Raw genomic sequence first — 71138 nt, 5'->3', positions numbered from 1 at the left:
GTTGTTCATTAGGTGTACTTTTTGAATTAATTATTTTTAAAATGTTTTAAATTAAGTTTTTAATTTGCTACAAAAAATTATCGAAATTATTTTCGAGAAGAAAAATTATCCGTGTCTAAGGAAGTTTTAAGCGAATTCCTTGAGCAAACCAGTAATCAGAGGTTTCTTTGCTTGTATTTAGTAATGTATTTATGTACTGCCTTATTTTTTTATTTCTATATTGTTTATGTTTATTTTACAGTGCAGTGAATTTTTTTAAATGATGCATGCTTGTGTTATTTGTTCCTTGTACGCTCCATTCATACACAAATGGATAATTATGAATAAAATAATTAAGATAATTATGAATGAATGAATGAATGAATGAATACATAAATAAATAAATAAGTAGCTCGTCCGACTTAGAATTTGGCTAAAAAGTCAGGAAAACAGTAGAATGGGGTATTAGAACGACTAGAAAGCACAACAAAAAAATTCTAGGATAACCGATTTCGGCGCGAATCGTGCATGTTTGTCTTTTTTTTCGAATGAAAACAACTGCTGTAAACCTGTTGTAGTTAACCATGGAGTCAGTTTCTGGTTTCTGGAAATCAATAATGGACCGGAAATACAAAAGTAAGACAGTTTCTTTGCTGCGAATGATCCGATTAGAGGAGAAGTCGAAAAAAAGGTTCAAAAGGTGCAGTGAACCGAGAGAGAGAAGTGGGATGAGAAAGAAAGAGGGGAAGAAAGAAAGAAAACAGAAAGAGAAAAACAAGAAAAAAGAAGAAAGGATAGGAGAAAAGAAAAACGGAAAGAAAGATGGAAGGAAAGAAGGAGAGGAATAAGGGTTATTATTAAAAGGATTATTTGACATTTTTTTTTAGTTGCACAGCGTAAGACGACAGTCTAATGCAATGTTTATTTCATTTTCAAATCCAGTTTAATTAATTCATTAATTATTTTAATTCTAATTTAAGAAGAAAAAACTAATTTAATCCACTTTTTTAAGTGGACTAAGTACTTTTTTTGCGAACGTATCTCCAACCGATTCACCGTTTCCACTTCTTTTCATAGTTGTTCTCCCAACGCATGGCGATGCGTTCGCGGAGAGCAACCACGAAAAAGTGGCAAAAACGCAACGGCGGAAGATGAACATTCATCTGTCACTCGGTTCGCCGCCTCCAGAAGCTTCCGGAAGTGCAAATTGAAGCTAAAAGCTGGATGAAAAGGGACTGAGGGAAAAGGACGGGAAGAGGACGAGAGAAAGAATTAGAAAAATTGAAAAAAGCTGAACAGCAGAATAAATAAAAGCTACCTTCACGGTTTTTATTTACTCAGTTCCACTTTATTTACTTGTCGATGATTCTCATTTGTGAACTGTTGTCACTAGATAAAGAAATAAATAAACAAAAGAATAAATAATCGATTTAGTGAAAAAAGAAAAAGAAATGCCGGAGTCCCCATAAAATGTCAGGAAAACGCAAAGAGGCGAAAATAATCATCTATGGAAGCTTGTCCACGAAAAGCCACAAATGAATCAATAAGAACCAAGCCGTACCAAGCGGCACGACTTCAATGGAAAAAAAAATGATAAAATGTTCAGCTAAACATGGATGAGGCGGGATTTTCAATGGAGATGTGATTTAGGATGAGATTCTGTGTTTTCGAATATATCGGTCATCTAGAAATGGAGAACCGGTCACGGTCCGACGATAGGTTGCTCTGTAGATAGTGGACAGTTAGATATACGCTATAGTAGGCACTTTTGTATGATTCTACAAGACACTGCTTCATTTAAACTCAATATATTTGTTTCCAATTTTATTTATTTTATTTTTGAATTTTTAAAGTTTATTCTTAAATTTCGATTTAAATGCAAAATGTCACAAAATTAATGTCACATTATAAATAAGTGTAAGGGCATAGTTCACGATAATGAGCATGATCACGCTTAGTTTCTTTTAGCAATCCGGAAGAAGGCGGGAGAACTAGCGATCTCGTGATGATCCCATCCATGGGAAGGGGGGGGGGGATAGGGAGGACCCAGACCCTCCTCAGGTCAGGGGGTCTAGTGCATGAGGTGCAGCGCAAGTAACGGTCCAAAAGTGAAGGAGGTCAGAGCACTGGCTCCGGCTATCGCATGTATGATCCATGAATGTAATTCCGTCTCCCCTACGATGCTATTTATAACGCAATAGAACAAGGGCAACATCGTCGTCGTCTGCAACGTTCACAATTCAATCAATACTACTCAAATAAATCCCGTCCATACAATCGTGGACGCATTGCGGTCTGCCCGTGTTCTATCGCGTAGCAAGTTGCATCGTTGGTCAAATGGGACAAGGTCAAGGACGTGTTTCGCACTCGCCTTTCCGGATTATTAGGATTAATCGAGCGTGATCACGTTCATATTCATGAGTCACATTGCTACTTCCACCTCTAATCAATAAAAAATAACAAATAATAACAATAAAAAGGTCTACGAGATACGGTAGCTGCACTTTATCCCATCGGGTTACAGTTACAATGTTGTCTCCGTTCGTTGTTTTTTCTCTCTCCCTTCATTTCCTCATTTATTTCATTTAACGCATTATTCATTTCAAAAAAAGGAGTTCATTTTATAGTTCTACACAGATGGTGGAGACGCAGAGTAAGCGAGGAATGAGTCACGTGAATCGCTCGTGATGACGTCCTACTAAACGGAAATTTATCCCAATTAACGCCGAAAAGGAACGAACGAACGAACGAAATAAAAACCGTAACATGTAAGAACGTTTGTTCTGCTTTTCTACACTTTCTTGTAATCGTAAGAAAAAGTAAAAACGCGACTGAGGTATTCGTTGCAGGACCATTCCACCTTATTGTGGATGTAAATAGGATTATCAATAAGACCGTGATTACGAATATTCCCACGGATTTTTTTTAGGATCACGAGTAGTTGTAGTAATTGTTAATCAATGGATTGCGGGATTAGAGGTATGATGTGAGAAACAATTGGCACATTAGCAGAAAAAAAAGGTTGATTGTTGACGGGATGATAACAAAGAATTCCCACATAATTCACATTTTCGGTGAAAAATAATGAAAAAGCGATAGTTAGAACGTAATACATACGTAAAGGAAATTGTTTATGAAATAATAGACGTCAGTTGAGGAAAAAACAAGGATAAAGAACGATTTGAAGAACCATCTCAAATAAGGTTACATTCATAAATGTTTGTTATATATGTTATATTCATAAATATTCATAATTCCCAAATATCTATTGCACATTCCTTAGGGCTGTGATTTGTCAACGATGAGTAAGTAGGCGCCAGGGTCGAATCGAAGCGAGCTGCTGATCAGTAGATCACCTGTGCAAATCAATAATAAAGACGGCGTATATTCTGGAAGGTTCTGCTCATTATGTAGGTTGCAGTAGTTGAATTATGTATTTCGTATTTCCGTACGACGAAGAAGTTGTCCGTATTCTATCGCGTAATAAGTTGCATCATTAGGGGAAAGGGATCATAGAAGGTTGTTTCACTCGCCTTATCTGGATTATTAAAAGTAGCACGAAATAGTATGGAAACTCCAGGGAACCCGTAGAGTTCGGGTTGTAGATTACGGAACCCAACGTGGTTCCCCTCTACCTCACCTGATCGGGCTAGAAAATGGCGTGGGAAACGAATTTTGTCCCTACGAGGAGCATGAAAACGCTCCACCCTTTGAAACTCATTGGTAGTCGACTGTCTCCGGCAAATCTCGTGTCTTCGAACAAACAGTCGACAATCAATGAGGTCCCCTCACCATCTTATTCAAGTAAAACCAATGAATACCAATATAGCAGAGATCAGAGTGTGTACAAGGGAGCGCGTGCTAACGTACTTCGTAGGAACACACGCTGTTCCCACGCCGTTTTTCAGGAGGATAGGGTGAAGTTGAGCGCAACCACGCTGGGTTCCGTGATCTACAATTCGAACTAAATAGGTTCTCTGGGTTCCCATACTGCATCAACTTCGTGGTGCGGTGTCTTTACACGGAATTCGGCGTCACCACTCTTATAATCGTGAGGCAGACCCTATCTCTACCTTATCTATTCATGTGGAGAAAACAACATCATCAATTTTGTGATACGCTGCCTTTAAAGGCATCACCCCACGAATCTGAGATGGTACGGATTTCAGGTGGAGTATTCGCATACGGGATCGTAGATTATGGAGAGAAAGGTGATTCCGTCTATTTCTTCCTAATTGCTGTAAAAAACGGCCCGCTAGTAGCGCGCTACTTTCTACGAGTTCGATTGGAACCAGTCCTGTGCGGCGCCGCATCTTCCGGGTTGTTTTTTATAGCAATTAATTAAGAAGAAATGGACGGAATCACCCCCCTCTCCATGATTTACTATCCCCTATACGAATACCCCACCTAAAATCCGTACCACCTCAGATTCGTGGGATGAAATCAGTAATCATGTAACCATTAAAAATTTAGAAGGTCAGAAAAATTAGTCACGTGAAAACGTTGTGAATTGCAGGGACAAATCATCTCACAAAACCAATTTCTCTCTATAAATCATAACGTTTTCAGGTGGAGTATTCGCATACGGGATCGTAGATTATGGAGAGAAATTGGTGGTTAATTTTTCTTTACGTCTAAATCTTTGCAAGTTACAAATAATACAATGGTTTTGACTATGAGCTATCGGAGAAAAAAAAACTGAGTTGCACAACTCCTTTATTTATTGTGTTACATAGTTCAATTTGCACAGAGTGACTGAAGAAAAAAGATGCGAGCGTTGTTTGACGTTTGATAGCAGCCACGACAAAGTACCGGAACGACGTCTCGTCTAAGATTATGGGCTCAGCACCGAAGCAAAGAAAAAAAAAACGGAGTAATAGAATTTTCCAGTAGAATAGGGCGCATGAACATGAAGTGCAAGGAACTTTGGCTCTTATTCGACGTCCTGGGTATTCGTTCGTTCCTGGGTATTTAACAAAGGATGTTGGCGTTCTTTCTGCTTTGACTTACGCTTCAGAAACTTAAGCGTTTCGTAAGCAGGAGGAGAATGCGATTGGAGTCAAAGAACTTTCAAATAAAAAGGATGATGTTGGGAGTATTCTGCTTTACGCAAGTGAAAGAAGAGATTTGAAGTTCAGTCGTAGGTTACCGATCTAAGATCAGAGACGCTGCCGCATATGCTGAGGAGAGTAAAATTAGGTGGACCCTGAGAAGTGATACGTTTCATCGACAATCGCTGGATCAGAGCCGTGAGCGACTGGATACCATCCTGTGTCAAACGCAGTACAACAAGATCGCCGATGGTTAGACTTCTTCACAAAGTCCTCCAAAGAAAAATTTGATGCTCTTCGAGTCGCCTACGAGAAGAGAAGCCTTTGGGGAATCCTTTCGCGCTGTCGAAACAAATGGAGCATGGTTACTAACGCCCGCTTGAACAAATAGACGGACAGCGAGAGCACAGGTTACATAGGTGAGTGGCTTCTCGAACCGAAGTCCGGATCATAGATACGACAGCCGAAGTCGGTGCTTCGACCCCCTACACTTTTGGACTGATGACGAAGGGATCCCCTTCACTTTCGGGCGATTTTGCAAAGGGACTCTCTTTACTTTTGGACGGTTGGCGAAGAGATTCTTATCAGTTGAGCTGCACCCCACGAGTTAGATCCTCTTCACCGGAGAAGGATCCGGCTCATCCCTATTGTACCTATGGTAGAGATCCTAGCCGATTCCACGAGTTGTCTTTGGCCCTACTTTGAAGAAAAGTTAAAGGCATCACTCCACGAGTCTGAGGTGGTGCAGATTTCAGGTAGAGTACTCGGATAGGGGATCGTAGATCATGGAGAGGGGGTGATTCCATCCATTTTTTCCTAATTGCCGTAAAAAAACGGCCCATAAGATGCGGTGAGTGCATAAGGCTGGCGCGCTCCAGTCGAACTTCTTGTAGAAAATAGTGCGCCAGAACGCCCGCAGCCTTATCTTCAGGCCTGTTTTTTACGGCAATTAGGAAGAAATGGACGGATTCACCCTCCCCTTCATAATCTACTATCCCGTATACGAATACTCCACCTAAAATCCAAATCACCTCAGATTCGTGGAGAAAGAATTATCTCCAGTTTGAATTGTAAACTTAGTTTTGACGCACCGTTAATTCTGCGATCTCTTATTTGGAGGCTTCGGTAAACGTCAATGATACCCACTTTTTGTATAATTTCTTCAAATGCTGCTTTTTATTTTCTCTTTCTTAAATGTTCTTTCCTCTTTCTTTCTTTCATTCATTCATTCATTCATTCATTCATTCATTCATTCATTCATTCATTCATTCATTCATTCATTCATTCATTCATTCATTCATTCATTCATTCATTCATTCATTCATTCATTCATTCATTCATTCATTCATTCATTCATTCATTCATTCATTCATTCATTCATTCATTCATTCATTCATTCATTCATTCATTCATTCATTCATTCATTCATTCATTCATTCATTCATTCATTCATTCATTCATTCATTCATTCATTCATTCATTCATTCATTCATTCATTCATTCATTCATTCATTCATTCATTCATTCATTCATTCATTCATTCATTCATTCATTCATTCATTCATTCATTCATTCATTCATTCATTCATTCATTCATTCATTCATTCATTCATTCATTCATTCATTCATTCATTCATTCATTCATTCATTCATTCATTCATTCATTCATTCATTCATTCATTCATTCATTCATTCATTCATTCATTCATTCATTCATTCATTCATTCATTCATTCATTCATTCATTCATTCATTCATTCATTCATTCATTCATTCATTCATTCATTCATTCATTCATTCATTCATTCATTCATTCATTCATTCATTCATTCATTCATTCATTCATTCATTCATTCATTCATTCATTCATTCATTCATTCATTCATTCATTCATTCATTCATTCATTCATTCATTCATTCATTCATTCATTCATTCATTCATTCATTCATTCATTCATTCATTCATTCATTCATTCATTCATTAATAATAATAATAATAATAATATATTAATATATTTAATAATTGGCCGAGAACAAATGCGTAAAAAAAAGTGTGTCATAAAATCTGTTATCGACACACGGTTCAACTCATTTGTTTAGTCGCTGTCACACTCAACGTTTTGCTCGAAAAAAAAATGACATTAATTGGGATGAGTCATGGGTCATTGTCACTTTCCCTTCCGGAAAAGAATTGCAACCACTGAAAAAAGGGAGGATTGCCATAAGATAGTCCATACCTGACTCATTATTTCTTTGGTAATTTACTTGTTTAAAAATATTCTTTTGTCCCACATGTTTCTTCCATACTTTTGTGATGTTTTTATTTTTTTTTTATTTATTTTTTATTTTTTGTTTTAAAAACATCCGGTTGTCAAACAAAGTTTCTTTCCTATTTTTTCTAATAATTATTTTTTTTTGCTCAACGATAAAGATATCCGAATCAGCATAAAAGTCAGCCAGTCAACAGCCCTCAACCATCCATATGATATTTGTTATTATTGATTATTATTATTGATTATTGATTCTTTTGGCCAAGGACTCAAGCTGCTTGTGGATCAAAGTGTTGACGAGCGTAGGAGGAAACTTCTAGGACAATCTAGTCCCTTTCCATTCACTCATATACCCATCCATGCATGTACCACTCACTTTTTCATTGCAGATCCTTTTAAAGGAATTCAGTCTACGAGATCGGCTATTTTTACTCCTCAAAAGCAACGATTTTATTCTTTGATTTAATCCCGAAGAAGAAAAATTTATTTTCAAATAATTATAAAAAATATTTATGTATTGTATCATATATTTGTTTACTCGTTTATCCGATCCATTCCATACTAATTTGTTCGTTTATTCATTTGTCTAAAAAAAAGGTCGTTGTAGCGAATGAATGACAAATAGATGTGGAAAATGGGAGGGACAGCCGGCTTTGTGGAACTGTGGACAATAAAGTGCAACTGAATTAATTAAATTTCAAGAGATTTGTTTTTTTTTCAAGAGATTTAATTTTTTTCAAGAGATTTCTTCCTCTCCTGCTTCCTTTTCATTTCCTCCCACTTCTTACACCTTTATGAGGAATTTTTATTGAATCCGTAGTAAGTGACACTTCTACAACTGGATTTAAATTTCCGTCCTTATTCGAGAATTTTGTAGAAGCTTTGTATTGGAGAGAAATATAAAAAATACCTAGCTCCACCTCCAACCATTTTTTTCTTCATACTCTTCTTCCTCTCCTTTTCCTCTCCTCCCTCTTCTTACATTTTTATGAAAAGTTTTTATTGAGTCCGTCAAAAGCTGATCATTTATCAGTGGATGATGTTATCCTTAGCTGGTGAAGTTTAAAGCAAATAGCAAAGTGAAAAAATATAAAAATAATATGTTATAAATATATTATAGCAATATATAATATATAATATAATATAACATAATAATAAAAGTGTGCACATATATCAATTTTGCAACAAAACAAAAATTAACACTGTTCCCAATTAGTTTATTTGTGTACTTAGGAGTATCGTTCATTGTTTATTTGATGACCTTCATATTTGTTTACTTATTTATTTATTCACATAGATAAGTTGTGAACCAAAAAAAAAGAAAACACATTTGTCTGCGCCTAACATTTAAAAAAAACGGCAAACTTAATAAATCTCCTCCCTACTCTTCCCTAACGTTCCTGTAATGTTCATTCCAAGAACAAAAAAAGAACCCTAACCTGTTCTGATTTGCAACGTTTGACTTCTTTCAATTCTCATGGATCTATTTATTTTTGTACGGTGAATAAAAGGAAAAACTAACTGGTAAAAGATTGATTACCTAACCGCGCCTGATTTCAACTTGTCTTATGCAAAATGGAAAATGATGATGATTTTGACTTTGTTGAAATTTTGTTGAAATGATTTTTGTTTTTTTTTCTCAAGATAGGTTTGACAGAACAATCCTAGTACTTACTCTCAGTACACTCTTAATCGAAAACAAAAAAAGAGCAGGAACTTCCACTCGATAAACCAAGGAATTAGAGAATTTCTATCGAATTTTTGGTGGACAAAGAAATTGGCGATGTGCCAATCCACTGCTAACTTGACCACATTAGCAATGACATAACAATCTCGTACGTTCACAAAACCGTAGAAAATAGGAAGAAATGAGACCGAGAGGACAAAGAGAGAAAGAGGAAATGAGAAGAAGAAATGCGGAAGAGAACATGTATGAGACAGAGGTGGAGAGAGAGAAAGAGCGGATAAAGTTAGTGAAGAGGAAAAAAAGTGAGCGAAAGTGAAAGTGCGACGAATGATTCACCTTCTAGAAGAGAAAAACGTGTGGCAAACGTGTGTGTGTGTGTGAGTTCTTAGTTGCAAAACAATTTCCGAGCAATGATTCCAGAGAAAATTAGAAAAATGCGGAAAATTGCTAATTATTTCCCTAAGTAAACAATAAGTAAACAAATCAGTCAAGGTGATCAAGGTGATTTCCCTAAGTAAACAAATACACTAGGTAGAATTATTGCTATTTTTAGTGCAAAATTAAAACATATATGTTATCCACTACCATTACTATGTCATTTCTATTTTTTTCATTCAAATGATTTCATTCAGATGAAATTTAACGGTACCCGAAAGTTTTTTTCCTAGCATTCGATGGAAGAGAGGTGACAAAAAAAAGAAAAGAAAAGAAAGCAAGAAGTATTTTGAGGAAATATATCAACTATTCAACGGACGAATAGTTTTATGCTGGAAAGGGATATCGCGACGAATATCTGTGCACTATTGGGTCATCTCAATCCTATACCTTGTTTATTCTCCAGAATTAAAGTATAAGAATTTTTTTTTGTATCTAAAATATACTCTTTTTCAATTTTTACAATCCTATTCCATTATTTTCACAGGGTTTCAATGCAATTCTTTTAAAATTCAGTTTTTTTTTGGAGAAAAATTCTTATAATTCTCCCCTCCGTCTCCCTCCCAAGTGTAATCGATAAAATCTCATGAGACCGTGAAGGATATAAGAACTGTAAATAGGATGATCTTTAAACCCCTGGAATCCTTGGAATAAGCTCAAGGATATGAGAAAAAGAAGGAAACTAAGGGGAAATTTCTCTTGCCACACAAACATTTTTTTCTGGACAAGAAGTAGATGTGATCATGTTCAAAAAAAAAATTAAAAAATTGTACACATGGATTTATTGGATGGATCGGCGCGGATTTCAAATATCTTCTTGTCACAAGTGCAAGTACAACAATGTGATTCACTAGAGATAGATGTAAGATAAGCAAAGTAAAATGTGTTGTAAAATAAACAAATGAACCACGTAGGTCATCAAATGAACAATGAATAAAATTACTACGTAAACAAATACACTAGGTGGAATTATTGCTGTTTTTGGTGCAAAATTAAAACATATATGTGCTACGCTTCCATTATTATGCACACTTCCTCCTTGTTGCTACACTTTTATGTCATTTCTATTTTTTTTTATTTTTATTTCTTACTTTTTAAACTTTACCTCTTCCTTTTCCTCCTTATTGCTACACTTTTATGTCATTTCTATTTTTTTTCCTTATTTTTATTTGTTACATTTTACTGTTACTTTACCTGCTGAAGATAACATTAGCCACTGATGATAACAGTTAAAATTTTTTAAGTTAAGATTTTGATAGATTTATTAACTGTTGTAAAAATTTAGGAAAAAGAATGATGAAAAAGAAAGCCGAAAAGAAAAAAAAGAAAAGAATAGGAGGAGGAGAGAGGAATAACGTAAGGGAAAAAAAACCTGTCAACAAAATGGGCAGTAAATACCACAGTGCACCAAAACAGCGAAATTTCGATGGCGTCATTCACGTACGATCAGCGATCAGCACTTAACAGTCGGAATTTATTATAAAAACAGCTGTTATAACTGGAACTAAGCATAAATAATAAACAATATGAATAGTTGATAAATAAATGGATAATAAATAACGCAACGTAACTAGAAATCTTATAATTACAATATATTCCTGTTCTATTGAACTATGCAGCATAATCTCTATTAAAAAAAAAACTAAAATAAATAAACTAAATAAAATATTGAATAGCCTAAGATAAAATTTGAAAATTAACGTGGAGTGAAAAAAAATCACTAACAAAGGCTATCCAGCCAGAGCCATATAAATACCGAACTAAAAAATAGAAAATCCATTCCAAAAAGAAATATCCGGATTAATTTTGCCAGAACACGTGAGAATACTTATCATTGAAGGAAAGTACAACAGAAAAAAAACTCCAAATTCTATACCATCATGAAAAGTAGTTGCTTTTTTTTTTGTTTGGCGGATCTGAGGATTAAAAATTTGTGACTGAAGCTGGTAGCCGAATAGGACATAATGGTTTATTTTTAATTTAAAATTTAAATAAAATTATATGAGGAATTAGTAAATAACAGGAAAGAAATGCAGGTAAATAAGTAAGTAAACAGATTTCTGATGGCATTTTAAAAACAACTTTTTGCTTCGAAAACAACTGCGATGAAGAACGCAGCGAAGATAATGCTCTAGCCTTGAGGCTTAAGAATTCGCTACAGTAGTCAATCAGGAATAATCACAGCCTATTTGTTGCTATTTATTTATTTTTATGACCTACTAGAAAATTAATTTCTACTAGATGGCTGAACTAAATTAATTATTAAAGGCAACGTTCGCAAAAATTCTGAACTTTGGGACCTCTCCAATATTATACATATTGGAGAGGTCCCAAAGTTATGTATAGGGCCAGAGGGACAGTCCAAAACTATCAAAACGAAGATATTCCAAAGTCTAGGAATAGATTCCCTTCAAATCCAGAAATCGATCAAAACCATCAAACTGATCAAATTACCCGACGAAGCAACTCTTGACACCTGTTCCCACCTATTAGACGAAAGCATAAGGTGCATTAATAAAAAAAAACCAAACAGCTTTTCTTATCCATACGAGAGATCAAATTAATTCTACTCACTTTTACTTCAACAACAATAAGTGTGAAGAGTAAAGAAAAAGGAGTGTAAAAGACCAAGTGTGAAAAGTAGTCTCGTCAGCTGAAATGATCACTCTGAAGCTTCCGATCCAACAAATTTCTAGATTTCTATGGGATTTTTCACACCCAGTGCGCGATACAATTCAACTACGTGTCGCAACCCCTATAAACATACTACGGAAACAGAACGTAATGAGGAAAATTTCCTCAAACGATGGCTTCAAGGGCATAATCCCATTCGCTGCAATAACGTCTGGATAAGCGGAAGTTAGCATTTCGGGTCACGAATAAAAACAAAAACGTTTCGTTCCCTGCGAGAGAAACTCTAATGGAATTGGTGTAATTGCGGAACTTCGCAAGTTGATTGGAATCATGTGAGTAAAACGATAAACCCAGGAAGGAAGTATATCAAAATCGAAAATTTCTCCCGAACAAAAACAAGGAAAAAAGCAAGTGATTTAGCACAGAGAAATATCAAATCCAGCCAATCAATATATGGGTCTCGTGGGTCTCACACAGAATAGCAGAGTCTGTGGAACGAGATAGGACGTTTAGAAGAATTTAATGACATGGAACACATGACACAACCATAAAAATTGAACAAAATGAATCCATTCGAGGAGGGAAATTAACAAGGGACGGGGAAAAATCCGTAAAGAAAACGGTCCCATCCACGCTTCCTGACACATTGCTGCCGTCCGTGCGTCGTCGTTCGACTGAGGTTGGCAGCAGTTTATCGGCGGCGGTGACGACGACGACGAGAGAGCGGCAGAGAAACGAGACTCGAGACCGGTGAAGCGCAGAGATCGGGGAATTGTGAGAGACATCAGAGATCCACGGACGTTCACCGAGTTACGAGGTGTGGGACGCAGAGAGGGATGTGCAACAATGTTCAAACGAACAGCACAGCTGTGTGTGTGTGGTGACTTCCCCGAGGTCAACAAATCCACTTCGAATCCGGAAGATGGTGAAAACTTCTGGATTCTGTGAAAATTTCAGCTCGACGGTAGTTTTGGTTGGCGCCGATGGAAATGGGTTTTCTCGAGGTTCATCATGCGCCTGAACAGCTGGGTTTTTTCTCGCTTCTCGGCCATTTCAGGATAGATGATGGATCTCGGATTAATATGGTGACTTTCTCTATTCTACGGTAAGATTTTTTTAATGTTGTCTTTCATCTTTTATCTTCTTATTTCCTGTTTCCCTTTTTCTTTTTAATGTCTGAGAGGGACGTTCTAACTTTCGTTGTTTATTGTTTTCTTAGGGTTAAAAACCTTGGAAAAGTATTTTTAGATCATTAAAATCCTGGCAAAAGCTGTTTCCAGCAGCATTCGATGCAAGAAAAATTCGTCGTGGATGTCGATCGTTGTGATCTCTGTTGTTTACTGTTTCCCTAAAGTTAAAAACTTTGAAAAAGTACTTCTCAAGCGTAGTAGTACTTCTCGTAGCAAACGCAAGCCAGGAGCAGCTTCCACCAGCATCCGAAGTACGAAGCACTTGTCGTGGATGTCGACACTTAGTGCTGACCCATTTTAGTTATTCGCAGAGCATAAATAACCGAGTGCACGACGTTTTTATTGGTCCCACAACGGAACTTTCGCCTGGCTGGCCTTTTTCTAACTGTCAAGAACTCCAAAAACTACTTCGCACTGAGTCCGTTTCATGGGGATTTTTCCACGAAACAATCGAAATGTTCGGATGTTCCCTCGAGAAATAACTTTGAAGCAGCGTATTTGATGTTGAACGACCTCCAGCAAAGAAAGGTACTTGAATTCACTCGAAGTAAGCAGAAAGAACTAATAAGTAAGAAGGAATGATAATGTTTTTGTGTAATCTATTTGTAATTTATTATTTATTTATTTATTTGCTTATCATATTACTATTATTTATTTATTTATTATTTGCTTATTATATTACTATATTATTAAATTATTTGCTTATTTACTTTGTTGTTTTCTTTCCGTATTCATAAGCAAAGTCCGCCTAAAACGACTTGAAGCATGGTGCGGTTTTCAAGCGGTTGCGCTCGAATCGCCGAGATACGACCTTCGTTCACCTTTACGGTCCGGTTGGAGTTGGTCCCGCGCAAAGCGCAACCGCCTACGCAATTGCACCAAACGTCATGTCACGTCGTTTTGATCTGTATATGATTAATGTGATTAAAATAATAATGAATAAAATAATGAATAATTGTGATTATTGATCCATCATGCATGCACTAATTGTGCAGGAAATTTCGGAAATTTCAACAAAAACACTAAAGGTACGTTAGATTTTGATGTCGATGTTTTGTTGTTGTCATTTCGCCACAAGCCACTTGTTTAGTTTGTTTTGATGTTGATTTCGGATAAAATTTGATGTTTCGTTTGCCGTTGCACTTGGTCACTTCACACTTGGTTTTATCGTCTTCGTTTACATTTTTGGTTTTGATTTTGGGACACAGGTAAGTAGCGGTGTCGTACAACCCTCAAAGAGTTTCGCAATGATCCGTCCTTTACAATTTCAACAAATTTTTCCCCGAAAAGATCTTTTAACCTACTAACGACAGCTCGATTTTTTGCGTGACTAACATTAATCGGCTTTTATAGAGCAGAATCTGGACAAGAAAATAATAACAGCTAGCGACAAACCAGTTAAGTACACGAACCTTCGAAAAAATCAGCAAATCATGAAAAATAACCGTTGAAAAGTGTGCCGCATACCAATGAGTTGCATTATTTCACGCCACCAAAAAAAAACAACGGTGATTCACCATTCCATGCACCTTGTAAATCAAAGTTTCTTATTATAATTACATAAATCTTCATGAAATTCGTCTCATTTCTAGAGGAACAGTTGTAAAGTTTTTGTCGTTTAGTTCAAAGTCATCACCCCACAAATCTGGCTAGGTATGGATTTTCGTTGAAGTATACTTATATCGACTGGAAGATTATGAATACAGAGTGGGTTCCTCTCATCTTTCCTTGCATCAATGCAAACAGACGGCTTTGGAATGCGGTTCCTTACGACGTCCTCTATTGCAACGCCCCACCCTTGTGCTCCGCCCCCGCCTGCGATTCGTCCGAATGAAATGAATTGCCCATCGGGCGCGTCCGAATGGATTTTCGACGAATCGCAGACGGGGGCGGGGCGGAAGGGTGTCGCGTTGCAATAGAGGACGTCGTAAGAAACCGCATCCTAAAGCCGTCTGTTTGCATTGATGCAGGAGGAGATGAGCGGAACCACCCATATATTCATTTTCCACGACCCGATATATTTATACTGCAACGAAATTCCATATCACGCCAGATTCGTGAGGTGCTGCCTCAAGGTTCTATTTAATTTCTTCTTCTCAACACCTATTTTCCGTCATTAACATTTTCGTTTCTCACTAAACTTTCATTGAAGACAAAAAAAAAAAATGAAACGGAAGCGAATGGGTTGTTTCTGTTTTGTTTTATATTTTTCATAGTTTACTATTATATTGAGGATTTCAAAGTTATAAGACACATCAGTTCTTTCCCGCTACCACTTCCTTTATCGCCCACAACGATTTTCTTTGAATACCAATGAGATCAGAATGAAAAATAAGTTTTTTTCTCTAGTGGACTTATCGAAGCGGTTTTTATTTATTTATTTATTTATTCGCACACACAAATAGTACACCAAAAAGAAAAAAAAACATTTGTCTATGTCAGGATAGTTAAGAACTCACTGTCAGTGGGGCCTGACGCAGTCCTTTTCGTGGCGGAAACGCATCAACATGTCGTTCTCCAGAAAGTGAAGAGTCCTCTCATGACATCTATTCCCACAATCCAAAACGCTCAACATCAGTTTATTTATATTTATCGGTTTTCTTAGTAGTTGCATCCTTTTTCCAAATTTCCTTATCATAAAACTGATTGTTTCCGTTTCCACAACAATGTTAATAATATTATTGAGTTTCCAAAATTACGATAATTTGTACGATAATTTTCTCCTGTCACTATCTTTTTTTTACATCTAAAATCCTTTTTGTCAGGATACTAAGCATATCTGTACAGGTACAGTTCTATTCACCTGTAGCACTCACTTGTTTCTGATTTTCAACGGCTTCGAAGTGTTTAGCAACAGAAATCCACGTTTAATTACTTACTATATTTATTTCTATTGTTTTTATTTTACTATTTATTCTTCCAAACATTCTCCCGGACAAGTCATTATATAGGTAGGCCAAGACGTGTTCCAAAACCTCAACGATTATGAATTGCAGTAAATCGCGTAGGCGTATTCTAAGCGCATTGATTCGCTAGGGACTTTATCCATTTATCTTACTATTCCTGTTGTTGTTTATTTATTTATTTCTTATTTGTTCCTTTTTTTCGCTCATTTTTTTTAGAACTGAACAGAATTCATATCCTAACGCTAGGCAGCAGCAGCGGGTTCCCATTCATTGAACGTAATGTCGAGTGGTCCTGAGAATTTCCGTGTCATCCTGAGATATTTTTGCGTAAGTGCAGAGCACATGTGTATCACTTCGTTATATCCATGGGAAATAATATTTGAGTGAAAAATTGTTTGTAAAACATTTCTTATGATCACCTGACCTGAAGAAGCAAAGAAAGAAAAAGAAGGAAGAACAACCCCATTTGAAACAGCGACCGATTTGGAAAGTTACGGTAACCACGACGATTGTTTTGATAGGAAATTTTCAAAAAGACGAGAACAAAAATCTTGTATTAGTTTTTCTTTGTTTTCATCTGTGATACAGTTTTTTTTCCTTCCTTTTTTCTTCGTGTCTTTCTATTCAACCTCCGTACATATGTTTTGAGGTGCAAGATAGAGCTCGATAATTTCAAATTCAGAGGAAAAAACACTGCTAATTTATTCCACTCAGGAGTACCTACCGTATGGTAGGAGTTTGGGATTGGAACTCGTAGACTCTTGTGCCTTAATGCGATATTCGCAATTTAATCTGTGTCGCGCACTAGAAACATATGTGATCGAGATTTAATTTTATGTAACTTTATGTAATTTATGTAATTTATTATATTTTATGTAATTTAGCTGATCGTAGCATAGATTTTCCTGACGTTTTTAAGATTTTTTGATGGTGATGACTGTACCTAAGTAGAAACCACCAACTTTGGAAAAAAAAAATATAACTGAAGGTGGAGGAGTTCCTCCTAAGGAATATTTTTGAACAAAATAATCGTCATCGTTTACTTTTGGTATTTTTAACACAGGGGAAATTGATCTGTTGAAAATCAACTAACTATTCTACAGTAATATGTACATGTATAGGTACTGTATTATTCTAGTGTAGCAAATATTATGCTCATACTGTTAGACTTCGGCTATGAACGATAGCCGGTAAAGAAGGAAAAAAAGGTTACGTAGAACAATTTTTTTTTGTTTTCCATTGTTTTTCAAACCTTATCAGTTATTGTTACAACGCCTGGATCTAGTTTTCAGAGGATCATATTATAAAAAAATCCCATGTATTCATGTAAAAACGTTGATTCAAATTTTTTCGTTTTTTCAAATTTCAAATGAAATATCCTCTGAAGCTTGCGACATTTGCTGAATGATGTAATAACATGGAATTGTCCGCTTAGCCAGATCCATCTCCAGCTTTCCCGACGCAAGAACACCTATGTACTTTAAAGGCACGAAATTGACGTATTGTGGGGGAAAACATAGTGTTCAGAGTGTAGATTACGAATATGAGCGTGGGCCAGCTTAATGTTCCGGAATCGTCCTAAGAAATGCCGTGGGAAACGACGTTTGTTCCTACGAGGTGCGTGAGAACGCTCCGCCCTTTAGTACTCATTGATACGTCGTCTGCCCCTGGCACGTGACGCGTCTACCAGCGAGCAGTCGACGACTCCTCACCAGCTTACTCAAGTAAAACCGGTGAACGAGGTGCTGAGGGGACCGCATATTATACAAGGAGGTGAGTTCTAACGTACGTCGTAAGAAAAAATGCCGTTCCCACGCAGTTTTTCAGGACGATTCGGAAACGTTGAGCGGAGCCACACTGAAATCCGTTATCTACAATTCGAAGTGTATGGGTCCTCTGGGGTTTCCGTACCACCTCAATTTCGTGGCCCGTTGCCTTTAAACGGAATTCAGCGTGATCACCCTTATAATCGTGAGCTAAAACCCTACCACTATCTATTCATGTAGAGAACGCAACAAAATTGCAAGGAGACTTCATTGATCTTTGGCCGCTTGCTCGTGGACGCGGCGCGTTCTAACGTACCTCGTTGGAACAAACGTTGTTCCCACGTCGTTTTTCAGGATGATTAGAGGGAATTTAACATGGCCACGAACATTTTTCTAATCTACACTCCAAACTCAATGTTTTCCATCAAGTTTCCCCACTGGATCAAGTCTGTGACGTGCTGTCCTTAAAGGAATCTGGAGGAGGATGTTGGGAGTAGTGATCAGATGATAGGTTTTTGAAAAAAGATTGATAGCGAAACTCTTATTACCTATTGTTTATTTGCTTGTTTGATGGCGTCTTTGGCGCATTCATCAACACCGCTCGAGTGTACGAGTCAACAAAAAAGCACATGTGTTTGTTGTCTCAGCAGCGTCTTCGATGTGAATGGACGATTCGAATCAAAGAAAGGTCACCTCTTTCTCTGTAGTCGTTTATCGTATTTTCATGATTTTTTCCAATGAAATTGGAAATTTCTCATCCTTTGTTTTCACTGTTTTAGGGAGATGTGCCTTACCTGCATTGTGTGTCTTCACATTCCGGTCATCCAGATTCCAGAAACACAGAACTCGATGAAACGGCTCGCTTTTACCATAAACGTTATCTTCTGTTGAAAGCGAGGCGTACCTTTCGATTTCACTTTGAACTAACACAGGAACTGATGAATTTCGGAGGGTGCAACTAGCGGATCCAATGAGACGATAACAGATAAATGCAATTTTCAAATCGGCGAATAAGTATGTCGATGTTGCCACATTGTTCACCATTTTGTACGCATTAATAGTTCTATTATTATTATTATTATTATTATTATTATTATTATTATTATTATTATTATTATTATTATTATTATTTTGATATGATCTTAAGGTATTTATTATTCATTATATTAATATAAAATATACGCACGAGAGAAATAAGCGTGATCGCACTCATATCCGTGAACTACACCTTACCCCTGAAAATAATGTCAAATGAAATGTAGGTGCACCAAAACAAAAGGCAGTACGAAGTTGCCGGGGGACTATTACTTTGATGTATATGTACATAAATCTTACAAAACATTATTTTAGTTGTGGGATGATAGTGGTGATGAGTAGTACAAGATACGATAAAAGCAAACTACAGTGACATTGTAGTTAATAAAAATGAAAAAAGGTGAGAAATTCAATCAACGCGTAGTCGGAGAATAATTAATGTGTGGTAACGAATAGAACTTTCAACTTGTCTTAGTTACCGATTATTTTGATTCTGTGGTCAACCACGATTTATGTTCCATTGTTTCTAGCAGTGCTTTTTCGGTGTTCCAATCAATTTCGACCAGATTTTTTATAGACGGCTGCCATTTTACAGTTGACCATACAAGTGAAGAAATGAAGCAAAACGACATGGATATCACCAACGCAAGTAACGGGAAGGTACCGAGAACCATACTATCGCCTGATTTTGACATGATATTATCGCCTAACGCGATGTTCCGCATCTTCGTTGTCATCCTTGAACAAAGCTTTGCCGAACCTTCTCGATCTTCTGCGAGAGTTTGAACAGAATCAATGATTTTGTCGCTATTCCATATCCTACGAAACGTTACCTCTTGTCTGAACTGTCCACCCACGCCGAGTGCCCTCAGTTTTCACCACCTCAGTCCAGAACTTCCAATTTCGGTCAGGTGGCCTCTTCTAGCTTTAATCCGACAAACTCTTCAGAACTCGTCAAACAAGGCTATCTCCTTAATATATGACCAACGAAGCGAAAACGATTTTCTGTAGCCACATTTGCTCGCGATGCAAGATGTTATCTGCCATCTGTCACCCACCGGTACACCATATTGATTTCCGAGTAAAGATCTTCATTGTGGCATATTGTAGGTCAAACATAGCCAAGCAACCGTCTACGTATGTAGCTTCCTTTCCGTGCTCCAACCAAGCATCTCCATCACAGTGCTGCCCAAGTCTTCGATCTGTGCATCATGATGGGGCGAACTGCAGATAGGTAGACTCGCAGCTTGACTTCGTTGATGATGGGGGTCAACCACGTGAATTTTGTTAGTGAGTTAAATACAGAAGTGGCGTTAGCGCACTTCTGTTGAATACGTTTCTCACGGCTTTTGTTGTTCTTCAGCAGAAAGCCCGGGTAATAGAGCTTGTGGACAAGTTTGGTCGACACTCCGTCAACCCTGATTCCCGACTCGAAGAGAGATCCCGAAGACACCCACATCTGCTTGCTCTTATCAGGGCGCAGACGTAGTACATAGGCTGCAGCCTTCTTTGATACAAGTTTGACAACATGTTGAAGCTTCGTTCTGTTTTACGCGAGTATAGCAACATCGTCGGAGTACTCGAGGGGCACACTGATGGTGCTAAGGCGATGTCGCCACGACGCTGATCGACTGTTCCTCGCATGATGTCATCGATGGCGAGGTTTAACAGGATTGGTTCTGCCACTGCTCCCTATCCTACTCCGGTTACTTCAAGCAGTGTTTTACATCCAGCTGATTCCCGAACTACAGCAGTTGCTCGTTGATTCATGTCATCAAATAGGCAAAACAACTCTCCTCGCACTCCATCCGCACGAAGCGCGTTGCGAAGACGGAATCGTCATGGAGAGTCTGAAGCGGTTTTAAAGCCCAGAAGGGCTAATTGCTTTGGCTTCGAGTACCGCTACCAGATTTCGGTTACTCTCCTAACGATGAATACCTCGTCAGTCGTAGATGGGGCAGAACGAAAACCAGCTTGCTCGTCGCGCGTTGCTTCTTTGCGATGTTTTATAAGTCGGTCCAGGATAATACGCTCCAAAACCTTGTACGCGCAGCAAAGATATTCCTCGGTCTTTCCTTGGGTCCGTGACGACAACTTCTAGCGGAGAGAAATTATGATAGCGTGTCTCCGAATACCAGACGGAGGAAGTTATTTTAGCATTTTTGCACTAATTCCGTTGTATCCTCCAAATTTCCAATTTTTCACTTTCTGGATGCAGATCAGGAGCACCAACTCGGTCGGTGATACCTCGTTAGTCGCATATGTCGTTTCATGAACCTACTCGAGTTCAGGAGGTGACAGCGCTTGCCGGTTCACCAAAGTCTTGAACTGGTCCATCCAAATTTTAAAGATTGCTTCACCGATGGCCACTCCATTGGCAGTGTTGACGACTGAAGAACATCTTTTAATCTTGCCGCCATACTGTTCCAGTAAAGCAGAGGATTTCCGCAGATTCTTCTCCTCTCATGCCTTCTCAAAGTTCTTCGCTCTTGATGTCTATTCACTTTTGCAATCTTTTTGCAGTTGGCGGCGCAACTTCCTTTTCAGTTGCTTTTTTTGGCTGAAATCGCCAGTGCTGCGGACGACACATACAGAGCTATATGTGGATTTCGTTTCCTCAGTTGCAGAGGCAAACTTTTTCCGCGGCATAAGAATCTAGAGCGCCTCTCTTGTAGAGTCCTGAATGCACTTTGTAAAGGAATTAGCATAATGTTTCTTCCTGATTCGTACTCAAATATGAATAAACACAGGTTTGGGGAATTCCGTTCTGCATTGTTCTCCTTTCAGACCTGCTTCACACCATCCATTTTCGGTTGAAGAGGAGCACCTCGATTTCTCGATTTCTCTTGTGGATCCGTATCTTGAGGTTGAGAAGAAGGCGGTGGTCACAGTCGAATTTGATGTCCCAATCAACTCAAAATTTTCAGATGTATGATTGAGGAATGTTCATTATCAGAGAGTAATCGAGTTGAAGTTTGACAGTTCTCATCCTCCGCTTGCTCTCCCACTCGCGGGTCAAAAGGGTTGACCACTGTTACGTAAGCTGACGGCGTCGGTGATTCTTCTTAAACGTAAGCGATGATGAGGTTCAGATAAGTGGACCAGACGGTTACCGTTATCCGACCTGCGCTCTGCTGGATAATACTATTTTTGTTTGAGTTTTATTTCTTTTTCTTTCCATTCTTTTCATCAGCGTCACCGCTATAGATAATAGTAATCTCCGACACGAGTGACGGGCTGATCTCTGATGCATAATTCCTGGCAGGAAACGGCACATAAACAAATATTAGATAGGACGGCTTGTTGGGGTTCACATGAGAGTGACCGGTAGTTCAGTGTGACGAAATAAATGGTAGTTGCCAAAGATTCCATGTTCCCTTTAGGCAGTTGACCTTTCAGGTTTGTGCTGGACGACAGCACCTGTTTGCAGTGTATGGGAACCTTGCCCCATATAACATTGCAGTGTATATGGCTCCTGTAACACTCCTGTACTCCTCCCCATATAACATTGCAGTGTATACGTTCCCACTGCCAACACTTTAATGCCTGATTGTGTTTAGTAAAAGTAGGGCCACCATGACCAGGTAGCAATCAGAATTGTATACGCGGCCCCACCAATAACATCATGCTGATATGTGGTTCTGGTTGTTTTTCACATAGTTATTCAGCCGTTCAATTTGTTCAGGTTGATCTGATTTGGTCAACGTACTGACGAGGAACATATCAAACCATAAATTATATGGAGAGAAAGTTATCATGAAGTTTTCCTCTTCTCACAAAAAAAACAAACGGTCTCTTAGCGGCCAAAACCTGAGAATTTACTACAGTGGAGTAAAAATGCTGTTGAGCTTTTTTGCCTAAACAAAGCTACAGAAATCAATGTTCGATAAAAACTGGAAATTTTAAATTTTGAATTCGATTTTCCTTAGGATTTCTGTTCTTCCCACTTATTCTACCACCGATCTCTGAGATGTTGTCGTTCTCCGGTATATAACTGTCAAGACAGCTGCCAAAGCAGACATTTCCTTGTTTTCTGGAAAACATCTAATGATTGATAATCCGTTTATGTCCTCGGATCTTTCCTCTCACTACCTCTTCTATTTAGTTCCTTTAATTCTTTATTGAGAAACTACACAAAATTCTGATATGACAATCAAAAATCGATCAATAAATGTCGATCAGTACAGAAACTAGGTGAGACCAAAAAAGTTCTACTTTCAGCGACAATTGTACTGTTATTTTCTTGAAAATAATCGCGGTGAGAACTCAGTAGATAAATAAATAATGTCACAGAATTATGGGTAAACAATAAATATATAAGTGGATAATATTAGAGTAGATAATGAAAACTTCTTTCTGTTCTACAAAAACAGAAGCAAAAATGAAATATTTGCATTTCTGAGAATGTGTATATTTTGTTGCAAACCACTGTTGAAGGCATTAGTTCTTAAAGGCATCACTCCACGAATCTGAGGTAGTACGGTTTTCAGGTAGAGCATTCGTATACTGGGTCGTAGATTATGGAGAGAAGGGTGATTCCGTCCATTTCTTCCTAATTGCCGTAAAAAAACGGAACGGACGATACGGCTTCGAGCGCTTCGGCGCGCTATTCTCCACAACAAGTTCAACTGGAGCGCGCCAGCCTTGTGCACGCGCCGCATCCTTCGGACCGTTTTTTTCGGCAGTTAAGAAATCATCCCACCCCCTCCCCTTTCCATAATCTACTATCCCGTATAAGAATACTCCACATGAAATCTGCACCACCTCAGATTTGTGGGTTGATGCCTTTAAATTTGGTTTTGGTTCTTTTTCTCAAGTTTTTTTTTCTTTTTTCATGTAGCTACAAAGGCAGCGTTATGATGCGCTTTAAATGTTGCAAAAAATCTCAGGAAATACTTAAAGCTCAAATATTGCGCCGAGACAGGGTTTCTCCATACGTTTGGAGAAGAAGGTTTTTTGAAAAGTTTCCTTTCCTTTTTGAAAACTGTCAATTAGTACCTGATAGTAATAAAAGTAGTGGTAAATAACCTAATATTAATTAATGTATTTATTTGATGAAAGTACCATTGGTAAAGTATGACGAAAAACGAAACAAAAAAGAGCAGAGTTCCCTAGAATTTCACTTAGGTTTGAACAGCAAAGTTGGCACTTTATAACGCAGTGTATTGTGGGTTGACAGTCATTCATCTGCTGCAGGAGGTGAGAAATCCTCGTTCGAGATCTTTTTCTGAACTTCAGGACCAACCCCAAGAATCACCCCAAGAATCTGAGGTGATACGGATTTCAGGTGGAGTATTCGTATAGGGGACCGTAGATTAAGAAGAGGGGGTGATTCCGTCCATTTCTTCCTAATTGCCGTAAAAAACGGCCTGGAAGATACGGCTTCGAACGTTCTGGCGCGCTAATTACTACAACGAGTTCGATTGGAGCGCGCCAGCCGTATGCACAAGCCTTATCTTCTGGGCCGTTTTTTAGGCCAGTTAGCAAGAAGTGGACGGAATCACCCAGCTCTCCATAATCTACGATCCCGTATACGAATACTCCACTTGAAATCCGTACCACCTCAGATTTGTGAGGTGATGCCTTTAATCGTGCTGGATACGTGTGATGCTGCCCAAATCCACGTTCCACTTTGTGGCTCCCGACTCCTCTTGCCCACCAACACTATAAAATGCAGATGCAGCAAGATATATGACTTTTAAGCGGTTTCTCATCGATGAGCCAACAAGTGGATCCTATCGGAGTCATCAGGATCAGAAGGAGTCCAGAAACAAAAAAAAGGAACAAGACTGAACGTTGAATGTGCTACGTCTTTGTTTGACTAAGCGGCATCTGCATTTAGTTAGTGTAATTGACATGAATAGACAATAAACAAAAATTGGAGAGAGAAGTCATTGAGCATACGATAATCAAGTCTCCTGCCGAATGAGCTCTGAATCAATCACTGCTTTATTCGATTGTTGTTTAACCACACCATTTGTTCGGATTTTGAAGTAAATCTTAGATTTCTTTAAAGGCATCACCCCACGAATCTGGGGTGGTGCGGATTTCAGGTGGAGAGTTCCTATACGGGGAAATAGATTATGGAGAGGAGTCCTTCCTAATTGCCGTAAAAAGCGCCCCGGAAGATGCGGCGCGTGCAAAAGGCTGGCGCGCTCCAATCGAACTCGTTGTAGAAAATAGCGCGCCGGAACGCTCGAAGCCGTATCTTCCGGGCCGTTTTTTACGGCAATTAGGAAGAAATAGACGGAATCACCTTTTTCTCCATAATCTACGACTTCGTATAGGCATAACCCACCTGAAACTCGCACCACACCAGATTCGTGGAGTGATGCCTTTAAATCTTAGGAAAGATAAAGGATGTTTTCTCTTTCGAATCTCATTTCTCTATTACAGACTATTACTTCTTATGATATGGGCGGGTGTGGCGCAGTCGGGTAGAGGTCCGTTGTAGCCACACGGTCGAGGGTTCGAAACCGCCCTAGTGCAAACCAAGCCTTCAATCCCTTCGGGGTCGATAAATTGGTACCAAACTTGTCCGGGAGGATAAAACACTGACTTGATCATCGGCTAGTCCCTGCAAGTCATTGTATAGGTCAACACGCGTTCCAAAAAAAAACCTCAACGATTACGAATTCCAGTAAAGCGCGTTGGCACATCCCAAGTGGATTTATACGCCAGTGACTTTATCCTTTTATCCTTTTTTTACTTCTTATGATATTGGAGTTTTTGAGCCATGTATTATTTCTATGGATTCTCTAGATTATTAGAAAATATACTTATTTTCGGGGCCGCGTATACGATCTGATTGGTACCTCGCTGCTATGATTTCGCATGCACTAAATGCAATCAGGGATTTGATTATTACGCTAGACATATACGCATATCTAATATGGAGACGTACGAACAATATATAGTCGGGTCAAAACGACATGAAGCACGGTGCATTTGCGTAAGCACCCGAAACGGCGCGTTGGAAGCAGCAGTTGGGACCGAGATGGGACCATCGCAAACAGCAGTGATGGATGGTGCCAGCAATGGTTCCAGTTCGCTCCAAATCGCTACGCTCCACTGCACCGCCTCGAGAGAAGCTGCGTACGCAGTTGCGTACGTGCTTCGTGTCGTTTTGATCCTACTATAACTTGTACAATTATAAGGTGGAAGTTACTCAGATATTGCAAAAAACCATACACCCAAAGCCACCATACACCCAAAGCCCAACCAAAATAGGAAAAATTCCCAGGGGAAGCCTGGAATCCTTGGTAACAACACTCCAAATGTTGTCGTCACTGCTGAATCTTGTCGTCCTGAGGTTTTCGGATCATCTGGCGTCGGTAGGGAATTAACACGAGATCCCAAGTTCTGCAAGCCATGATGTGGGCGTATGGACGAATGGATGGATTCTGTGCGAGCTCTTTCTATAGATCGAGAAGGTTGGGCAGGGCTATGCTTAAAGACGACGCGCCTCGGCGAAAATGCGGGCGACCGCGACAAGCGATAAGGACCTGTCGAGTAAAGTATAGTCGGGTCAAAACGACATGAAGCACGATGCCGTTGCGTAAGAGGGTGCAATCGAAGCGATGCGGAGAAGAAAACGGTTGGAATCGGAATGGGACCATCGCGCACTGCAGCGATGAATGGTGCTAGCAAGGGTCCCACGCACCAGATACTAACCGCTACCCTCCATCGCACCGCTTTGAGCGCAGCCGTTTACGCAACTACTACACTACTGTTTTGACTCGACTTCGCTTATGTTGTGTGAAATAGTAAATAAACAATAAATAAACATAAAAAATAACGAAATAAAATATAAATAATAAACACCAAGCGATTGATTACATATAAAGGTCCATAGAACGGAGGATTTTTAATAATTCTTGAACACACCAGGACTTTGAAGGTGAGTAGTATCCCGGACTTGTCTCTCGAAAAACCGTCATTCCTATGAAGTCATGAAATCCTCACTCCTTTTTTTTTCTCCTGCTCTGCTTCTCATTCTTTTCAGTGACATCTGTCAACTTTCATATATTCAGTGCAAAGGCTCATTTGTGATCAGAGGCGACTAGAAGGATTACAGCTTAGAGTTCAGCAAGTACACGAATTAGAACATTTTTTCTTAGATTTTGCAAACGGTGCAACTTCACAACTTCACAGCTGATATTTCTCCAGAAAGGCTTCTACGGAAGAAAAAACGGAAATCAATCCTGAAATTATTGAAAGCAGACCAAGCAGTTCCTGACTGTTAATGCTAAATCGCCAGAAGATTGAAAACAACGTTGCACGGCTGCAAACACGAACAGATGTTCACGAAATGAATAAGGCAGCAGACTGCAAGAGTTCACGTTATCGGATCGGTCTGGAATCTTTGTCAGATAGAACAATGGATAAATAAATTAAATAAATAAATAAATAAACATTCCTATTTGTTTTTATTTGTTTCAAGTTTGACAGGAATGAAAAACTAATGGAATTGTTAGATAGAACAATGGATAAATAAATTAAATAAATAAATAAATAAACATTTCTATTTGTTTTTATTTGTTTCAAGTTTGACAGGAATGAAAAACTAATGGATTTGTTAGATAGAACACTGGATAAATAAAATAAAGAAATAAACGAATTTATTTTTTTATTTTTATTTGTTTCTGGAATGGAATTGTTCGATAGAACAATGGACTCATTCATATATAAGAAGTAAGAGATGAACTCAAATTTCTTTTTCGATATTCGATTCGATTAGTATTTTGATATTCGACTAATATTTATGTTTATTTATGTGTTGTTGCTTACATATATTGTAATTTATACGTTGTTTTTATATTCTATATTTTTACTTTACTTTACTGTATGTACTTTTTTACTGTATGTATATATTTATTTCCATCGTTTTTATTTGCTATATTTTATGTATGCGCATATTATTATTATTTACTTTTTATTGTTGTGAGTTAGCTTATTGTTATTTACTTTATTTATTATTTATTATTTTTTATTCCAATTCCTCCCCCCCTCCTCCATTCGCCTCCGTCTTTTCCACAACAATCCTATGGATTCATGACGGAATCAGTTAGTTTTCGCTCCAGAATTTCTCCATCTATTCATTTTCGAGCACTACGTATATCTCGTTGATTTTTTTTAAAGAAAAAAAAAACTCTACGATGATAAAATTTTTAGAACTGCGTTGTCCCATGAGCTTCTTTTCCACAGCGGTGAACTTTTTAAAATCCCATTCTTTCGACTTCTGAGCTGGAAAAAAAACAATGTGCCAGATAAATGGATGAACAAAGGTCTTTCCGACTTTTTTTGGTGGCTAAATTGTTGATTGTAATTTCTTTTTGTTGTTGTTGTTGTTGCTTGTTGAATAAAAATTGAAATTCACAAGCGAAAACGTTGGAAAGAAGTTTAGAAGAGATAATCTGGTAGGTTGTTTTCGTTGCAGAAGTTCTGATCCTGTGCTGACTCTTAAACCGGTTTGATTTGCTTGCTACAGTATGTCAACACGGTGAACACGCACATGATTTCAGCTCTGGATGTGGATTTTATACAGACCCATCAGTCAATGAACAGAAATAACTAATAGATTTCATTCTTTCCCAGGATTCGAAAAAAAAAACGAGAAAGTAGCCATTTCTTTGTTCTCACTTTCAGGTGAGCTGGTTGCATTTTTCATCCATATCTCTGACTTTATTTGTTTATTTGTTTGTTAATTTATTTGTTTTTATTTATTTATTCGTCCATCTATTTATCTATAGAGATGATGGAAAAATGATGAAAAAGAGGGAAATGATGACCTACTGGAATAGTCAGTAAAGCAGATGATCCCTGAAGGACATGAAAAACTGAGGAATTCCTATCTCGGATTTCCCTTCATATTCCCATGTTCCCTAACGTGAAATAAAATTAATTTGTTAATTAATTAATTAAATGGGAAGCGATGGGATCAACAGGTGAAAATTGAAAAAGTAAATAAATATATGTAAATAGTGTAAATTGTAATAAATATATGTAAATGTATGTAAACAGGTCCACGTGAGCTGACCCGACAATATGAAGCGTTTCCCACAATGTTGGACCACTGAAATTTTCGCCCTGATCAATCCAACCAGGTGGTGCAGAGCGTTCGATTCGTTCATCCTATTCATCCTGACGTTGCTGTTAAATAAATAGAATCCTTGCAGTCCAAGAAAAAACAAAGAACGTATTGCACCATAAATCCTCGTAATTGTTTGGGTCGGCAGTATTTCATGGACCTAACTGGGCTTTGTTTTTCCCTTTGCTCTACGTAGTTTTCCCATTGAAAAATGACTTTTTCTTTTCAAAGATCCGAGAATTAATCTGACGTTTGCAGTGGAAATGACCTTGGGATTAGTCCGTTATCCCTGCGGATAAACTTCTTTGTTAATAAAAGATCTTTAGCCGCCTTTATCTGAGCTACTCTTCAGCGATTTTCCTGTGCTGTTCTCTTCTATTTCCAATGATGTACTCGGCAGTTGGCAGAGCCCGTTGACAAAAGCTTCCCCCCTGTGCTGAAACACATGTGAATCTGAGATAGCTGGTAAGCCAGCAGTCGGCCGAACTGCTTCCTCCTCCTCCTCCTCCTTCTCCTCTCGTTCCCCGTTGCTGCTTACACTTTTCATAACCTTTATTACAATCATTTTAACTTTCGAACTGTTTGAACGCCAGATTTTCCATCACTGCTTATTTAATTAATGACGAATTTCCGGTTTCTAACTATTTCTGGATTTCTGTAAAACTGTTACTGTAGAATCCCCTTATTCAGTCATTAATATGTAATTTAGTGTATTTATGCATCAGCCATATTTTACCGTACCCAGCAGTAGACCAAAACAAAGGAGAAGCTGATAAAGAGCACTGCCCTGGCAGCATTTGTCGCAAACGATTAGTTTGTGGCAGCTGTGAGAATTTCACATAACTGCTTGACGCAGTCATGTCTAAACAAGCGCTAACGGTAACGCTATGGGACCCTTGCACATCTCGGAGCGCTCTGAGGGTCCCATCTGGACAGGAGCCATTTACGCAATGGTCGTCAGACTTCAGATCGTCCCCATCCGACTGTAGCTACGCTGAAATATGGAAATCGTATAAATATTGCATACTGAACGGTGCGCTGCTTACATATGGCTGTGCGCGTGGAAACTCGTCCACAATCGTTGTTCCAGACGGTAACGCTATGGGACCCTTACACATATCGGAGCGCTCCGAGGGTCCCATCTGGACAGGAACTATTTACGCAATGGTCGTCAGACTTCAGATCGTCCCCATCCGACTGTAGCTACGCTGAAATATGGAAATCGTATAAGGAAGCTTCTCTTTTCATCTCCTAACCTTTTTAAAAATACAAACTCCTTATTTACCACCGTAATGTCGTCAATAGCTTTCTGATATACTGTTCGAAATGTATATTATTCATTATTATTTATTTATTTTACTTATTTTTTTATATATTAGTGTTATTTTAATATTTCGTTACATTTATTTTGATATAATTTGATATTTCTCTGTGATTTAAAGGGCTACTCCCCGAATTAGATGAAATGAGGATATTCACAAAAATTCTTGGAAACAGGCGTTCCATGTAGGACTAACTATTAACCACTAGTATGACTCATTGCTGACTCATCGAAGGGATTATTCACCTAATTTCCGGTTTAATACCTTACAACAATGAAATTTTTTAAATTTGCTCCGTACACTGGTGCTCACGGTTTTTCTAAAGATGGACCAGCGCAGATACGCAGACGCGTCTCATTGAACCTACCTACCTCTCATAAAATCCAAGCGAATCCAAGCGAATACTGTTTTGAAATCTAACAGCGTGTAGAAATTGCTCGTAAATCTCCGTAGGTTGTTCATTGTTATTCATGAAACAAAAAAATGAGCGGATATTTTCACCAATGAGACTGCTGAAAGTTGTTTGATGTTGAAGAGGAAGGCGTAAATATCGTAACCCAACATTACATCACATCAACAGCCACACTTCCGCGTTGGACCCACTGCCTCTAGTATGTTAGTGTATGTTTGCATCCATATCTTTCCAATTCATATAATGTGTATTTTTCTTGTATTTTTCTATATTTTTATCTTTATTTTTGTATTATGTGTTTTTCTTTCAGCTCATTTAATTGTCGTTTGGTGATTATTATAACTTGGAACCATTAATTCATTTGCTTTTTGTTTTTGTTATATTTTGTTCGTTTTTATTATTTTATTTGTTTTATTTGTATTTATTCTCTTCTAAAGCTTGTTCCGCTGAAAAACTTCGTTGACTATTGACAAACTTCGGTTTTTTTTTTCTAATTCTCTATGTAATTAGCTAGGTATTCTTATTTGATCACTTTTATGTCTTCACATCTCTATCTGTACTCTTTTTTCGCCTCATTTCAACTCTTTTCCCATGTTTACAAACTCTTACCTTACAACAGATGTTCTCCAACAACCATTCATCACATTTATACTTATCGATCTATCGGTTCGTTGTGTTGTTTAGCGTTTTCCCCTTTCGTTTCTTTTCTGCAACTTCTTCTTTTTTCTTTTCATTCTCTCTATTTGTACTTGTAATGTATGATTCATCTGCCTGTTTTTTTTTCTGCCCGCTACTTCTCCACAATTGCTTCCGTCATCATCCTCTTGTCATCCTCTCGCTTCGTTTTTGTTTCAACGATGCATTCTCCACTTACCTTCACCGCACCTACTTTGTTACCTACCAGTTCGCCTTTCGTTAGTTTTGCACTTAGAAAATTTGTTTGAGCGCTCGAAGCGAAGTTGCTATCTTTTCTCCAACCGCTTTTCCTTTCTTTACTTGTAAAATCTAATTATTAATCACAAAAACGGGAACAAATTATACTCCGTATGTTTTTAATTCGTTATATTTTATACCACAGGATAATTCTGGCTTCTTGTGTCGTTTCAGGCGAATTCAACTCATCTAATGTGGATGAAATGAAATGAAAATCTCGTGACACGTAGCAAGTCTTGGAGTCATGTGATTGTTGTTTTCTTTTGCACAGTGTAGCCATAAAATAGTGAGTGTATGCACCACCAGCTGACCGTCGACCTGCTGTCTGAAAGTGCATCGAACACTTTGCAGCTTCATCTCAGCCGTGTTGTGCTGGATCATATCGCCGGCCTATTGACTTTTCACAGTGAAATTCGGCGCCATCAATGAAAATCGCTCCTCTTTGATAATCTTTCGCCGTAATATGACACGGATGCGTGAGTGTCCGTATCGTATTGCTATGACGGTGATCCGAGACATTTGTGAGTTCTTGATTTGATACCGATAAATAACTGACAATTTGAGAAGGAAAAACGATTACGTACGTACTCGTTTGCAAATCACAGAAACTCTACAAATGTGATTTTAGAATCTGAAATGGAGATAGTAATTCTACGCTGTGGATTGCATAGTCCGGATCCATCAACCCCGAGGATTTACATAAACCGCTGTGAAAAGTCCCAGCATTCTCTCTGATGAGTCACTGTGGTGTTGCTTATTTTGTCTTTCTTCTCTTTTAGAGAATGCCTTTCCACGAAACATAAAGGCAACACACCAAAAAATTGACGATAATGAAATCTCTGCACGAAAAAAAAATAGGATAGTGGGTGTAGATTACGACTATTATTGTGATTCACTCTCAATTCTTCCCGGTCATCCTGAAAAACAGCGTTGGAGATGGCCTTCGTGTTCAAATTTCTTTTTTAACTTATAACGCCGCTTTAGCAGCCCATTCATTAGTTTCGTTTGAATTAGCTGCTGAGAAAACCTCATTGATTTTTGTACGCTCGCTTGAAGGTGCTGCACGTGTGCAGTGGTGGCGCGTTATAAGGTACTTCGTAGGAAATTCGAGCACAAAGCCCGTCTTCCATGCCGTTTTTCAAGATGATTAGCAAGAATTGAGCGTGACACACACACACACACACACGTTCATGTTCGTAATTTACACCCATTATCCTATTTTTTTCGTGCAGAGATCTCATTATCGTCAATTTTTTGGTGTGTTGCCTTTATGTTTCGTGGAAAGGCATTCTCTAAAAGAGAAGAAAGACAAAATAAGCAACACCACAGTGACTCATCAGAGAGAATGCTGGGACTTTTCACAGCGGTTTATGTAAATCCACGGGGTTGATGGATCCGGACTATGCAATCCACAGCGTAGAATTACTATCTCCATTTCAGATTTCAAAACGGCACTTGAGGAATTCCTCTGATTTGCAAAGGAGTTCAAGTACAGTCGTTTTTCTCTCTCAAATTGTCAGTTATTTCTCGGTATCAGATTAAGAACTCGCAAATGTTTCGGATCACCGTCATAGCAATACGATACGGATACTCACGCATCCGTGTCATATTACGACGAAAGATTATCAAAAAGGGGACGTTCCATTGATGGAGCCAAATTTTACTCCCGAAAGTCAATACGAGCCATTTGATCGGCCGCAGCAAGGCGCTGAAGTTGCAAAGTGTCCGTTGCACTTTCATACAGTGTTTACGGTCAGCTGGTGGTGCATACACTCACTATTTTATGGCTACACTATGCAAGAAAATCGCAATCACATGACCTTTGATTTTGTGACGTGATTTTCTTGTGATTTCGTACACCATAGATGTGTTGAATTTTCCTGAAATGATTCGTGAAGCCAAAATTATCCTGTGCTATACAATATGACGAACTAAAAACATACGGAATATATTTCGTTACCGTTTTTGTGATAATAATTAGATTTTACAAGTAACGAAAGGAAAAGCGTAGGTCGAAACGGTGACAATACTCAAAATCTATATCTTTTACGCCGGTTTTTCGTGGAAAGATCCGAACATCATCAATTCCCTGCTATGCAGCCTTTGATGAAGCAAATATGTTTTTTTTTCAAGCATAAGTATTCTGAAACTTCCCTGGTCTTCCTCACTTTTCGAAAGCTCATAGCGGTCACCTTGTTGAACACATTCGGCGTCCAAAATAATAATATTCGGCGAATATACTTGCTAAGAGAAAATAAAATATTCTGATATAAAAGGGGACAGTAAAGGGACGTAGTTTCGATGGCGCAAGATGACGTGACGAGCTTCTGTGCGAAAAAAAGTGCCTGGAATTCGCTCGAATTTCATTTCCTGTACGGGCGTAACGAGTTTCATTGTCGTGTCGTTTCATAACTAATCCACTTTAAATCGATTCATTCGGTCACTTCTATGGGTGCAGAGAGTTGTGTGGTTGCGTGAAATGATACCTCAGGTGCTCTCGAGACCTCTGATTCTTGGACTAGTGATTGCTGTTCCGCATTTTCCCTACTATTCTTGAAAACCATGCTCCGAAAACCATCAGAACAAAACCAAAAAGTGTAAAGAATTTAAAATTGAAAATTTTTGCGAACGCAGCCCTTATGACACCATAAGATCACCTGTAACCTAGATATGTTAACTTGTTTTGTTGACAAAACAATGAGCAACAGTTTTTGTTGTGTTACTGGAGCCTTATTTTTGAAGCGAAACGCTGACCCGGAACTTTCTTTGGAAAATGTTGACGGGATTATCCTTGCTGTTCCCCTCAACCCCTTTCCACCTCATACTGTCTTTTTTTTTTTTGAAGGAAAAATGAACATGAAGAACGTAACATAAATACAACGTGCCATTCCATTATTCTTTACAGGATACTGCCGTTCTTATGCTGAACGATCTCCCATCTCACATTCTTCTTAGGGTTTATCAACTGATAGAGCCTAAGGCTAGTTTTTTTTCCTGACATTTCCATTTTTCAAATCCAATTTCGGTAATTTTCATCTCACGCTAGCGACGGATACCGTAATATACCGTAATACCGTGTTTGTTGCAGGACCTAAAGACGCTTCGTGTTGTGCAGCGACGCAACTATGAGTTCATTACAAATTATCGGAACTGCCTACGAAAGACGCCAGTGATGGTTCGGTTACGAGCAGAAGAGCATGGAATCATCATCGATGTCTACAAAGCTCAATTTTCATTGGATAAACCAAGGTAGAAGCTTGTTCTAATGTGCTGTCACATGTTCTGATTTTGTCCTTGTCCATATCCAGGACTTTTCAGACGATTCGCGATAATTTCTTCCGAATTGGACGAGTTACGTCGTTTCAAGGAACTCGCTGTGAAGGGTTTGATCCTGGAAAGTGCACCAGATGGTGATGTTCCGGTGTTGTTTCATGCTGCTTCGGTACTACCGATAGATGCAGAATGTTCATTGACATTCAAATCACTTTGTTTCTCCGAATCAAACATCAAACAAGTGTTACAGTTGCTTGCACAAATTCGATCGATACCTTTATTGAAGGCGAGTTACAGTCGTTTAAAGCTGTTCTCATTGGTTCTCTTTAAATGTGGTGCAGAGCGAAAAGTCATACGCCACAATGAGTTGACGTGACGCGTTTGATTTGTCGCAAGAGCTCTCAAAATGACGCAGGAATCTCGCAAAAACTGTGCAAGCATCCCTCATTGTCGTTTGCAGCGGAGAGCTCACATTTGCTACTTCTTTACTGTTCATCATATAGTGAGGTGAAACTATGCAAACTCTTTATTATTACATTTATTTATTTGTCAATTCATTTAGTACGGTACGGGGTGATTTTCAACCGTTACTTGAGTTATGAATATTAATTTGGTAGCTATAGTCGGGTTAAAACGGCCTGAAACATGAAGTGGAATTGCGTAGACGGCGTTACGCTATGTGACGCGGTTGAGGTGACGGTAACGATCGAGGCGCGCCCATTGCTTGCTACAGATTGACGCCAGAGATCACTGAGGTCCCGAGTGTAAGTGTAGGTCGATTTAAAGGCATCACCCCACGAATCTGAGGTGGTACGGATTTCAGGTGGGTTATGGCTGTTCGGGGTCGTAGATTGTGGGGAAGAGGGTGATTCCGTTCATCTCTTCCTAATCGCCGTAACAAAAACGGCGCGTGCACAAGGTTGGCGCGCTGCAATACAACTCTTCGTAGATAATAGACAGTTTTTTTCGGCAGTTACGGAGAAAAGGATGGAATCACCCTCTTCTCTACAATCTACGACCCCATTTAGTCATAACACACCTAAAACCCGTACCACCCCAGATTCGTGGGGTGATGCCTTCAACTCGACTATAGCTTTCTGGCGTCGGCGCACCAATCCGACGCCGTGGGACCCGTGGCACCCCATTCATTTCCACAAAGATGCGGTAGAGAGGAATGGGACCGTCCTCAAGTGAAGGGGTCTAGCACATGGGGTGCAGCTTAAGTGATGAGGATTCCTTTCGAAAGTGAAGAGGGTCTTTCGCTAATCGTGTAAAGGTGAAGGATGTCGGAGTATCGACTATCGCACCTATTATAGTTACCATTGGACCTAGGATACCGCTATTGCACTGTCTTGCTTTATAATCTGTATTCCTTAGTTTGCTTGTACGTTATGGTTCATTTTTCTCAATTTTCTCAAAAATCCTTAGAATTTACTTCTATAGTACAATGCGCTTACTTGCTTAACTGTTATGGTAGCAGAAAAAGAACGGATAAGAGATGCGATGTATAGGATGAGACGAGTTAGAATAAATGAAAATAAATTAAGAAAGAAGAAGAAAAGTGATTTTTTTCCTCTGGTAATCCTGTGCTTTTTTCTCAGTTTCCAGTTTTCAGCTGAAGGAATGTGTTTTTCCTGCTGACTGTGTACCAGGTTTCTTTCTGTCCTCACAGATAGCGTCTCGATCATTCCGAATCGAGGATGATCAGTGTTTCATTAAAGGGTAGAGTAACTTCTGTTAACCACTTCATCTTACAATGTCACATATCTGGTTGTGATTTTTTTAAGAAACGAAGAAACATCGAACGGTGTAGGCGATATGCTCCTATGCCACTTTCTTTCTTCCGATTGTGATTCCATGAGTCTTTCCACTGTTGCTGAGGTGTCATTTCGTGGATTGATCAATTTCATTCGGGTAACCAACTTTTTTTTCTTAGCGGAATAGTTTTTTCCTGCAGACGTTTTAGTTTTGTTTTAGGCGTGGCGTCGCACACCACGACAGTTTTCGCAAGCTTCGTTCGTACGTTCAGAGCGTTTCGACAGTGAATCGAACTTTGACTACGTTCCAGCTACCATTTATCCGTTCTGCAAATCGGATCTGGTGCTGCGAGCACAGATGGAAAGTGTGAGTTGCAAGTATTTGTGCAGTAAACGAACATCAGCGGCTGTTCGTAACCAGGTGCGGGTCCTAACTTTGGAGGATCCGGAGCTTATTCAGGTGAAGGGGGTCTAGGTCATGGGGTGTAGCTCAAATGACGAGGATCCCTTCGTCGACCGTCCAAAAGTAAAAGGGGTCGGTGCAGCGGTTCCGACTATCGCATGCATGTTCCTAACAAGATTACGAGAGAAAGTGCTGTTAGAGGTTCTTAGAAGAGTACCGGAAATTTCCCTTGATTTCGTTTCAATGTCAGTGATCAGCTGGTTTTCATGAAGTTTCCCAATAATCAAGCAAAAGGTTCAAAAGAGGTAAGATACGAGAACGATGTTTAGTAGAGTTAAAACGAAATGAAGCTCGGTGCAGTTGCATAAGCGACATAAGCGACACAGTGTATATAACTATTGCAACCAAGGTGGAACTCTTGGCAGCCTCAGGTACCCCGGGTGGAGCTAAGAAGGGTCCCGCCTCGATCGCAACCGCCCCGTCTAGCGCGCCACATCCAGCGCAGCCGCTTCACGTAGCCTCGGAAGTATTTGTAGATAGAATTCAAATGGAATACCACATCATTTTCATCACACGTCCTTTTTATATTTGATAGATTCTGGTGAATGCTCTCTTATTATGAACTAGAAGTAAATGACTGGTAGATTGAGGTTTAGCTTCACCATCGTGAAGTGCAGCGAAGAATGTGGTGGCACAGGTCTTCCTTCGGTCCCACTCTCCGCCGCATCGATTCGAGCGTTGCCGCTTACGTAATTGCACCCTGCTCCATGTCGTTTTGACCTTACCATACACCTGGTCGACTCAAATTCTCTCTCGTACGAACCATGGAAATTTTTGACCACAACCAATGACATCACACGGCCTATGTACTTTCAGCGTCACGAAGTACGTCTCGTCACGGAGCGGCTTGGCTCAGATTAGTAAGGATAGGATAGTGAGCCCGCTCTTCTCCACAAGTACAGCGTACCATAACCTCATACTTACATATTTTTTTAAAAGAATAATCTATTGTGTAGGAGTTTTTTTTTTCTTAGTTATTTGGTTATAGCCTACATGTATCCTTATAATTTTGGTTGCGTCTACCATAATTAGCGGTAAAAAAAACCTATGTGATCGGTTGTTTCACGGTCTTGATCTCAATTCAGTTCATTTTGGTAGAGGCTATGGATTTTTCATTAGCACCCACCTCGTTCCTAAACAAATAATTCGTGGTTACATTGTCATTTACTCTCATTGTTTGAAGAAATATCAGCTTTTCCTAGAGACCACCAGAAACTATAACCAACGTACTGTACTTTTTTTTACTGTTAATTTGCTCGTAATTGTTTTAGACAGTATGTGATACGTTTCAAATGTGATTTTTTTTTGTGGCGCACATATTTTTTTTTGAATAGTAACATGGTAAAATATATTCATTATGACTAATACAGAGTGGATTTTGCACCTACTTGTGCGACTTTATGACTCTCATTTGAGGATTAAAATTTGTTGAGAAGTTCGACTTTCAATGAACCTCGGCATAGTTGAATTTATATTATCGAGTTTGATAAGCTGTAAACGAGGTTGTTAAACAAATTTATTGGCTAACGTTTCGGCTATATCGCCTTCTTCAGAGCCTGAAAAGGGCGATATTCAATCTACAATTCAAACGACCAACCTCTCCACAACTAAACTGATAGACTCCACGCCTACTTTCAATCACAAATTTAGCGACTACACTGAATGCTCACCTTATATCGGAGACGCCTAGCATGGACCGCTGACTGATCGATCACGAGGTCGAATGGTTCGAATGTCACATTCGGACGAACCATTCGAGATATGGCGCGAGTTCCCGCGTTATCGACAGACATTCACCCTTGCGGTTCATTTTAGGGTTTTTGGCTTGGATCTAAAATGCCTCCATTCGAGCCAACGTTTTGTTTCGTGCGCTAAGATTTGGACCCTAATTTCAAAATCGGCTCCGTCGTGTTTTTGTGTTCTATGGGCACCTAAAGGTGTCCATTCTCGTAACCTATTCTTGCCGCTCACGTGCTCTTTGATGCGGACATACAGCGGTCGTGCCGTTTCACCGATATACTTGTCGCCACAGTTCGTGCAAGAAATCAGGTAGAATACCCCGGATCTCAAGCAGTCTCCTGGTCTACCGGTGGGACAAATAATACAGTTCGGTGTGGTACAGATGGTATCGTACAAACGATTCCGAACTAACTGACGTTTCAAATTGTTCGGTGGTATTTCAACGACCGAAACGAAGCTATCCAAGTCTGCTCTCCTCAGACACCGCCTAATGGCAGCGCTCACTTCATCGGAGATGTAAGGAAAGCAGAGAGGTATCTTATCTGTGGTGGGTTTCCCACTTGCCGTGCTCGTTCACTTCGGTATCGTCTCGTTTCAGACGTTCGGACTTCATAACCATTCGAAACAGCAATTTCGTGAGCCAAAGTTAATGATTCCTTTCTCTCCTCACGTCCACTACAAACGGTTCTTGCCGCGCGGAACATGTTGTTAAGTACAGCTTTCTTCATATGAAATGGATGAACAGAAAGAAAATGAACCAAGATGTTTTTATTACTGGGCTTACGATACCATTTCGTTTGGTACGTACCGTTTGATATGCCAACCTGGATGTTCAGAAAAGGAAGCCAGTTGCCCTGTGGTTTCTCCCTAGCAAGTTTTATGTGTTCGGACTGTCGGTTCAACAAGTCAAAACATTTGTCCATCTCCGCTTGGGTGGCGCAAATGACAAAACAATCGTCAGTGTACCGAGGGTAGAACAATGGACGATTAAAATTTGTATAAAGAAAACTGTAACTACTCATGGCTTATTTCTACCGCATCCTTAGCCTAACCCACACTTTTGAATTAAATTGCAAATGAACTTTGCAACAGTTTTATTCAAACAATTCACAATGGGGAATTTTACAAGTTATTTTCAATTGTAAATGAACGCTGATGTGGATGTCATCACGTCTAAGAAATTGCGTCTTCTGTCACTTCTCTGGATGGAATTACACGATAACCTTGGTCACCGACCATCTGTAACAAAGTCTCATTGGATCCGATATGGGACCACATACTTCTCTTGTGAATTATGAATTCAGTGATGATTTGCTTTGAACTTACCTTCAATGAAATGCGTACGGTGTCTGGTTTTATGCCAAGTTTTTCCGCTTGTCTGAAGAACTCTTTGCAATCCTCTGTTTCTTTCTCGCACGGCAGGAACTGTAGGATTAGTTTGTCGGACCGAGCTGGGCCTGGATTTATTTTAGAAATGCTGAAGTCGTACATCTGCAAAATTTGAAGCGGACACTGCAAACGTTCACTCGAATAAAAACGAGCTAGAGCTAGGTAAAAGTACGTAAGTGGCCACGTTCGAAGTGACGCAGTGGAGGTAGCGGTTGCGATCGAGGCGGGATCCTCGTTTGCTGCAATCGGAGTGCAGAATTGAGTAGGTTTTGCGTTTCGCTCATCGTGCAACTTTGAGCGCTTCCGATCGCTTCACTATGCTTCAGCTTGTAATGACCCGACAATACGCCATATAAAGCAGAATGTATAAAGTAGGGGCGATGTTGTATTCTGACTAGTCATAGAAACGCCAACGGTACTCCCAATGATGTACTACAAAGAAGAACCTGCAGAAGAAGTCACGTGCACCATCTAATCATAGGTTAACTTCGCAGTGCCGTAGTCTCGGCACAATGTACTGCATTGATATTTTAGACTTTGATAACATTGATTTCTCGGATTTTTTTAACCATAAGTAAACAAACCTACCAGCACTTCTAACAACTACAAGATTTTGGCACTGTCCAGGCTCAATAAACATCGAATTTGGTGATACCCGATACAGATTATTGTTACTGGATCGAATCTGCAAATTCTAAGTTCTGGAAGCATATCAGTCATCTTCACATATCCCCATGTCTTAAATAATTTCATGTTCATAAAGGCCTGAAAATTACGGATATTGTACTTATAGACTCTCCTAACGAGTGGCATAGTCGCTTGCCGGCTACGCATTTGCACAATTGAGGTTCAGTCGTTTTGAGTCGGCTGCCCCCATACCAAAAAATTTAAAACAATTATCGATATCTGTATTTGATGTGTGCAGAAAACTATCCCACTAACATGTTGACTATTGCATCATCGTTATGGATTGATTGCCCGTTCCCTAAGGCGGATAATCACTTAGGTAATCAAATCTCTGCTACGGAGATAAGAAATGAACCAGTCTCAATCAATACCCTGACGGCGAGACGCTTTTCTCCAATATTCACGAGCATATGGTCGGATTTTCCACCGGTCACATTGAAGTATGCGCACTGAAATAAGCAGATCCTTCTATGAAGTCATCACTCTTGATCATATCTGTGCATTTTATCATAAAAGTAGCGTGTTACGAAATTGACGTAGTCTGGAAGCTTGATAGAAAACATGGGGTTCGGTATGTGGATACGAATCGAAGCGTGCTCACGCCGAGTTTCTCCTACTCTTCCTGAAAACGGCATGGGAAACAGCATTTATTCTCACGAAGTTAGTTGAGGCGAATCACACTAACGCTGTGCATCAGCGTGGCGCCTCGCACGACGTGCAGGCGGTCGAAGACCAGTGAGGTCTGCTCAGCAGCCTATTCAAGTATCACCAGAGATCCCGTTGTTTGTCGATTTGCTCTAGCAGGCACCAGCAGTACTTCCATTTTTCCCGATCGTGAGCAAGGCTTGCATAGTGGCTTATATTCTCGCGAAGGACTCGAAGAGCATTGTAATCCTAGCATCACTCTTTCAATCGTGCATTCCATGACGCTGATCGCATTTCTCCTCCTGCTTGCGAATTCCCTAGACTTCTGAAGTGTAGGCCAAAGTAGGAAGAATGGTGGTGTTGAGTAATTGAGCAGGGATCCGGATGTTCTTAGTCCTCCTCACAACATCCTCAATTCTTTTATATGCTTCGCAAGCCGGTCTTTTCCTCCTGCCCAGCTCGATGGTCAGGTTCATCATATTAATCTACCGACGTAGGTAAAGATACACACAGCTGGACCTTTCAGGTGTATTCGTTCCGTTGAGCGTGAATAGGGCATCATAAGCCCATACGTTCTACGTGAACATCATCTTAAACGGGTTCAGCTAAAGACCGATCTTTTTACACGTTTTATCAGATTTGATCATCCTCCAACTTTCCTAAAAACGGCGTTTATTCTTACGAGACAGGTTGAGATGCATCACACTCACGCTGTGCACCAATGTGACGCGCATAATTGATGCTTGATGTTGCCAGAACAATTTCATCAGCGAAACGAAGATGGTGTAACCCCTGGCCGACACCTTTCACTCCCACTTCATCCTATTTCAATTCTCGCATCGCGTTCGCGAGAGTGGCACTGAACGAGATCGTGTCACCATGTCGAACCCCTCTATTCATAGCGATTGCGACATTATTGTAGAATCACCAAGTATATAATATGGAGTAAAGACGCCTTGGTTGTTCAAGGCGTCCGTGGTCTCAACTGAATCGAAGGCTTTTTTTCAAGTCGGTGAAAGTAAAAAAAAAAAAAACAGCGGAATCTTGTACTCCCGCGACACTCCTGTGGGTTTTGAGAAGGTGTGTGTGATCAACAGCACTGAACCCGTTTCGAAACCATGCTTACTCGCTTGGGTACCGTTCATTTAATGTTCTTCCAATCCTGTTTAGCATTACTCTTGTGAAAACTTGTAGATGACAGACAGTAAGCAGATTGTGCGATATTTGCCAATGTCATGTGGGTCTCCTTTTTCTATATAACAGCAGGTTCTTTCTGGTTTTCCATTCCTTACAATCTTTGCATTCCGACAGAACGAGTGAAGAGCATTGTCAGTGCGTTGATAAAGATTGACTGTAGGCTCTTCAGACATTTTGATTTGATACTGTCGGACCGTGTGAAGTAGGATTCTTCATCGATATGATGGTATTTCGGACTTCGGAAGGGAACATCTCAGGGATGATTCTTCAATGTTCCCCCAGGCGAGGAGACAAATGGACGTCGCTGCCCAGAAGATCTAAGTAGAAATCGTGCCAGACCTTTATTTATCCATCATTCCCTTTCTCGATGGTGTAGTTGTTCCGCCTTCGTTTCGGATGGCAGTCACTTTTGTCTTATAATTGGCAAAGTCTGGCATAGCGGATGCTCTTTCCCGTCTCTGCACCTTCATCCAACACTTCTGCTCTTTTCTCTTTAAGGTCTTTTATCGCTTCTCTGCATCGTTTTGCAAGCTCGGACGTGGATTCGTGGTTGTCTGCGACTCGTACAGCTCCACGCTGACATATCATATCTAGAGTTTCCGGAGACAAGCGTCTCTTGGTGATTTTAGAACTTTACGCTTTGCACCTACAATCGTGAAGATGTTCTACGAGCGGATCATACACGTCCTTGATGTTGTTCTTTGCGATATCTACCCAAAAGCCGACTAGCGAAGCGAAGAGAACCAAGTTGATTATGGTTCTGGGACTTCGCTTTTGAATTGAAATTTTGTGAATTTTGCGGCTTTCTCTCCTCTTCGGGTGAACGAAGATCTTTCTCAAAGAAGACGATAATCCTATCCTGTGTAAAACTTTGCTATAACAGCGACATCTGTCAGGGTCATCCTTTTTCTGACAATGATGTGGTCAACTTCATTTTGTAACCTTTCACTGGATGACTATTACATCCAGCGTAGAGAGAACTTCTGAATTGCGTGTTCCAATATGTTGTCTTTGTCGTAAAGATAAATTTGGAAAGCCTTTCGCCTTTCTCGTTTCATTGTAGGTGGGTCCCGATGTAAAGTTCCTCAGGAGTTCTTCTGGGGCCGATTTTGGCGCTAAGGTCACCAACAATGATCTTGTAGAAAGTATGATTTTCACTGTAGAATTTTTCTACGTCCATATAGAAAGCTTTGACTCCTTCTTCGTAACTTGATGGTGGAGCATAAGTGACGAATGTAGCGACGACGAAAGTTGGCGACTCACATCTCATCCGTTAACGTCCGATTCAGGTCGTAAGCTGTTCTGAAAGAATCGATGGTCTTCACCATATTCTTGTTAAAGAGGACGCGAACTTCACCAACTCATGTGGTGTCGCATGTTCCCAAGAACAGTTCTTCACCAGTGTCATACACGGCGTTCAATGGGTGGTATTGTCGTCTAGATCAATCTGGTAACGTTGTACTTAGTCACCCTAGCTTGCATAATCAGATCTTCAATGGCCACTTCCGATGCAATTGTAAGCACAGATAATCATCGTGATTTTCCACTTCGCTAGTCAAAATGATTCCTGTACCATACCAGACATTCCTCCGTAATCAGGAGACTATTTCTTATTACTGCGTCTTGAACATAAATTTAGAATCCATGGACAGGGTGCCGGCTTCTAATCTCATGATATTTGGGAGAACGTGGTGTCTCCCGATAGTGTTTGGACTGTAAGCTACAGTCCGAACTCTATTGTTTCCATCTCGTTTCCACACTGCATCAATTTCGTGATACGCAGCATTCAACTTTCCTCATGATCGAGAAAATCGACGCTTTACTCACGTCAGGGTCGACGGAGAGATTTTTCTCCGGTTTTTCCTTGTCGCTTTTTGCACTTGGCGCATCCATTTGGGCCGTGACACTGTAAAACACACATCACATACAGTACACAACACATCACGCCATGTTCTACAGTTCCATTTTCTAGAGTTATGAACTTACGCCAATATAGACCTAGTGCTGGCAGTTGAACTTATAAAATGGAGGCATACATCAAAATAAAGTTTAAAATCAGTGGTCTCTTTTCAGACGAAAACAACATGTTGTTATGGCACAATTAACATAAACATGTTACAATACAATTAGTCAATCGAAAGAAGTGCTACCTACTTTAAGATTGGTAGTACAATGTCGCGGTAGTATACTAATCTTTGGCAGTGATAATTCTTCCACCGCGAGTAAGATCCACGAAACCAGTCTAAGGCACCACGATCACATCCTAACGTTGCGACAGCAACATTTCCCCGAATGACTTCGAGGCATTGTGTGACGATCGTCTTCATCCTTTCTACTTCTGAGGAGAAATACTAAGTTGTATGGTGATCACAAATTTGTGAGCGTTCCAGAATAGAAAGGAATATAAAACCAATTAGAGTTCGCAAACCTCAAACATTTTTTAAACGTATCACCCCACGAATCTGTGGTGGTACGAGTTTCAAGTGAGTAATGCCTATACCGGGTTGTAGATTGTGGGGAAGAAGGTGATTCCGTTCATCTCTCCCTGAATGAGTGTAAACGGAAGACGCCGAGTGGTCTTTCTTACGACTGATTCTGTTGCAATGCGCAACCTTTGTGTCCCGCCCCCGCCTGCGATTCATCGAAAACCCATTCGGACGAATCGCAGGCGGGAGTGGGGCGCAATAGTTGCGCATTGCAGCAGAAGCCGTCGTAAGAAACAGTTCCGAGGTTGTCCGGTCGCACTCATACAGAGAGAGATGAACGGAATCACCCTCTTCCCCACAATCTACGACCTGTTACCATTACCCAACACGTACCACCTCAGATTCGTGGGATGATGCCTTTAATTGAAGTGAGCGTGGTGGCGCATTCAAAGCGGATTGATTAACGCCAAACACTTTATCCACTTTATACAGAATAGAGAGAAATCCCAACGTTAACTATGGGCAAAAAATGCATCAGATAGCTTCATATAAAGCATAGTTGGGTCATAACGACATGGGGCAGTCGCGTAAGCGGGTGCTAGGGCTCGAAGCGGCGCGAATGAGATGACGGTTAAGTTCTAGGTGGAAACATAGGTGTGAACTGCAGCAATGAGGAGTGCCAGCAAGGGTCCCCATTTTTACAGTTGTGCACATTCAATCCTAACCAGCTACGCTCTACCGCACCGCATCAAGCGCAGCCGAATCGAAGCACATGTCGTTTTAACCCGACTATAGATAGACCTCACATATCACATGAAACCAGTAGATATCATCGGATTTGATGAACCGTATGACACGGAAGTGTCACGGATTCCGTGCGACTCTTTTATAACAGCATCTATAGAACGTGGACACACGACAAGGTTCTGCAGCGCTCTTACTTTTCGCTCGCTTTACGCTCCCACAATGAACAACAAGCACAACTCTTGAGCAGTAATATCAGCCAGAGGACGAGCAGGAGGAAGTGCCGCTAGCTGGAGTTAACGGGCGTCCCTGAGAGTGTGTGGCGGAGTGGAGCACACGCTCCCGCGTCCAGGCCTTGCTCATACGTCCGGAGATTTGTGATAACTTGACTTAGGACCTCCCAGTAAGTGTCTCAGGCAAAGCTGGACCATCAATGTCGGACACAAGCCTAGTAACTACCATCACTTTATGCGGATAAACTCTAGCCCCGACCACCCGCACACACCGGTTTCTCTGGGGCGTTAGAATCTCAGTGCCAGTTTCTTACGGGATCCACACATCAATGAGCCTCCGGAACTGGACCTGGGAGACTAACACCTGGGAACGCGACAGGAAGAATGGCGTCATTCAACCAGCGAAACGAACGAAAACAACGAAGAGACAGCATAACTGCATCATTCAAATCGATTTTCGACTTCTGCTAGGATGGAAAATACTGCCCAGAGTTTTACTTAACCACATTTACCAACCATCCTTTTTTCATACAATTGGAACACTAAAATTTGACGGGAGAAAGGATTAAATGTTATCGAAATTCTCCTTCAAATCAGTATAGTTCGATCTGACGGAAAGCCGTCTTTAGGAAATCGATAATCAAAGGGCCCACGCTGCCCTACTTTCGGTGTCTGCGTCTCTCGACATAACACGCTATTCGACTGTCGAGTATCGATTAGTTGGGACGAGACGTTATGGAACGGCGGGAACCAGCGGGTGCGTGTAAAGAGGGTCCTGGCGGAATATCGAGCATGCCCCGGTCATGCCTCGTCAGAGCAATTAACGATGGTGTGTGTCCTAAAGAGATTCACTTTCGTTGGCATCTAAATAACTGACTCTGCTTACCTACCGCTAAACATACACTGCATCATTGGCTAGGATATAATTCACTGTCTACTAAATTGTTTTGGAGGATTAGACACATTCACTGCAATTTTGTGATGTGAGGTGAACTTATAATCGTACCAGAAGAAAGAGAAAACCTCACGTGAAATATGACATAAGGATGTATCTAATAGCTTCAGATTACGTGCATAAAAATATTCGTTAAAACGGAACATTTCAGCTTTCAAAAGTAACGATAATGAGAATTGTCATCATCCTGTAACTCCCAAGCTTTTTTGTAGCCTAATTTATTTCTGAACAGAAGGAGCATCTGTATTTCTGACTTCTTCGAACTTACAGGAAGAGAAAGTGTTCAAATTTGATAAGATTTCTAGACTTTTTGAAGGTGATATAAAGACAAACTCGCTCTCTTTCTTTATTAGAGCACCATACAAAATCCCATGTACTTCTATCTAGCACTATTATTTTTGACTTATCCGGTAATTTCGACAGCTCAAACCACTCTTCTTTGCATATTTCCTTGTAACTGCGCAGTTTTCTGCGTCTCTGTGGCTAGAAGAACATCTAAGACGGTTGTCTGCGTCTTCAAGAACGGCTGGAGCACCACCTCATCGAGGTATGTTCGCGTATCCGCCGGCATATGCACTGGGCACGTTATGTCTCGGAGGCATTCGCGGGGAATCCACAAGGACCCTCACTACCGTTCGCCGTAACCAGCATCGTTTGCACTCGAGAGATGGGAGGGAGCAGTGTTGCATGTTGTGTTATTGTCTCGGGTTTTGTTATCGTTTATGTTTTGACGTGTTGTTATTAAAGATAGAAGGTTTAATTATCCAATATTGAGATATCTGGTGGAACATCGGTTTTGACTGAATATAACGCGTGGTAATGATTCACTTTGGCGTATCCACTTCATCTTTGAGATCACAAATAATTGAAGATCAGCAGCGAATCATTTCAGTATTTGTAATCATTTGAAAGTTTTATGCCTCCACTGCAAGACAATTATTTACTAACACCATAGAAACAATTTTTAACAAAACAATGAAATCGCATAACAATATAACAGCTATCCTCGTAGACTAGACATACATTTCAACAGAACGATGATCAGCTATGGACTGAAGAAACGGGATGGTCGGTACGCGTCTTTTGTGCTGCAGTTGAGCTTACATGGACTTAATTTATCAGCCCGACACCATGTTCATAGTCAGACATCCGATTTGCCGAATGCATCAACAATTTGCACAACGCTAGCGTAGGTACCAGTAGCGAAACCAAAGACAGCGAATGCCATAAGAGAAAGGTTCCGTATCCAAATCCATGGATTTAGCGAATCTCTGAAGTATTTTGATGTTGCATGTGCTGTCAGGTTGAATTTTTTGAGTCACTATTCGGAAGATGACATTGAAAGCTTATATATTATGTATAATATTATATATATATATATATATATATATATATATATATATATATATATATATATATATATATATATATATATATATATATATATATAGTAGGGTCAAAACAAATGAAGCTCGATGCAATTGCACATGATGCTTGATGCGTAAGCGGCTGCGCTCGAAGCGGTGGGACGTAGCGATGATTAACGAGGGGGACTCGTTTTAGCAATACTCATCATTGTTGCAGTTCGAAATTGTTCCAACTCGATCCCAACCACTAGCATTACTTACATTACTTGCGGGCGGTCACTTCGAGCGCAGCCCTTTGCATAACCGAGCTTCATTTCTTACACTGCTTACGCAACTGCATCGTACTGCATGTCGTTTTGACCCGTCTATAACTCTGAACGCACCTGGAATAAGAGCACAACAACTCAATCATTGGTGGAAACACCAGTGTCAGAGATGTACCAGCTACTGAACCAACTAGTGATATGAATAGTGCTAGATGTGGTATCAGCTCTGCCATAAAGCCTTAAATGCGTGAAAAAATATTTGAGGAGCTTCGGACAAAAAAGTATAGGACTACTATAGTACTGCACTAAGAATTGGTAATCAACTTACAGGTAAAAATCACTCCACCCATCCTTACACCATAGATCAGCTTCTCTTGTCGCTCTACAGCTACCTGAACTATTACAAAGCAAAGTAGATCAACATAAGTAAATAACGGTACCTTTCGCTTGATCCATTTCTCGACTCGCTCCATAGGCACATAGAATTGCAAAGGATAGGAAACGAGTATACACGCAACAAACATTAATTTGATAGTTTGATAGAAACTGAAATAAGGTGCTGTTCAGAAGCTTGTATTGAATACAAAATAAGCAAACTCTGGAGTATATTAGAACTCTGCAAGTGAAGCTTTATCCGGCACTGAATTACACGCTTTGTTCCATCCATAATGAGATAAACTCGGCCATTGCCAAACGTGGCTAGGTTGGCAAGTGCTAACAGGCGATAATTCTTTGTTTATAGTATCGCATGTAAGATGAAGAAGTATTTGTAGGGAAGTTAAAAAGTTATAGGACGGGTATAGCCCAGTCGGTGAAAGATCCGCTGTGGCCGCATAGTTCGAAACTGTCTTAGTGTCAATCAAAGCATTCATCCATTAAGGGTAAATAGATTGATACCAGAGATGTCTGGTAAGAACACTGAATTGACATCGGCTGACCCCACAAGTCATTGTAGGCCAACACGTGTTCCAAAACCTCAACAGTTATGAATTGCAGTAAAACGCGTTGGCGCATCCCAGATGCAATCTCAAAATGTAAAAAATAAAGCAAATATAAATGGGAAACCAGAAGAATTATTAATCGAATATCTCACTTTGTCTGCGGTAAGTTCAACGTTAAGGTGTCCATAACGCCATCTCCAAATCGTAAGTAGCCGAAAAATCTGAAAAAAAATACACTGCAACCTTTCAAGAATGGACAGTACCAAATTTTACTAAGTCACTAACCCTACTATCATGTACAGTATGAGAACAAGTAAACATGAAGTATTTAGTACACCATTGTAAGTGATGAAGTGCAATGGCTCATCCATTTGATTTTCAATAGGGAGGACCTTAATTTAAAAAAAAAACTGAAAGTGATTGAATACAATGCCGGTACTACTTAACTACATACCACGGCTACACCTTCAAAAGCAAACATAACGGTGCCGAAGAAAAGCGGCAGTGTGGACCAATTGCCGACAGCCGGCAAAGTCCAGCTTGGCCGTTCGACTTGAAAGAGCTGTTGGAGAACTATACAAACGGCGATGAGGTAGACAACATTTGCTATGGCTGCCAGAGGAGCTAGTGCCTAGAACAGCTAGCTTTCGAACTAGAGTACACATTCGAATCGTTCAGGTACCTTAAGCTCTCTAATGGTGCACAGTCCCATTATAGGGACCAGAAGAAGAGCGATCCAACCGGCTTGCGAAATATGAATGTTTGACGTTTGGTCAAAAAACTGGAATAGATTTATTATTGCTCGTCTATAGTAGCACTTCGCTTTATCCTCTTCTCTACAACGATCGCGACCCGTTACACATCTTAATGGTGAAGCCTGCGGATGAAATCCAGGCGGGACCATCGTTGGCTTCACTCGGACTGTAGCTACGAGTGGTGCTAGCTAAGGTGTAGTCAGGTCAAAACGACATAAAGCTCGATGTAGTTGCGTAAACGGTTGCACTCGAAGCGGCACGGTTGAACTGGCGATTGGGATCGAGGTGGGACCAACGCGAAATGCAGCGATAAGTGGTGCTAGCAAGTGTCCCCTCGATCCCAATCGCTACCGCGCCACTTCGAACCGCTTACGCAACTGCACTGAGCTTCAGGTCGTTTTTACCTGACTATACTCAGTTGGAACACTATTTCGAACTTGATTTTCTTTTTTTTTCAACAAATTACTCACGCCGCAACTTAAATTCACTCGCTCACTCAGAACGCTTCACAACTGTGGCTAACTAATAACTCTGACACATTTCATGAGCCTCCATCTACGGATGAAAATGGTACCGATGGGAACGCTTGGAGAGTTTATAGTTCAAAGGTCGCCTGTTGTCGCATATCTAACATCTAATATCTAACCAAGATCAATTTGCATGTTTTCTCAGATAATCGCACACTTTGCTACATTTCATGCTGACGTCTCCACCTCCCTCACTTCCAGTCCTTTCATGGTTTTGTTTCTATCCATGTAGTCAATTGTCGCCTACTTAGACATGTGGCTCACCTCATCCATGAATTACATTGTAGTAGAAACGAGAAGTAACGTCATCTCACCTGTTTTAAGTTATCTGCCATAAAAACGAAGTACACACAACAGAAACCAAGCTGTGCCAAGAACATATTTACATTGACCACCTGCCTAAATACTATTTTTAAAACAAAACCTGTAAATTCACACTTGCCAACATCGATTACTTCCAGAAATATCCATGATCTCTGATCCATGGCGGCCCAATTTCAACGGCTGATCGCATGACGTTCGCATAGTCCAGGCGTGGTTGCGACTTACTGAATACAGCAAAGAGAGGTCAATAGAATACTAATCGACACAATTACTATAAATCCTACAGGTAGGCGAGGTAGTGTTGGGCAAAGACGAGTTGTCGTGTACAATAAATACATATCGAGCAGATACAGGCAAGAAGGATTAAGCCCAACTAAAATATTAATATAATCCGTCCTGGTATTACGCACTCTAGAGACAAGATATGCTGCAATCAAGCATTCATAAACGTATACCCAAAGTCCAGAGTGTTTGAACGCTAACGGAAGCGACAGCATTCCTGTACCCATCATCACCTGGAATCATTGTATTTGTATCAGTTGCCCAAACAGTGCCCAGATGTAGTCGGGTCAAAACGACCTGGAGTAAAGCGCAGCTGCGTAAGCGGATGCGACCGATGTGGGACCCTCTCCATCTCTTTGGCCTAGTTGCAGCAGGCTCCCACCTCGATCGCAGCCGGTAGCTCCTCCGCTCAGGCTTGATATCGCTTCGACCCGACCATACAGAGATCTAATACGTACTACACAGACAACATTCAAAATAACTCCAAGTCATTTTTTTTTTGATTGTTGCCTTTTTTATAACCATGCTCAATCGTCTTTTGCATTCTCTGAGTATCATACAAATGCCAATGCCAAAGTCCAGATGACCTACCTTTATCATGTGTATCAGTGCTTGATCAGGTGATATGGAGCCGCGTTCTTTGATACGCGGCGTGAAAAGTTCCTGCATTGTTGGCTCCCTGCAAATTTATAGTGTCAGTAGCCCAATCAATAAATTACTGGCTTCGGTACTAATCTATTGATCTGCGTACTAATTTATTGATTACAACATGCTTACATTAAAAAGAAAATGACCCGATTTTTTCCCAGAGTAGTTGAACCGAAGTCCGAAGGTTGAAGGCATCACCTCACGAATCTGAGGTGGTGCAGATTTCAGGTGGAGTATTCTTATAAGAAATAGTAGATTATGGAGAGGATGGTGATTCCGTCCATTTCCTGCTAATTGGCGTAAAAAACGGCCCAGAAGATGCGGCTCCGCACAAGGCTGGCGCGCTCCAATCGAACTCCCTGTAGAAAAAATTGCGCCAGAACGCCTGAAGTCGTATCTTCCGTGCCGTTTTTTTTACGCTAATTAGCAAGAAATGGGCGGAATCACCCACCTCTCCGTAATCTAAAATCCCGTCTACGAATACTCCACCTGAAATCCGTACCACCTCAGATTCGTGGGATGATGCCTTTAAGTCAATGCTGTTCCACAATACCAACAAACCATGGTCGAGCTAAAACGACTTGACCTATGGTAAACATGCGTGAACGCTTGAGCTACCCGTAGAGTGACGGAACCCTCATTAATCTCTACAACCCAATCGGATCTAGCTCAACCGCTTACGCAATTGCACTAGAAATGGAGTCGTTTTAACTAAATCGTATGAAGCCAACCAGCATATGAGTTTATTTTCTTCATAACATTTCTCAAAATTTCAGTAGAAAGAATGAAAGTTGTGTAGAGATGTGTCGACATTTCAAAAAGAAAAAAAACGGACACAAAAAATTATCCGTTGAATTTAGGAATGTGATTTTTGGGATAGTGATTTCTGCAGTCACGTGAGTGCACCACGGACAGTACGTCCGTAGATTATGGAGAGGAGGGTGATTCCGTCCATTTCTTCCTAATTGCCGTAAAAAACGGGTCGGAAGATGCGGCGCGTGCACAAGGCTGACACGCTTCAATCGAACTCGTTGTGCAAAATAGCGCGCCTGAACGCTCAAAGCCGTATCTTCCGGGCCGTTTCTTGCGGCAGTTAGGAAGAAATAGACGGAATCACCCGTGGGGTGATGTCTTCAATTTATCGTACTTAAACAGTCCTCAGACAGGAAGCTTTAACAGAAATGAGCCCCGGTGACGGAAGACGGAATTTTTTGAAGAGTTGCAGTAAACGAGCATCCGCAATCAAAAAGTTTTGATTTTATCATCTGACGTCATAGCGAGTTACCTATATCTGCTAAGAATAACAGTGTGTTAGTGTGGATTTCATATCTAGCAGAAGTTTACTGACTCAGTTTTTCTCAACAGAACTTAGTAAACCTTAGTACGAAAATGGAGGCGAAAAAATGTTCCAATTGATTGAATTGGAGACGTCTCGAAATAAAAGAAGGCAAGAAAAAGGGATGGTTATTCGTGAGTGTTGGGTTGGGAGCATTGATGATTAGTTTGATTATCAAAGACCTTTAGAAGCTTAAGACTTTAGACCTCTGGAAGCTGAAGTGTATTTAGATTTAAGGGTAGTATAGGCACAGCTGGCTACCGAACGGCAGTAATAATTACATAATTGCGAATTATGAATGAAGTCAATCTCTCTACACCCTTCTTTTTAAAAACCTGGATGATTTGAATTTAAGAGAAAAAATTCAAAAGTTGTATGATAAGAAAAAAGCAGAACTGCAAAAAAGCAGGGGAACAGAGCTGATGACTGTAAGCAAACCTTGTCATATGATAAATTTCTAACCTTCTGGAACCACCAAATAATTGAAAAAAAAACAGAATAAATTACTTACTTCATTATTGGATTTTAGAATCTGAAATGAGTTGCTCAATGTACGAAACCATGCTGCCGATGGCATAGGCAGTGTTTTATCGACCGTACAAGTCGATTGGAGTAGAACAAACAGTTGGCCAGTTAGGAATGATCTACGTTGCCTCAAATCCATCAACTGATGATAACAGTCAACCAATCACTTTACCATCTGTTACTCCCTATACGCCCAAAACCCTTTCACTCCTAATATTTCCGATAAAGTGCGTGAAACTGTCGGAATACTAGTGCTCAACAAGATATCGGATCGAGAATATTCATCATATGTCATGGGCGGGTATAGCGCAGTGGTATGAGGTCACCGCTACGTTTGCGCGTTCGCTGGTTCGACATCGCTCGAGGCCAACCAAAGCTTTCATTCCGAGTTAATAAATTGATAGCACACTTGCCTGGAAAGGTATGAAAACTGTCTAAGCGCAGCTGTTGATCTCAGCAAGTCATTGTATAGATCACATACGAGATCATGGACCGCTGCTATTTTGGATTAAATTCAAAGGGAAATCAACGTATTCCGAATAGATTTGATCACCGTCAGGCACCCGATCCTTTATCGATCACCGTACCCACCTTTGACGTCGCAATGGTTGTAACTCATTCCCATTCATCGTTGACATTGACGAGATGGACATTACCTGAAAACTGTGGAATGGAGCATCCAAAAACGAGGAGATAAATAAGTAGCACAGTGAATGATTATTTAAAAAAATATAGTACGATGAAAAATGTTATTATCGAAGTAAATCCTTTGAAATTACGGCAACAAAGCGAGTTTTTATCAACGTTATGCGGTGCCGGACAGGGTTGATAACAAGCGTTCATAGTTGATAGCGTAATCAGAAACGATCTAGAATTCAAATAGGAGCAGAGTTCGATTCTATACGATGAAAAATTATTACGCATAGCTACGAACAAATGTTACAGCTCTCAGGAAGAATCCCGCTGACAGTTTTGTTTGAGTTTTTCCCGTCCGCCCCCTTCCCACAATCTAGTTCTATATATTTACACGAACCTGGGTAAATTAAAGGTCTAAGCTTCCGAAGAACTCAAATTATGTAGAGAATAGGAGTATAAGAATTTCCGCACTACGTGGGAATTGAATCACTAGAGAATCTCCGAACAGATTTCCACTACGCTTCTGGATTATCATTTAACAAGCGTAAGATTCGTTGAACTGCTCAGTTTAGGTGGAGTTTACTTCCACAAAGAATAGGGGCCCCAAAGATTGATGTGGATCATGTATCGAGAGATTACCAGTGACCCTTTCTATCAACTAAACCTGAATCTACCAGACATTTACCACTAGATCATAATAAAAGACCATTCTACAGAATCTATAATATAAGAAAATATAAGAAGAACGTAAGTTGAAAATAAAGTGCCATTCCATCTGAAGTCTATCTACAAATGCTTCCGAGGTTACATCAAAGCGGCTGCGCTGGATGTGGTGCGCTAGACGGGGCGGCTGCAATCGAGGCGGGACTCTTCTTAGCTCCACCCGAGCTACCTTAGGCTGCCAAAAGTCCCACCTTGGTTGCAATAGTTATATACACTGGGCCGCTTCGAGCGCGGTCGGTTACGCAACTGCACCAAGCTTCATTTCGTTTTAACTCAACTAAATATCGTTCTCGTACCTTACCTTTTTTGTACCTATCTATTCGATTATTCGGAAGTTTCATGAAACCCAGGTGATCATTGACATTGTGCTACGAAACAAAATCAAGGAACTTTTTGGTGTTCTCCTGAAAACTCAAGTCGTTTTCACTTTGAGCAGCTTCAGGTCGTTTTGACTTGACTGTACGATTAGTTGCTGGACAACTAGACTTCGGAAGAATCTGATAGTTTATTCAATTTCACATAACAACCAACCATTGGTTCCGAGGAAATCATTGTCATACCAATAGCAATCGGGATAGGAAAGTTCTGAAAATACCCTCTGTACAACCGTTACGTGGTAGCTAGTAGCTTAACACCTACGATTTTTTCATCAACTTTCATCATTTCATTCATCCTACCATTTTCATCAACTTATATCAAATGAGTGTTCGGCCCCAAAAGTCATTCTGTTGCAGAATTCTTAAGTAATATATCGCCTTGAGGATCATGTAACTCCACGACTTTGCTGAAGCACTTTTCATTGTGTTGTCTGACAATTGCGATGATCCACCTATCTAAGATATTGGTTTCTTTCTGCTCTCTTCCTTCTAGCCCTATCCTCAGATCTCTTTTGTGACCCATTACACCGCTTCGGGAATGATGCTGCCATAGGGACAGAACAACCATTCTGAGAAACTACTCTGATTTATTCCTTCGTGATCCTATTTATCCATGGGCCTCGATTCTGAATTACAAGACCAAATACAGTTTCTGGGTGGATTTTTGTGTGTGTGTGTGTGTTTATTCTGAGTCCCCGTTGCTTCGTCGCACTTAAGGTGTAAGAAGATAAAGTGTATGGTAGTGTAGTGTCAGTCTTCTTCGATATGGGTCAACGTGTTCGACATTAATTCAAAGGAGGTTTACAAGCGCATATCGGCACAGACAACAATTTGTGAGTGCCAACGGATGTATTAAGTTCTTCTTCTTATCATTTCGTACAAATGCAGCGCTACCAGGAAGCCAAGACAGGAACCATACGCCAGAAATTGTGATTGCTTCAGAACTTCATGCCACTACCATCCTTTAACCAATTATTGAAATCCTACTCGTCTCAAAATTAACTTCACTCGTTCTCACATCAACGAAGTTCTCGACAAACTACACCTGATCGATTTACTATTATCCTTTAATTGAGAGCAAACACAACAAGAAATCAATTTATTTACTGTACAAAACTTCAAGTCTCATATATGTGGAAGAAGTAAGAATTCAATGTCTGAATGATAAATCTAATGACTACAAACTAAAATGACAGGTACAACTAACAAAGTGCTAACTGATACGTTAACGGTCACCGGTAATACAAGATTATACACCCGCAGCAAAGGAGATAATCAATTTCAACAAGAAAGTGTAATGTCTGGTGAGTATGTAAGGAAGAAATGCTTTGCCTATGCCTGCATTTGTACTGGCATTTACTGGGAAGCTCTCCTTACCATAATTGTCCAACCATGATAGCGAGAGCTCAAGCCTGTCATTCCACAAACGATACAAGTTTGAGGTAGGATTTCATGAAAATAATGGCCTGTACAACTCAGAAATATGCAAGCATTCAGTGCAAAGTCGGTTTCGTGCAAAATAAGAAAGTAAGAAAGTAGTAATGAGTCAGGTTACTTGTTGATGCTTAAATGTGCAATCCATGGCGTCACTCCTATTTCGCTTCAGTCTTTTTCGGTGCTTTCGCAGTAGAAGATGGGCATATTTCCTGACACAGACAAATATCGCACTTCGGCTTCACGGGAAGACATGTCTGTTGTCCAAATCCAACAAGAAGTGGATTTATTGTTGGCCAATAGGACCTGAGAATTAAAACATTGAGAAATATTGTATTACGATACTATATCGGAATTTAGATTTATCTTGAACAGAAACCTGCACCCTAAGAGACTCATATACACCAAGTGCTCTGGAAATTCGAACTATCTAACCCACTTTCAACAAAAATCTCATCATGAGTATCAAAAACGTCTTATCCTCAAATCACTTGGACGCGACGTTGTGGGGGAATTTCCTTGTCAGTATCTCTCAGGTACTAGACAAGATTCGGAACGAGGTTTGCAACTACCAAAGTCAAAGCGCGAAACAACCCTCGAAAATCCAGGAGTCAGATAGATTAGGCAAGTAACCGTTACCATGAATAGTCTTGTGGTGTAAACACAGCGGTCTTCTGCTGATCCCAGTCCACCTGACATCTGGATCCGCAGAAGGAAAATACGTTTAAATTCGTGCCTAAGAGACTACCTTACTGCAAAAGCATTCCCGAAAGTTCCCTCTAAGAAGGCCTATCCGATAAAAACTACCTTGGTAACATTTTCTGGAGTTTTTCGCGCGTTTTTTCCGGCGTGTTTGTTTCCATCCACCCTGAAAGCAATTTAATTAAGGAAACAAAAACTGAACATGCTGGTTTCTTCGTAGTTCTGTTCTTCGTAAATTCCTACTAGACTACAATTAAAACAACAGAGGATCTTAAGGCAACTGAAAAAAGTATGTAAAAGAGAAGAAACTACCTAGTCTATTCACAATTCTGTGCACGTGCGTATCCACGGCAATTCCGTCTACCTTATCGTATGCTATCTGTAACACTAAATGTGCCATTTTCGGTCCAACTCCTGGCAGTGAGCAGAGATCTGATGGAAGAACAGTTATGGAAGTATAAATGATTTTTAAAAAATACATTATTTCTCAATGCTAGCAAAATCTAGCGAAGATTCTAGTAGTAAATAAACTAACCTTCGATGGAATCTGGCACATCACCTTTATACTTCTCCTTCAATATCGCTGCTGTTTTCTGAATGTAAACTGCCTTCCTCTGGAACAAGAACGTTTCAATTTTGGTATACAAACCCTACTCAGGGAAATCCTGAGTCACATACTTTGTAGAATCCTACGGGACAGAGTAGTTTCTCCAGTTCCAATGTCGGTATGCTGAGCATCGCGTCCACGTTACAACCGTGCTTACGTAATCGCTGAAAACCTCGTAAAACAGACTTCATCGAGAAAATACATGCTGATCAAGCAGAGAAGTAACGCAAACTGATATAGAAAAAGCGCTTGAGTGGATGAAGTTGGGCTCCAATAGATAAGATAACGACTTGACTTATAATATATTACATACGAGAATATATTAACAACCACGTTCCAAAGAACAACCAATTGAATTGTGAAGCTTTTTGATAACTCAAAGAAGAAAACAAGCAAAATTATAAATGAGACAATGAGAAAAGCAAAATTTCGAGGGAAACCAACAATCGAAAGTAGCATTGAATAACAAGAACTAAGGTGAGTCACAGGTAAACAGAAGTTAACGGAGAAACGAACACCAGATGTAACAAGGATGAAACAGAACGCACCATCATTGCAGCTGAAGTGACTTCGTCCTTCGTTTGACTGGACAACATCAGGGCCAATAACACTTGGAAACGAAATGTCTAAAAATTTAGTATAATGGTGAAACTTAACAACTTCCTTTAAAACCACTTGAAGACTTCTTTACGAGGAACTGGCCCGAAATCACTGAAATATGGTCGAAATCATTACCGCGTATTACAGAAAAGAAATTTCTGCATTAATCACACATTACATTTTTGGCAATTCGTCCCTATTGTCTCAAAAGCACCAGACTGAACTGATGAGAGCTGATGAGGCGAAGATGTATTTCTATTTCATTGATCTTTCAAAAGAAAAATCAAACGCAACGGCATACGTGCAATAGGGTCGAGCCGAACCCTCCTCAGGTGAAGGGGGTTTAGCTCATGGAGTGCAGCTTAAGTGAAGGAGGTAATTTCGTCAACCGTTTAAAAGTGAAGCAGATCCTTTCTCCAACCGTTCAAAAATGAAGAGGTCAGAGCACCGGTTCCGACTATCGCGTCTATGCGCAACGGTATCACAGTTGATCTCTGAGCATCGTTCAATCTTATCGAAAGCACTCGTGTATATCCATAAGTCAAAAAGCCAAAATATACGAAATTAGTGTTATTGCTGGACATGAGCATAATTTGGAAAGAAGGCGTAATTTAGGAAGAACTGAGATTCGGGATTCTCTGGGGACTTTCTATAATTTCTGAGATAAAATCTGAGCAATAAAGCAACTTTCCCTCTCTGTGTTTAATATTAACATAGCGGTATGAAAAAACCCACACCTCGGGAGCTGCCAACGGATCCGCCAATTTGTGACATCCCATCGTGTCCACCGGAGCATCGCCTGATTTTCGCATCTCTGTTATTTTCTCAAGCTGTAACATTAAAATTGCAAGAGATAGCGAGAGGATGAGGAAAGCAGAATATCAAGGGTAATTGACGATGAGAATTACGTCCACAGCATAATTCACCTGAAGTTTCCATAGGTCTTCAATATCGCATGTCTTTTTCGCAGCCGCCGTGAGCTTTTTACCACGTATCGTACGTTTCATTGCTGAAATAACGTATTATTCAAACTATACGTGAACACAGCAAGGATGTCATAGAAAAAGACAACTTTTTAAGAGGAAAAGAATTTGCAGGTCCAAATTGCAAATAGATAGGGATTTTCAGATCTATGAAGAAGACATAAGTATCGAAAATTCGGGGCAAAAAGCATAATAAAAATGCAGCTAGCAACCAGACATGATAAATCTCAATTATGTTTTACAAAAACAATTTTTCTTCAAACTATTTAAACGAGAGTTTAATACACAAAACCGAGCTGAGTTCGTATCTTTACAAAACAACGCTGGAAAAATCCTTCAAGAGAGCCATTTCGATGTAACGTACCTTGTCTGACAGAAGTGTAGGTGAACAACGAAACCAGCTGTCGAAAGAATTCCAGGATATTGCCACAATCAAAGTTCTGTACTGACAAACTCCAGAGATAAAGCACTTCGGTATTTTAACAAGGACTTCGCCGGCAGTGAAGGATAGTCTCGATAGGCAAATCCGAATAAGTAACCACAAACTCACATGAATGTAAACGGACAATCCTTATGAACTCGAGTAGTGAACTAGGAGCGATAAAATTTTAAAAAATGCACTGCTAGAGTAAGGACGCAACTGCACTCATCATAGCAACGACCGTAACACGCTTTCAAATTGAGTGAGTGAACTTCTTATTTAGTCATGGACGAACACTCCCTGAGGCGGTATGTCCAGGATATTCGTCCGTGGGAGGATCAGCATAATTGAAATGTAGGGGAAAAAGTAGTTGGGGGGATGGGGAGCACTCAGTGGCGCCCTTATTTTTCGGCGCTCGAACTTACTTTTTCTCTTAGTACCATTAGCTTACATGTCATAGATCTTTTAAGACTAATGCTTAACCTTTAGGGTCCCGATTGATTTGAAAGCAGCATACCATGAATCCGGGGTGGTACGGATTTCAGGTGGAATATCCGTGTACAGCACGGATCTCCCTTACTAGAGGGATCACAGCCGGTTAGTCGCGAGGCTACGTGGCGCGTCCCCGGGTGACGGATAGGGGGCTAATCGCGGACCAAAAGCGACCTTGTGCCTCCTTGTATCCCGCACGTCGGTTCGGCCAAAAGCCTGCAACTAAATGACAGGAAGGTGCAAGGGAGTGGTTTGGAGTCGCCTCCAACAAATAAGCTCCACATGTCCACTCCCAAAGACTCATGGGACTAGAGGCTTGCAACCTGCCCATGGGTTTTAAAATTTTTTTGCATGTCACAGTAATAGAAAAGAGTCTCCTGATTCCGGAGGAAAGCCTGGTACGGTAGCGTCAGGAATGGCGGGGTTGGAGGAGTCACACAGGTTACCGAAACGGAAAAGGACTAGGATGACGATCTGTACTTATAACGCACGTACGCTTGCATCGGAAGCGGCCATCGAAGATCTGATGATGCAAGCCAAGACGATCAAGTACGACGTCATCGGACTGACCGAGACGAGACGACGTCACCCTCTCAACGCCGTATATAAAACAGGAGAAGAACTGTTCTTAGGAACATGCGACAGTAGAGGTGTTGGTGGAGTTGGCGTACTCGTCAACACGAGTATGGCAAAGAACATCGACTCTTTCGAACAACTTGGATCGGACGTCTGCGGACGAGAAGATGTGGTCCAACACCAGCTTTGACAATCTTCGTCGCTTACGCTCCAACATCAAGCTATGAAGAAGAAGAAGTCGAAGCTTTCTATATGGACCTGGAGAAGTTCTACCGAGAAGATCATGCCTTCTACCAGGCCATAATTGGCGATTTCAACGCCAAAGTTGGCCCAAGAAGAACGGCTGAGGAACTTCGCATCGGGACCCACGGCCTACAATGGAATGACCAGGGGAGAGGCTCTCCGAGTTCATCATGACGACTAAGACCATCCATGGGAACTCGCAATTCCAGAAGCCCTCCTCTCTACGCTGGACGTGGGAGTCACCCGGTGGAGGGTACCGTAATGAAATAGACCACATCATCGTCAATAAAAGGTTCTGCCTGACGGACGTCGGTGTTGTACCAAAGTTCTATACGGAATCGGACCATCGCCTCCTCCGAGGAAGATTTTCCTTCACAAGGAGAGCAGAGAAAGCCGCCAAGTTTAGAGAGAGAGAAATCCCAGGACTACCATCAACTGGGATCTCTTCGCTACGCTAGCCGGCTTTTGGGAAGATTCCGCAGTGGACAACATCGACGAGGAATATGACCGGCTCGTTGAACACCTTCACGACTGCGCGAAGAAGGCTGGGAGTTTTAAAACCACCAAGAGACGCTTTTCTCTTGAAACTCTTCAGCTGATACGCCAGCGTGGAGCAGCACGAGCCGCAGGGAACCAAGAACTCACGTCCGAGCTCGCAAGGCTTTGCAGAGAGGCGATAAAGGAAGACCTTAAAGAGAGAAGAGCAGAAGTGCTGGCTGAAGCTGCAGAGGCGAGAAAAAGCATTCGCTATGCCCGTCGAGACTTCGCCAGTCGCAAGACGAAGATGACTGTTCTCTGGAACCCGAAGGGAACAACTATTGCATCGAGAAGAAGGATGGAGAAAATCATCCACGACTTCTATTCTGATCTCTCCGACAGCCATGTCCACTTGCCTCCTTACCATCTGAGTGAAGATGGACATATCACTCCAGAGGTTCTCCCGTCCGAAATACGACATGCTATCATGTCGGTAAGAAATCGTACGGCACCTGGTCCCAACGGAATAAGAACACATGAAGAACACATGAATAACCTTCCGCCAATACTCATCAACACCCTGGCGAGGCTCTTTACACGGTATCTGTCGGAATGCAAGGTGCCTAAACAGTGGTAGACCAACAAGACCGTGTTATTGTATAAAAAGGGAGATCCACATGACATCGGCAACTATCGCCCAATCTGCTTACTGTCCGTCATCTACAAGCTCTTTACAAGAGTGATCCTCAATAGGATTGATGCTCTTCGTGTCCCACGCGAAAGGAGGAACCACTGGGCTACTCTGGCACGCGATCGGGACAAATGGAAGAATTACTGGCGCCCGCTCGACCAGTTCGAAGATCAACGGGAGTCAAGGTGATCAAGGTGATCCGTATACGGCATCGTAGATTATTGAGACAGGGGTGGTTCCGCTCATCTCTCCCTGTATTACTGCAAACAGCCGGCCCCTGAATGCTGTTTTGTACGATGTCTTTTATTGGAGCGCGCCACCCTTGCGCGCGTAGCGTCCTTTAGTGACTATCGGGACAGTCTGAATTGATTTTCGACGAATCACAGGGCGGAGACGGCGCGAGGGATGGAGATTTGCAATAGATGGCGTCGTACAAAACAGCATTCCGCATGGGAAAGTGCCCGATCTAGGCTTGTTTTTCTACTGGACCCGCAGTTATCCAACTGGGAAAATTTTATTGGATATGGGGTCAGGAAGCCGAGTACCATTGGGACTTCTTTAGAGCCAGGCGAGATCGCATCCTTGAAGTCCCGATGAGGAAGTTTGGAGCGGATGTTCTGTTACGCACCCAATAGTCCTGTATTTTGAACCATTATTGCCTTATTGGGTCATTTTTGTAGCGGTATGAGAGGAATCAGAAAAGAGCGTGCAAAGTACAATCGGATACAGACGTGCTTTATGCCTAGATATGCTCTGTTTACATCTGACTCTACGTTTGCCTCTCATTCCCCATTTGAGGTTGTCTCTGTGGGTATGGAGGATTCTAATGGCAAGGCAGGCGTATGGTCACGTCAAAACGACATGAAGAAGTGAACGACAAATAGGTGCAGTTGCGGGAGCGGCTGCGCTCAAAGCGGCGCGGTGGAGCTAGCGGTTGGGATCGAGGAGGGACTGCCACGAACTCTAGCGATGAGTGGTGCTAGCAAGGGTTCCCAGTCGATCAGATCGTAACTGCTACGCTCTAACGCTTCGAACGCAGCCGCTTACGCAACTGCACTGAGTTTCATTTCGTTCTGATCGTGACTAAATTCATGTCTTATACAGCTCATATTTGGTGCTGGGATAAAGTGAAACGTGGTATAGTCGGGTCAAAACGACATGAAGCATGGTGCATTTGCGTACGCGCTCGAAACGGTGCGGTGAAGGCAGCAGTTGGAATCTAGGTGGGATCACAAACTGCAGTGATGGACGGTGTCATCAAGGGTTCCAGTGGGCTCCTAACCGCTACGCTTCACCGCACCGCCTCGAGAGAAGCCGCATACGCAATTGCACAGCGCTTCATGTCGTTTCGACCTTACTATAGGACTTCTTAGCAAATTTAATTTTTCAGGAAGTAGTGACAAAGTGAGATTCAAAAGCGGTATTTAGGAATGCCTCTCCCAAAGCCTCCGCTTCCTAAACCTTCCTATTTTCGTTTGCGGGAACTCAGAAGACGGTCACAGATCGAATGAAATTTGTTCGAAGAATGCGCACGTCAGCAAACTGGAGGTGAGCGGGGAAAATAATGTGACCTTTAGAAAATCGATGGACGAAAACTATGCTATATTTAAGATATATGGGTTCTTTTTTCTTATTGTCTGGCGAGATGTTGTTCTCTTTGAACGCTATTCACTGCGAACCATGAACAGGCTCATCGAGGAAGCCGTAGGCCAGGGAAGTGTGGTCGGGTCAAAACGACATGAAGACGGACAGTTGCGCAAGCGGCTGCCCTCGAAGTGGAGCGGTGGCAACACCTCCAAACCGAGGTGGGACCGCGACGAACTGCAGAGGTGGGTTGGGATAGCGAGGATGCTTGCACGATTCCAACCTCTACGGTCCACTGCGCTGCTTCGAGCGCAACCGCTTACGCGACTTTAGCTTCATGTCGTTTTGATCCAACTGTACAGCGCGTTCCATCCTCGTTACAAACGCATTCACCTTGTCACTTTTAAGGTCAAAAATCTTCTCAGTCATCTAGAATTGTATCAATCTCCCAAGAAGACTTTTGTAGACTTCTTCGCAACCACAGAACCGTGCCAAGGAACTGCATGTGTGGGATTTTATGACTGCAACAATATGTTTTTTAGGGGAGCCTCACCGATTTTTGAGGGCCTTACGGAGAAGATTTTTTTTTCGTAAGTTTTACATTACTATTACACATTACTATTTTTATTACTATTATAATTATAAAATTATATTTATAAACATTTCATGTTATTATTACATATTATATTACCGATTTTCCTTCCTCACTTTTGAATTTTTGTCATTGTTGAAGCTTCCACACAAGAAAAACGAAATAGTTTCTCATTTCGGCGTTTGGATAAGCCTTTTTTTTTATTTTGTTTTCTTCCAGTATATGAACTGATCCTTCGAACTTGACAAAGAAATTCTGAGTTTCGAAAATTGTTCATGCAACAAACTGAAGGCAGATTCAGCACCATGCAAAAAGAGGATACTCAGCTGATAGTTGTAAGTCCGATTCGACTTTCGACTTCATGTAGATTTTATTAAAAGATTTGGGTGCAAGAAAAGCGGAATTGGGTGCACGTAGAGATTACTCTCATATTGTGGCGCACCGACAATCGACGGCAGAACTTCGCGTGCCTACGGACATGTTGAAAACATTTGAAGACGTGCAACTGACAACAATATAAGCCGAGTACACAAGCGACATAGAGCAATGCGTAAGTTGTGTAAGCGACTGCACTCGAAGCGGCTGGCGCCGGGCTCGCTAGCTCCACGCATCACTGCAATCTGAATGGAACTAGCGCTAGTCACACCTCGCTCCGAAGCGCTAGTTTCACCGCGCCGCCTTGAGCACAATGATTGACATTTGACAGCATTTAAAAGATTGGCGCGGCTTGCGTAACTGCACCGAGCTTCACGTCGTTTTGACCCGACTATGACACGATTAGTATCACGAAAAGAGCGGATTGATTAAGAAGTTGATGGAAATGTTCGACGACTTCTTTTTCGAACTTTTTAATCAATCCGATCCACCGTCGGACATTTTTTCTTGCCCTGTGGGGACCATATCTGGTCATATTCAGGGAGAACAATCTGGAAAACCTTCATGAGAATTCAAGGACAGTCGAACACGGGCACTGGTTTACGAGGAATTACAAGTATGTAGTCTCTCCTTCTGGGACCTTGTCGTTCAATTCGACGTGCCCATATAACAATTGAAAACTACATCTATCCAGTGGATGGCCAACTTCTACGACTGAGGAGCATAGACGACCAATTCACCCAGTTCTCGGTTCGTATGGAAGGACAGGTTGGGAAATGAGTCCACTCCTAAATTTAAGAGATGGATTTTATATCTGAAATTACGTTGCGAGCAAAACATTGAAACTAGTCAATGGTGGATTGATCAGTTTACGAAATTATTTGATCTAATCTAGAAGTGGAGGTGCGATCCCGTTGCCCTCCTACAGACTACGCCAAAGATCTAGGCAAATGCTCTGTAGCATGAATTTGCTTTTTCTCATCAGCGCACTACTTTCTTATCAGTAATTGAAACAGTGTGTCAATAGGAGCGGACAAATGTATGAATGAATTAGTTGCACTGGCACCACAAAATCAAAACTTAAAGGATAAAGTTCCTGGCGTTAATCAATCCGGTTGGGATGCGCCCCCACGTTCACTTCAATTCAGAATCGTTAGAGGGGTTTACGAACGTGTAACTGGTTTATACAATGACTTGCGTTGGCTAGCCGATGTGTCAAGTCAGTGTTTTTATCCTCCCACAGAAGTCTAGTACCAATTTATCCACCCCGGAGGGATGAAAGGCTTGGTGAGCTCTAGGGCGGATTCGAACCTCCGATCGATCGTGCAGGAAGCGGAACTTGTAACCGCTACACTACACCCGCCCCAAAACTTAATTTTTGAAAAAAAGTAGTGTTTGATTTTTCAGGACTTGGACATAATACTGTTCTTTTTTTTGGTGCACCATTGGTGTAGGTGAATAATTAGGTATATGTAATTATCCTACTTCTGTGTGAACGTCATTTTTAAGAATTGCCGCAATAAGAGTAAGCACGATAGGTTGCAGATGTCAGCAATTAGATGCGTTATCTTCCGTGATTTTCGGAGCTGTGCATTTTTTTTTGATAAGGCGTGACAATGCGGTTCTTCACTTTTGTGCTCCGTTTCTTCGGTACGTTCTAATTTTTGAAAGGTTGATGTATATTATCGGTTGCATCCGTAGAATTTTTTTTCTTATAATTGAATATTTGAAAGTAGTCGTAATGAAAAATGGAAGGAAGACTTTGGTTGACCTAATGGTGAGGATTCGAAATACTCCCTTCACATTCACACAGAATAATATTCATACTTGTTTATTGCATCAACAATCAGTGTTTGCTGATTTGCTAAGACAGTTCAAAAGGACGGAGCGAAGAAAACCTCCTTTGTTGCAGGGGAGCACTTTTGGATGTTTTTAGGGCCCCTAAAGCTAATGACAATCACTTCAGATGCGTCGAACCATGGATTGATTCTAGAGATAACAACTTTCTTTCGTCTCTCTCCTTCGCAACTTTCTTCCCTCTAATTGTTCTTAATTACCCTTCTGCTTCTATCTGTAAATAGCTTAAAATTTTGAGTTCCTTTTTTGTTCTCCATCTTGCACAATCTTGTTTACTTGTTATTTCCGTTCCATTTTGTTTCTTCGTTCTCCAATTTTTTTTGTGGTTTTGTCTTGTTTTTCTGCTTTTTTTTCACAAGTTACACTTTTGGCGGAGAGATCTCGTGGTTCGAAGGAAAGAAAATATTGAAGAAAAGATATGCACATAAGACCTGCTTTTGATGGTTTCGCGACGCGTTTGCCGCAACGCCGTCGTTCTCTTGGCACATATTATAATCGAGTTGGGATGACGTGCAGCTCGGTCCAGCTTCTAACCGGCTGCGCTCAAAGCGGTGCATTGGAGTTGGGATCGGGGTGGGACCATCGTAAGATTCATCTGAACTGCTGAGTGATGCTAGCGAGTGTCCTTCTCGATTCCTAACCGCTACCCTCCGCCACTTCGACTGCGTAAGTGCACCGAGCTTAAGGACGTTTTGACTCGACTATACCTCTTTCTCTGACTAACCCTATCGAAATTGGACTGGGTCGGTTGAGCACGTGCATGCCCGACTATACAAAGCAGGAATCAACTTTCCAACGTTCTTCACTGAACTGATTTCTCTTAACTAATTAATATGGTAGGGTCAAAACGATGTGAAACGCGGTGCAGTTGTGTATGCTGCTTCTCTCGAGGCGGCGCGGTGGAGCGTAACGGTTAGGAGCGCACTGGAATCCTTGCTGGCACCACCATTCGCTACAGTTTGCGGTGGCCCCATCTCGGTTCCAACTGTCGCCTCCACCGCGCCGTTTCGAGCGCGTACGCAAATGCACCGTGCTTCACTTCGTTTTGATCCGTCTACAATTCCGGGTAAAATGTAGTTCGGGGCAGGGGTACTCAGTCGAGCTCTTATTTCTGTAAGTAAATAATTGAATCAGTCGATCCCTAAGACCTAAGCATTAGTCTTAGAGGATCTGTGGATCTATGGGGTGTAAAGTAAAAAAAGTTAAAGTTACTAAGATGAAAAAGGAGGATAGAGCATCCTGAAAAAAGAGCGCAATTGAGTGCTCTTTACCAAGTACAATTTTTCTTATTCGCATGTGTTTCTGAAGCACTTATTCTTTTGCAGTGCTCGTACACAGTTCTTATGCTGCTCTCCTTTGTAACTCTACGGATGTCAATGATTACTCTTGCACTCGAAGTGTTATCATCGCCATTGATGCTACTACTAACATGCTTTCTTATGACAATATTCGCTCGGTGAGTTGTTCACGACTAGTTGGTACGGTTGTAAACAGGTTTATTACTATGGGTAATCTTATGCTGTGAATGATCGTTTTTCAAGTACAATTTTGGTGGATATGATCAGCTAGAGATGAGAATGAGAAAAATGAAAAAAAAGAAAAAAAAGCGCTGTAGATGCAATGATGCGACTCGTAAACTCAAACTTTTAATATTTGCCGAACTTTGAATTTCCTTTCCTTTTATTAACTATTTAACTAACCAGTGAAACAAATCGAACTGCGAATATTGGCACATGGGTTCGAGCGTCGTCCTGCGTTCGGATTGCTCTGTAGCCTGAGGCAAAGGGAATTAGTGTCTAGAGAAGAAGTGTGATTTGCAGCGGGTGCGCTGCAATCGTATTGACCGAGAGTAGCAGAGGTGTATGCAAATACCACTATAATACTTGACGAAAACCGAGCCTTTCATCTTTTACGGTACTCTATCAATGAGAGGTGAAATACTTGAACATTGAAAAAAAAAACTCTACTTTTTATCCCCGAATATCTCATCTCTTGCTAATCGGAATGTAGTCGGGTCAAAACGACATGAAGCACGGTGCACTTGCGTAACCTCAAAGTGATGATGTGAAGCACATTGGTTAGGATCGAGTGAGGACTCTCCTCAGCACCATCCATCACTGTAGTTAGCCCACGGTCCTACGTCGATCCTTGCTGCTAGCTCCAGCGCGGCGCTTCGAGCGCAACCGCTTACGCAACTTCACTTCATGTCGTTTTGACCCTACTATACAAACGCTAATATCAACGCGCAGTTGGTAAGGTTCGGCTGCGACTGCACGGTCGGACGATATGTTTGAGGCTTCATAAACTACTAAATGATCTCTGAAATCCACAATGAAATGGATGTATTTGCAGGAATTCGATTTCATAGAAACATGGATTATTCCTCGTTTGGACATCAGAAACGGATACGTGGGAGTTGGAATGACAACATACGGTATTTCATTTGATTTTTCTATACTTTAAAAATGTTTGCCGTTTTATCTGATAGTTCCCTACAGTACTGTTCTACAATGTTCCCGTACGTGGTCTTAATGGCAGCATATCACGAATATGACGTGATTAGGGAATCCGTGGGAAATGCAGGAGGTAGGATTGTAAATTGCGGAACCCAGCGTAGTTCCCATTCATCTTTTGCTTATCTTCGTTAAAAAATAAACAAATAAATAATGGTCTCTGTAAATATCATCTCTGTAAATATATGATCAGAGAGAGAGAGAGAGGAGAGATGAGAGAGAGAGATGAGTGGAACTACCCTTGATCCTGCAATTTACAACGCCAAATTTAGTTTTTACCGGTTCCCTCCCTTCGTCAGATTCCTGGTATGCTGCCTTTCGACGACCACTTTCTTGACATTTTTCTGGAAGCTAGTTTGCTGCAACTTTCACTTCGAGAAGAAAATAAGTGAAATAATTGTGGAAAAGTGTAGTTGTGGTTAAAGGCACTCAACCGCATGTTTGTTTCTGGAAATTCTACCTTTCTTGTTTCTGTTAGTAGCTTTAAGACTCACGTCATAGATCCTCTAAGAATAATGCTTAGGTTTTAGGACTCCGACTGACTTAGCTATTCACTTCCAGAAATAAGAGCGCACTTGAGTGTCTCCCTCCCTCCTCCCAAGTAAACTTTGCGCAAATAATTGACGAAGAGGTTGTGAGTATGTGAACAAGTAGTCACGGATAACTAGGCTAGCAAACTGACTTTAGTATTCTAGGTCGTTTAGCATAGACTAGTACCTCCAACAACCATAACTCCCTAGAAAAGTAAGAGTTTAATGATTCCAAGATCTGTGTCCTGATAGATCGTAGAGGTCACCCAAACTGAGCGAAAAAACTAATATTTATGAGTAGATTCATTGTCCGTCCTGACAATGACCATTTGAAGAATCCCACCATCAAATGAAAGCTCAAAATGCAAAAATAAGAATAAGAGAAGTGGTTACCCATTGCGACCACCAATGAACTAAAATCATATCTGAGCTTCTGCGCAGTTTTAACGGGAGGCTAGCAAAAGGTTGATTTCTACATTCTGTGGTTTGACTTCTCAGCTGTGATGGATGTTCCAGAAAAGAAAAAAAACAACTCA

At 40.7% G+C, this 71138-nt stretch overlaps 10 protein-coding genes across 16 annotated transcripts in view; 4 read left to right on the top strand and 6 right to left on the bottom strand.

Moving 5' to 3' along the window:
• Positions 1-20129: 20129 nt before the first annotated feature.
• RB195_011807 (uncharacterized protein) lies at positions 20130-20411 on the bottom strand (the record flags this gene model as incomplete). Its single annotated transcript, XM_064193379.1, has 1 exon — positions 20130-20411. One exon carries the CDS (start codon positions 20409-20411, stop codon positions 20130-20132), a length of 282 nt encoding a protein of 93 aa, XP_064050962.1.
• Positions 20412-29364: 8953 nt separating this feature from the next.
• On the bottom strand, positions 29365-30184 carry RB195_011806 (uncharacterized protein; the record flags this gene model as incomplete). 2 transcript variants are annotated; one of them, XM_064193378.1, is made up of 2 exons in its annotated part: positions 29365-29592; positions 30089-30184. In XM_064193378.1, 2 exons carry the CDS (start codon positions 30182-30184, stop codon positions 29365-29367), a joined length of 324 nt encoding a protein of 107 aa, XP_064050960.1. The 2 variants fall into 2 exon arrangements, with proteins under 2 accessions (XP_064050960.1, XP_064050961.1); XM_064193377.1 differs by lacking the exon at positions 30089-30184 and having other exon boundaries at positions 29365-29589.
• A 3172-nt stretch (positions 30185-33356) lies between these two features.
• Positions 33357-38063, top strand: RB195_011805 (uncharacterized protein; the record flags this gene model as incomplete). 2 transcript variants are annotated; one of them, XM_064193376.1, is made up of 8 exons in its annotated part: positions 33357-33461; positions 34615-34689; positions 34798-34958; positions 35028-35268; positions 36598-36704; positions 36770-36896; positions 36960-37106; positions 38019-38063. In XM_064193376.1, the coding sequence occupies 8 exons, from the start codon at positions 33357-33359 to the stop codon at positions 38061-38063; spliced, it is 1008 nt and encodes a 335-aa protein (XP_064050958.1). The 2 variants fall into 2 exon arrangements, with proteins under 2 accessions (XP_064050958.1, XP_064050959.1); XM_064193375.1 differs by lacking the exon at positions 33357-33461 and having other exon boundaries at positions 34630-34689.
• Positions 38064-39442: 1379 nt separating this feature from the next.
• RB195_011804 (uncharacterized protein) lies at positions 39443-39670 on the bottom strand (the record flags this gene model as incomplete). Its single annotated transcript, XM_064193374.1, has 1 exon — positions 39443-39670. The coding sequence occupies one exon, from the start codon at positions 39668-39670 to the stop codon at positions 39443-39445; it is 228 nt and encodes a 75-aa protein (XP_064050957.1).
• A 445-nt stretch (positions 39671-40115) lies between these two features.
• Positions 40116-45187, bottom strand: RB195_011803 (uncharacterized protein; the record flags this gene model as incomplete). 2 transcript variants are annotated; one of them, XM_064193373.1, is made up of 7 exons in its annotated part: positions 40116-40181; positions 40269-40399; positions 40920-41016; positions 41390-41467; positions 44688-44766; positions 44847-44864; positions 45015-45187. In XM_064193373.1, 7 exons carry the CDS (start codon positions 45185-45187, stop codon positions 40116-40118), a joined length of 642 nt encoding a protein of 213 aa, XP_064050955.1. The 2 variants fall into 2 exon arrangements, with proteins under 2 accessions (XP_064050955.1, XP_064050956.1); XM_064193372.1 differs by lacking the exon at positions 44847-44864.
• A 3172-nt stretch (positions 45188-48359) lies between these two features.
• RB195_011802 (uncharacterized protein) lies at positions 48360-54842 on the bottom strand (the record flags this gene model as incomplete). Of its 2 annotated transcripts, none has more annotated exons than XM_064193370.1 (14): positions 48360-48489; positions 48969-49089; positions 49180-49243; positions 49292-49397; positions 49945-50013; positions 50078-50184; positions 50247-50423; positions 50475-50573; positions 51389-51473; positions 51530-51622; positions 51683-51771; positions 51854-51913; positions 52272-52359; positions 54781-54842. In XM_064193370.1, 14 exons carry the CDS (start codon positions 54840-54842, stop codon positions 48360-48362), a joined length of 1350 nt encoding a protein of 449 aa, XP_064050953.1. The 2 variants fall into 2 exon arrangements, with proteins under 2 accessions (XP_064050953.1, XP_064050954.1); XM_064193371.1 differs by lacking the exon at positions 54781-54842 and adding an exon at positions 54176-54180.
• Positions 54843-57517: 2675 nt separating this feature from the next.
• Positions 57518-60275, bottom strand: RB195_011801 (uncharacterized protein; the record flags this gene model as incomplete). Of its 2 annotated transcripts, XM_064193368.1 has the most annotated exons (8): positions 57518-57665; positions 58167-58227; positions 58374-58493; positions 58597-58675; positions 58740-58832; positions 59217-59294; positions 60006-60098; positions 60195-60275. In XM_064193368.1, the coding sequence occupies 8 exons, from the start codon at positions 60273-60275 to the stop codon at positions 57518-57520; spliced, it is 753 nt and encodes a 250-aa protein (XP_064050951.1). The 2 variants fall into 2 exon arrangements, with proteins under 2 accessions (XP_064050951.1, XP_064050952.1); XM_064193369.1 differs by lacking the exon at positions 58374-58493.
• A 1304-nt stretch (positions 60276-61579) lies between these two features.
• Positions 61580-61930, top strand: RB195_011800 (uncharacterized protein; the record flags this gene model as incomplete). The annotated part of the gene is made up of 1 exon (XM_013453042.1): positions 61580-61930. The coding sequence occupies one exon, from the start codon at positions 61580-61582 to the stop codon at positions 61928-61930; it is 351 nt and encodes a 116-aa protein (XP_013308496.1).
• Positions 61931-61992: 62 nt separating this feature from the next.
• On the top strand, positions 61993-63097 carry RB195_011799 (uncharacterized protein; the record flags this gene model as incomplete). The annotated part of the gene is made up of 2 exons (XM_064193367.1): positions 61993-62064; positions 62390-63097. The coding sequence occupies 2 exons, from the start codon at positions 61993-61995 to the stop codon at positions 63095-63097; spliced, it is 780 nt and encodes a 259-aa protein (XP_064050950.1).
• Positions 63098-70024: 6927 nt separating this feature from the next.
• Positions 70025-71138, top strand: part of RB195_011798 (uncharacterized protein) — a gene marked incomplete at both ends in the record, with an annotated part of 12320 nt that continues 11206 nt past the window's right edge. The window contains one exon of one of the 2 annotated variants that reach the window (XM_064193365.1): positions 70025-70145. In XM_064193365.1, coding sequence (XP_064050948.1) covers positions 70025-70145 — 121 coding nt within the window. The remainder of the gene's footprint in view (positions 70146-71138) is intronic. The other variant, XM_064193366.1, reaches the window with a different exon arrangement.

The sequence above is a fragment of the Necator americanus genome, chromosome III, assembly GCF_031761385.1.
Source record: "Necator americanus strain Aroian chromosome III, whole genome shotgun sequence".
NCBI classification, from domain to species: Eukaryota; Metazoa; Nematoda; class Chromadorea; order Rhabditida; family Ancylostomatidae; genus Necator; species Necator americanus.
Note: the sequence above shows the minus strand (reverse complement) of the source record. Positions and strands in the feature narration are given on the sequence as shown.